Source organism: Lacerta agilis, chromosome 7, assembly GCF_009819535.1.
Source record: "Lacerta agilis isolate rLacAgi1 chromosome 7, rLacAgi1.pri, whole genome shotgun sequence".
NCBI lineage: Eukaryota > Metazoa > Chordata > Lepidosauria > Squamata > Lacertidae > Lacerta > Lacerta agilis.
Genome location: NC_046318.1, coordinates 19,916,096 through 19,988,184, shown reverse-complemented (window position 1 = coordinate 19,988,184; position 72,089 = coordinate 19,916,096). Strand labels below are relative to the sequence as shown.

General features: G+C 45.3%; 1 protein-coding gene across 2 annotated transcripts; it reads right to left on the bottom strand.

The window, feature by feature from the left end:
- Window positions 1-18,178: 18,178 nt before the first annotated feature.
- Window positions 18,179-58,422, bottom strand: LOC117049621 (glutamate decarboxylase 1-like). 2 transcript variants are annotated; one of them, XM_033154420.1, is made up of 15 exons: window positions 58,360-58,422; window positions 52,703-52,837; window positions 51,633-51,875; window positions 50,448-50,538; window positions 44,712-44,824; window positions 35,049-35,164; window positions 33,254-33,333; window positions 31,859-31,913; window positions 27,202-27,318; window positions 26,605-26,669; window positions 25,040-25,118; window positions 23,021-23,170; window positions 21,779-21,886; window positions 20,077-20,166; window positions 18,179-18,503 (listed from the first exon to the last, which is right to left on the bottom strand). In XM_033154420.1, the coding sequence occupies exons 1-15, from the start codon at window positions 58,412-58,414 to the stop codon at window positions 18,330-18,332; spliced, it is 1,671 nt and encodes a 556-aa protein (XP_033010311.1). In that variant the 5' UTR covers window positions 58,415-58,422; the 3' UTR covers window positions 18,179-18,329. The 2 variants fall into 2 exon arrangements, with proteins under 2 accessions (XP_033010311.1, XP_033010312.1); XM_033154421.1 differs by having other exon boundaries at window positions 18,327-18,503; window positions 20,077-20,125.
- Between the last annotated feature and the right edge of the window lie 13,667 nt (window positions 58,423-72,089).

Genomic DNA, 72,089 nt, shown 5'->3' with positions numbered 1-72,089 from the left:
CAGCAGATAAACTGGTAGGAGGCCCATATTACACTGAACTGAGATTGACAGCACAATCCTAGGCATGCTTACTCAGAAATACACCCCACTCTGTTCGGTGGGTTTCCTCCAAGTCAGTGTGCACAGCATCTAGCTCAAGGCAATGTGAACAGAAGATCCAAATGTTTATCCACCCATGGGGGGGGGGAATATAATAAATAAATTGACCTTGAGTTTCCCTATAATGGTGCCCTCCCCAAAGATGATGCAAATGGCAGGGCAGGAACTGAAGACCAGGATTTTAGGGGTGTTGTTGTTGTTGTTGTTGTTGTTGTTGTTGTTGTTGTTGTTATTTGTATACCAGCCTATACCTGCAGGTCTCAGGGTGGTTCACAAGATAAAACCACGATATAAAAACACAGCACCTTCTACAGCAAGGTAAGTACATGGTATAAGCATCTCATATATTAAATACCATTCCAATTCTTTTCTTTTTTTATAACACTTTTATTTATTTTTCATGTCACAGAAGATACATTTTGATAAAACAATTGTTACAGCAGAAAACAAAAACAAAAAACTTATCCTGATAAAATTACAGACTTTTGCTGTTTTTTTGCATAATGTTTTATTGAAGCTTTTTTGATGCAACAAAATGAGAAAAGGGGGGAAGGAAGGAAGGAAGGAAGGAAGGAAGGAAGGAAGGAAGGAAGACAATAAGAACAATTATTATCATTATCCACCATCTTCATTATTATTATTCCTTGCTCATCTGACCCTCCCCCGGAACTCCCAATAAAATTACAGACTTTTGTCATGCTACATAATAAAGTTTCGTTTAATTACTCTAAAAGATCACACCGCATTTTTCTGTGAGTGTTGGGTGACTCCTGCCCCACTCTAAAGAATTTGTATAGTCAATAAACATTTGCCATATGTTATGAAAAGAATAGGGATTGTGTTTGCCCTTTGCCGCTCTGACCTGACATGTTCATTTCTCAGCCAATGCTTTCTTGACAATCAAGCAGATCCCTGTTACGATTTTGCATTACAGAAGGAGGACAAGAATTCGTTTTTGCATGAAGGGTTATGACCTGTTCAGAGTTTATGGTGAGAGGGGATGTTGCTATTATCCAATTTTGGCTGCTGCTATCTAATTTTCGTCCTCATTACTTGTACATGTACAATTTTCACAACAGGAAAGAAGCTTGCCTTAAAAAAAAAATGACCATCTTATAGAATGAATGGCTCTTCAGTAGGTCATCTGAATCCCAATGCCTTTAGAAAATCTTCCATCATTGGACAGAAAAACCTGCATAAAGATTCTGAGCAGCAGCAGAGGGCAGAAATGTGGGGCAGAGATGCTTAACTGACTTCCCAGGTGGTGAGAAGCTGCTACTTACTGGAAATGGTGAGGCTGGGCCAAGTCAGAGCAGTGCAAACACACTGGCTGAGCCCACCAGTGCATTTGCACCATGCTGCCCTCCCATCTGTTTCATCCCTCCCTTCTCCCTCCAAGTAAGCAAAAGCAGCTCACCTGCTGTTGGAAGCTGCCCAGAGTGACTGAGACAACCTAGTAAGAGGTGTGGGGTATAATTAATAAAATTATCAGTGTGGAATGGGATGTCCCTATTTTCACCGGAGAAATGTTGGAGGATGTGAGAAAGCAATGTGCCAAAAAGAGAGAAGCAGCATTGGGGTTGATTCACAAAGCAGCCGTAAGCAAAGCCTCTATGTTGTCAGAAGCCTTGGGATGGCTGTAGCAGTGGCCATCTTTTCCAATGGCTGCTACAGTCACCTGCATACAGGGCCGGCACGTCCATTAAGGCAAACTAGGCAATTGCCTAGGGCGCCAAAATGGAGGGGGCGCTGGCTAGGCTTGGGCGGGGGGGGCAAGACGAGCTAGCAGCACCGTCTCCGCTGTAGCCGAGAGGTGCCGCTTGCCCCCTACACCACCACCCCGGCTCCCGCTAAAGCAGGCTTTGGCAGGGAGCGGGTGGCGGGACAGGGGGGCAGCAGCTTCTCTGCTACAGCAGAGAAACTGCTGCTTGTCTCTCCACCACTCCCCACCTCCCGCTAAAGCAGGCTTTGGCAGGGGGGCAGCGGCGGGGGGCGCCAGAAGGTGGTCTGCCTAGGGCACAAGCAACCCTAGCACTGGTCTTGCCTGCATAGACCCCTCTTCTTCAGTGCTACCCAGCTGCCACCATAGTCACTTGCTTACTTCTTGGCAGCACTAGGCTGCCTGAAGCAGCAGTAGAGAGGAGCACACAAGATACGGTGCCCTTCTTTCACCTCACAGTTTAGAGCTTTCAGCCTTTACTTTGTACAAAGCAGCCCTCTCCAGATGGGTAAGCCTGTGAGCCAGAAGGCTTGGTTTGAGAAAACCATCTGCTTTGAAGTGGGCGAACACCCACAGGGCAACATCAGAGCAGTGTTAGAAACTGAGATAGGAAAGCTAAGAGCTAAATGGCACCTTAAACTGAGGTTATGGGCGCAACAAGGGAATGTTTTATAATAACACGAATACAAAGCTGAAAATGAGTGAACTGCAGCTAAAATGTTATGTTCATTTTTTCACATGATCTAGTCCTTCCCCTGCCCAACCCCCTAATATTCTTAAGAGGGTCTCTTCTCCAGTCTTCAAAAAGTAGCTGGAAGTGGGAAGGCAGAAAAAGGTCCTCCTTTCCTTCCACTCTGCAGTTTTAATCTGAAATCTTAGGCACAGTACTGCGCCCAGAGCTCAGAAATGAGATTCCCTGTCGCATAATGCACCTAGAACTATGGGAGCTTCGAACACTGCATCAGAGCTATGGTGAGCACAGCACTCTGCCCTCAGATGTTGCATTTTTGTGGTGTGCGTGTTAAGCAAAATGCATCACGGCACCAAGATGAAAGAGGCCCTTTCAATTTATTCACATTTTCAATTACATTTCTGAGTAGCAGGGACATTCCAATAGTATACAGCATTGAACCAGATACAGTAATGACACCCAAACTGCATTTGAGCCATAAAAAAAAATGTACCGCTGAACTGCCAGTGCTTCTAATTACATCCTACCCTTTAAACAAATGGCAGGTGGCCAATGAAATGCAAATATTCAAAAAATGGAATGTGTTCAGACAAAGGGGATGATTAAGCTGTGGTAGGACTTATAGTTATGTAAATGAAGATTTTTTTTTTCTCCAACAAGTTGTTGAGTCATCCCACGAAATGGAAACATTTGTCTGAATGACTAATTTGACAGGACTCACTTTGCTTAATATCAGATCATGCATTTTTTGTAATTAAAGTGTGGTATTGTCAGGAACGGGGCCAGAGAGCCCAGAATGCGGGCAGCCTCTCAGGATCTTTGCAGAACGCCAGCCAGAAGAGAGATTTGGCAGGTGCAGGTGCAGGATGGAATGAAGTCCAAGCAGAAGGCAAAGCAGGAGCTGGTCCAAGGCACAGAGGAAAGAGGATCTGGTCCTGTAATGTGAGGACAGATTATGCAGAAGGTAGAGAGACAACAAGAGAGAATTGGAGCAGAGGGCAACAAACAGCAAAGCAGTAGCAACAACAGCAACAACAACAATAACAGCAGCAGCAGCAGCAGCAGCATTTGAAATATTTTAAGAACATTCAGAAAATCAGCTGGTTCCAGAAGGATGAGGATAAAAAAATGTCAGAGTTTTGAAGGCAAGCAAAGATGAGCAGCAGCAGCTGCTGCATTCTTCCTACGTTCTTTTGCTGACCCTGATGTGGGGCACTGAGTTCAATGATATCCATTTAGATTTAAGGGCTGTCTGGCCAATACCTGGGAGTCTGGTGGCCTCCCTCAGCAAAATTGGGTCCAGAATATTGAAGTGCACCTGGTGTGGGAGGTGCTTGTCATTTATCTGGGATGACCTGATTCCTAGGACTAAGAAGATTCTAGGCTTCAGTGATGGCATTAGGAACTGCTAGGATTGTAATTATAGGTTTTTTTGGACCTGTGTGTGGCTGCCCCATATGGTGAGCGACAGAACTGAAGACTGGAGCAGCAATTGCCTCAACAATTATGACCTGCAAGCTGGACATGGGACCTTCCTGGGCAGGAAGAACTATAAACGGGCTTGGTTGCCTGGGACCTAGGTCTTATTTAGCTCTCCTGAGTGTACATTGCTTTGCTCCTGACTTCTGGTTTGATCTTCAACAGTGGCTCCTGCTTGTCCCACAACTTCAACTTGCTCCTCAGCTCTGATTCCTTTTGCTCTTCATTGTTCACTCCCTGGCTAAAGTCTTGCTTTCTGGCTCCTGGCTCCTGAACTGTCTTGGACAACTGCCTATGACCCAGCCACGATACCTGACTTTGAATGACTAGCTGTCACCTCCTCCAACCATCTGCGTGGAGCCTGGAACCACTGCCTGACTCACAGGGCTTCTGGTTCAAGGGCTGTAGCAGAGGAATCAAAAGTGAACTGGGAGCAGACAGATAAGTAAGGGAAGTAGGGAGAGCCCTCATTGGACTCCATGAAGACGTCAAACCAAGGTTTGGATTAACATGAGATCGTAAGAGGAGCCCTGCTGGATTGGACTAAAGACCAGTCTACTACAGCAACCTGTTCTCACGGTGGCCAACCAGATGCCTGTAGGAAGTCCACAAACAGTCATTCAATGCAAAAGCACTCTGCCTCTTGTGTCCCCAGCAAGTTGTATCCATACTACCTTTAATAATGGAGGCAACATAGCCATTATGATGACAGCTTTGTCCTCCATGAATTGGTATTATTATCTTTTAAATACATTCAAGCCAGTGACATTGTTACATCTTGTGAATGTGATTTCCATAGTTTAACTGTGCACTGTGTGTTCTATCTTTTGTCTATCTTGAATCTTCCAATATCCATTCTTGTTGAATGACGCCTGGTTCTGGTATTATAAGAGAGGGAGAAAAATCCTCTCTCTCTACACCATACATAATTTTGTTCATCTCTACCATGTCCCCCATTATGTACCTTTTTTCTAAACTTAAAAACATCAAACAATGCAATCTTTCCTCCTATGGAGTTGCTCCAGCCCATTGATCAATTTGCTTGACATTGCCTGAACCTTTTCTAGCTCTGCAATCTCCCTTTTAAGGTGTGGTGACCAGAAACGTACACCGTAGTTCAAAGGTGGTCCCTCCATAGATTTGTAGAATAGCATTTTGATATTGGCAGATTTACTTTCAATCCATTTCCTAATGATCCTTGACACGGAATCGGCCTTTTTCATAGCTGCTGCACACTGGGTCAACCTTTTCTTCAAGTTATCCACCATAAGTCCAAGATTTCTTTCCTGGTCAGTCATCACCAATTCAGCTCACAATGGCATAGGCCTATACAGGTGAAACTCGAAAAATTAGAATATCATGGAAAAGTCCATTTATGTAAGCAATTGTTTTCATTAGCTACTGGAGTTTAATATATGAGATAGACTCATGATATGCAAAGCGAGATATGTCAAGCCTTTATTTGTTATAATTGTGGTGATTATGGCATACAGCTGATGAAAACCCCAAAGTTGAAATTGTTAATTTGGGGTTCTCATCAGCTGTACGCCATATCATCACAATTATAACAAATAAAGGCTTGACATATCTTGCTTTGCATGTCATGAGTCTATCTCATATATTAGTTTCACCTTTTAAGTTGAATTACTGAAAGAAATGAACCTTTCCACGATATTCTAATTTTTTGAGTTTCACCTGTATATGGAAGGTAGGACTTTTTGCCCCAACGTTCATCACTTTGCATCAGCTTACACTGAGCTGCATTGGTCATTTAAATGTTCATTTGCCCCGCTTGGAGAAAACCATTCTTGAGCTCCTCATAATGCCATTTTTAAAACTACCCTGAATAATTGGGTTTCGGTGCTAAACCTTGCCATCTCACTGCTCACATTGATGCCAGAACATTTATGAATGAGTAAAAGAGCACACGTTCCAATTCAGCTCCTGTGGGAGTCCATCCCACCATTATGTGATTTGTCCATTTCTTCCTGTTCTTTACCAGTTACTGATCCTTAAGAGGATCTATCTGTGATTGCTAAACTTAATTGGGAGTCTTTGGTAAGGAAGACCACCAAAGCTTTTTGAAAGTCTAAGTGTACAATGGCTACTCCCCAGCCCAGCCCAGCCCAGCCCATCCACATGCTTATTCTCAATGAACTCTAACAGGTGACATAGACAGGACTTACCTTTGCATAAACCATGCTGATATTCTCAGTTGCCTAGCTGCTATATAAAATTTGAGGCTTACAAAACTAAACTCTGCCCTCCATACATCCTAGGAGTGGGACATGTTTGTAATTCTCCAGTATTGCATTCCATTCCATATATTTTCATATTTTGTACTGAGAGTCCAAAATACTGAAAGTCCTTGATCTAAAATCCTCATATACTGCCTGGGTTTTAGTTTTACTCACTTCCAGAATATTTTAGTTGAGTTGTCAAATACTGTAGACTACCATCTCTCCCAATGTTTTCTGTCTGCAGAGCTTTGTATGCCTGAACAGAGACGTCAAGCATTTTGAGAACCGCTGTTTCTCTCTTTCCCATGCATGCAGAGGTTGGTGAAAATAAGGATTTTGCTGCCACCAAGTGAGAGAGAGAAAAGGGGCTACTGGATGGATATCATACTAAATTTCTGAGGGCCTGGCAAGTTGCTATGACACAATGGTTTTCTGATTTCAGCAAACCTCTTCCACAGTGTGAAGGTTTAGCAGCTCATTCTCACTTACCTGAAAGCAAGCCCCACCGTACCTATTAGTAGATATGTTTAAGATGGCACTTTAATTCAACAGCTTGAGGAACAAAATCTTTGAATTCTTAGCGCCCACAATTCAGCTTACAGGCTTCATTTGCTTCAAGGAAGCCACTGTACAACAAAATAGGTATAAATTTGAAGTGAAGACACATTTTCATTCTCTGTCTCCCAGACTCTCCAAGTCCCTATTTTCCAGGGATGTCCCTGATTTACAGAAGCCATCCCAGTTTCTGATTTGATCCTGGAATGTCCCACTTTTCCTTAGGATGACCCACTTTTCATTGGAGAAATGTTGGAGGGTATGGAGTTATCCGACCCCCGAGCCATCTGAAGGCAATCCTGTATTGGGAAGTTTTGTTTAATGATTAATGATTAATTGTGTCTTTATATATGTTGGAAGCTGCACAGAGTGGCTGGGGCAACCCGGTAAGATGTTTGGGGTATAAATAGTAAAATTATCATTATGGAACGGGACGTCCCTATTTTCATCGTAGAAATGTTGGAGGGTATGATCTTCTGCCGTGCCCTTTCTACTTTTTAGAGAGAGAGAGAGAGAGAGAGAGAGAGAGAGAGAGAGAGAGAGAGAGAGAGAGAGAGAAAGAATAACAAATGCTATGGCGCTCCTGGGGTGCCTCATCTGAGGTCAAGCTGCAACCTACTTGTGGGTCCTGGTTCATAGTTGAAGAAGACAATTGTTCTAGTACACACCTTCAGTTCATATGGGGCAAAGGTGAGGCCTGTTTCAGTTTCCCAAGATTTAAGGCAGGGGACATGACTGAAGGTGCCAGGAGTGGAATCTGGGACCTTCTGCTTGTCAGGAGCGCTAACTCTATTTGATATGTGTTTGAAGGGGGCCCAGTGTAGTGTGCATTGCAGCTTTAGCACCCAGTTCCGCCGGAGTGCTGGGCCTCCTCTAGAGGACGTGATGTCACACACATGCGGTGGGGTCTCTTCAGTCACACGGGCAACTTGGTGCCTATGGTCACAGCCCTTCTTATGAGACTGTACCACACAGGTCTCGCAGAAGGGAAGTTGGATAGCAACTACCTTTAGAAAAGGTTGTCTTCCTAACCGCTTCCTCACCAATGTAACCCCGAGAAGCTTCCAAGGAACCTCCCAGTTCGCTGGCAAGAGTCTGAAAAAAGCACCTGCTGTAGTGTATATCTCTCACACACACTCTGTGAGAACTTAGGAAAAAATGATTTGCGTACCTGTTCCCACACATAGCCATCCGCATGTCTATCGGCATGGTTAGTATTTTGAAAAGCAGAAAGGAAAAGTTGCTCAATAGTGCATCTATCAATATGAATAGCCTTAGCAAGCAATAGCAAAATTCATTCCAGTAATTTATCTGCCCGCGTCAATGACCATTGACTGCTTGAAAATCAAGATCAATATTAATGATAGATTTTCAGTGCCATTCCTATGAGCATATATTAATAAGCACAGCACAGAAATGATTCTTGACCCTGTGGCATAAAGGACAGGTACTCAATAGCCTCGTGTCCTTGCCCAGAATGAACCCCGTGCTTGGATTATGCTAATTAAAAACTAAACAAACTGCTGAGGTTTCATATAATTAAGAGATGGAACAAGGCAATAAACAGCTTGTGGGTAATTTAGCGTTGGAGCTTTTTGATAACGGCAACAAATTGTTTCGGCCAACCTAAACTTCCTCTCTGTGCATTATTTATTTCACTGATCTGGAGGACAAGGGGATACACTGCAACAAGGGTGTTTTGAAAGTGATTTGCATAGACACAGGAGACAAAAGCATTACTGGGGTATAAGCAAGTATTGACATGGCTGAAATGAGAGAAAGGTGAGCTCTCAATAGGACCCATTAAGTAACTGGGAAATCACCCAGGTTCAAGAGAGGGATAGAGCATGATCAGAAGAACTCAGAAGAAATCTGAGAATTTGGGGGGGGGAATTACCTTCTCCATTAGGAAAGGTTCACTTAACAAAAGTGTGCTACTGACAAATTCAAGGCTGTGCTAATGGGGTCAGTTCCCCAGATCTTATTTGGATTCTCCTCCCCATTCCTAGCATCTTTTTCCTTTCCCAAGCTGTGGCCCACAGGAGGGCTCCGCAAGCTTCATACAGATGGTTCAGGGTCGTTCTGTGGATTTGTGGTTGAAAACATCCATCACATTAAATGTTCCTATTGGTTTTTAATTGTATTTTTATGGCCGATGTTGTTTCTTCTATTATTTCATTACAATTTGAATTGGATGTCATTGGAACGCAATACAGTAGTGTAAGAAATAAAAGGAGCGATTAAAAAGAAACGGCGGTTGCCACGGGCACATAAATTGTTAAGCGACCTGCCAAGATCCTCAGCAGTCCTCAAGTGATCCATGGGGGTGAAGGAAGTTTGGGGATCACCAGTCTCTTAAATTTCGTTGGCAGAGAAAAAGACACTGCAGGGGCTAAATTGGAACATGGTGGGAGAACCACATCCTTTAAGGCTCTTCACAGGTGTGTGTGTGTGGGGGGGGGGGTGTTCATGACCATTGGTCCACAACACAGAGACTTTGATTTGTCTACTGCGGCACTCTGCCTTCATTTAATGTAACAGGAAAATTGATGTTATTGTGTTGTGTGTGAACAGAGCAGTGTATTCTAATAGAGGGATCCACAGAGGGACTGGATCATCTCATGCTGTGTCCATTTTGCCACTGTTACACTGGCTTGGCATTTGCCCTGTGTTCCAACTTCCCAGCTCATAAGATTGCAGCAAAATAGACACACGTAACTTTCACCCATCATAGTATGTGGTGGTGCACACTCCCTGCCCACCTTCATGGAAGTTATTGAAGGGAAAGAGTTACATTCCTTTTGAAACTAAGGTGGATCTAAATAAGTCATTGACTGACTGATAACACAAGGACTTTGGTTGAGTAAAAGGGTTGGCGGATATCCCTCACTCCCATTTGTGCATCCAGTTTCCCCAAAACTGAGCGCTGTCACAGCACCACCAATGCTCTCATGCTTAAGTTAGTTATTGTGGGCTAGCTGTGCCACCTGGTGTCGAAGTCTGAGAGCTGCAGGGATGTGTTTGCCATGGTTCTCCTAAAGCAAGGTTATGCTTAAAATTCTACAAGGCAGGCTTAAGCAGTATGTGGACCAAGAACTCCCAGAAGTGCAAGCTGGATTTCGAAGGGGCAGGGGAACCAGAGACCAAATTGCAAATATGTGCTGGATTATGGAGAAAGCTGGAGAGTTCCAGAAAAACATCTACTTCTGTTTCATTGATTACGCAAAAGCATTTGACTGTATCAACCACAGCAAACTATGGCAAGTTCTTAAAGAAATGGGAGTGCCTGAAGCTACAGATAGAACTGGATATGGAACAACTGATTGGTTCAAAATTGGGAAAGGAGCACAACAAGGCTGTATATTGTCTCCCTGCTTATTTAACTTATATGCAGAGTTCATTGTGCGAAAGGCTGGACTGTATGAATCCCAAACCGGAATTAAGATTGCCGGAAGAAATATCAACAACCTCAGATATGCAGATGACACAACCTTGATGGCAGAAAGTGGGGAGGAATTAAAGAACCTTTTAATGAAGGTGAAAGAGGAGAGCGCAAAATGGGGTCACGAAGAGTTGGACACGACTAAACGACAACAACGAAGACTTTTCACTTAGGCTGCATTGTGTTGGTCCAGGGACGCGGGTGGCACTGTGATCTAAACCACTGAGCCTCTTGGGTTTGCCAATAGAAGGTCCCTTCCTCTGTCTCCAGGGGACCCAGGTGGCGCTGTGGGTTAAACCACAGAGTCTAGGGCTTGCTGATCAGAAGGTCGGCGGTTCGAATCCCTGCCACGGGGTGAGCTCCCGTTACTCGGTCCCAGCTCCTGCCCACCTAGCAGTTCGAAAGCACATCAAAGTGCAAGTAGATAAATAGGGAACGCTCCAGCAGGAAGGTAAACGGCGTTTCCGTGCGCTGCTCTGGTTCGCCAAAAGCGGCTTTGTCATGCTGGCCACATGACCCGGAAGCTGTCTGCGGATAAACGCCGGCTCCCTTGGCCTATAAAGCGAGATGAGCACCGCAACCCCAGAGTCGGACACGACTGGACCTGATGGTCAGGGGTCCCTTTACCTTTACCTCCTCTGTCTCCGATGGAGGTGGTGGCATGGGCAGTGCAGGCAGCAGCGGCAGAGCAGGGGGGCATCTTTTACCTCAAGCAGCAAAGCAGGATGCACTGCCCCTGGGGCTGGCCCAGGATGCTTTGAGGCTCAAGGAAAAACAGAAAATGGATAAAGGAGGATACACACAGGAAGGTGAGGGACAGAAGGTCAAGGGCCCTGTGTGACAGACAGGGTAGAGAGGACCCCTTAGGGTGGGAGGCTGAGGGAAAGGGACGAGGCTCCCAGGTAAGAGCTAGGCAAGTTCACCCTTCTGTATGCAGAATAAAGGTACAAAGAGCTTGGTATTACTATATTCTTTTCTGCCTTTGTCTTCGTCATTCTTTTCTTCTTTTTCTCTTTCCCCCTTTCTTCCCTATCTTTCTTCTTCAGATTAGTTAGGCTTTCGTTGTGTTTTAAGTGGGAAAACCTTCAGGGAAAACATGATTTTGAAAACACACCCAGCCACCATGACCCACTCCTCCACAGCCCCTCTGCTGCTGCTACCCCCTCTGGGTGGCAGGGGGCCAATGGGCAGGCAGAAGCAGGCAGAAGGTGGGGTAGAAAGAAGTGGTGGGGACATCTAACAAGGGCAGGAGATAGTGAGCAGTGCATGCCTCAGAGGCTGGGTCTGCCACCGCTCCCAGCTGTCCGCGCCCTGTCGCCCTGAGGCAACTGCCTCATCACGCTTCATGGGCAGGCTGGCCCTCTTGGAATGACCTGCATAAGCAAGTTCTAATCTATATCTGAGTCACTGCGGGATTCCAATTTAGGAGGATAGCAGTTTCGTTGTTGCCTGGTTCTGTCCCATACCACACTCGCCAAAAGGGTTGCCCTCACCTGGTAATGTTAGCATGGTTTTATTTTAATGGTAGCTGGCCTCTCTGCTTTTCATCCTTCTTCTCAGTTCCTATGCGGAAAGTAAAATGTGCCGCCAACCCCGTTGCCTTGTCAATGAAGGAGATGTATGAGTGATCTGTATTCGACACAAATCACTAAGGTGCCTGGGCGCCAATTCATTATAGCTATAATTATGTCTTACTCAAAAATGGGTGGCATTTTCAATGATATTCTTAACACTTTCCCCTCGTGCCAAGGTCTTTACAGGATAGCTCGTCTTTCTCTTGCTGACCTTTGGTTACTTAGTGCGGTTTTTATGTTCAGTAATTGGACATGCCAATTAGCTACCTATTTAAGGATAAAGGCTATATTTAAAATGAGTCTGGAATGCTGAAACGCTTCCCTCGGCAAGGGAAAATGGCTGAAAGGTCATGCAAAATGAATGAACTTGTCAATGCTAGCAAATAAGGGTTCTATCTGCCACTGATGCTGAATTTGCCTCAGTTTATCAAGCTGTTTTATAGCTGATTTGCCCAACTGAGGGAAGTGGGGAGGTGTTTCAGAGAGAGAACACCTGAAATCAGCTGGATAGCTCGGCTGGTTAGAGCTTGGTTGCTGATAATACCAAGGTCGCAGGTTCGATCCCCATAAAGGACAGCTGCAATGTTCGTGCAATGCAGGGGGTTGGACCATATGATCCCAAGGGTCTCTTCCAACTCTATGGTTCTGTGAGTTCACCATGAGCCCCTCAGATTCCCCTCCACTCTCAAATGCCATGCAACCCACCGCAGGACCAAACTTTCAACAAGGACAATGTTTGGCTCAAATTGTGGGCAACAGGGGCTTAGAAATGAAAGAGGAAGCCAAATTGCCTCTCCTCTTTCACATTTCTGAGGGAGAATTTTGAGGGTGGAGCAAAACCCATGAGCACCCCTCATAGGTTGCATCCAATGTGAGCCTTATCCAGAGTTAGGAGGTATCAGTGAGCCTGTCAATTTCAGTTTCCCTCCGTTTCTCATTTCCCCCCATCTTAAAATCTGTTCTTCACATTTCCACCATCAGTGTGATTATCATTATTTCTTAATGAGGGTTTTCTTTTATTCATTCTGTTTGTATCCCACTTTCAGGGGGATGGTTTAAATGAGCAACTAAAATATAAAAGCGTAGCAATGCTAGTCTGTTATACAAACACACTAATCAGGGAGCCATGATGTGAAATGGTTTCCTAAGGTGACATTTTTAGCCACATAACAACCTGCGGAAGTAGGCTAAATTGAGAGCCAGTGAATTGTCCAAGGACATCCATGAGCACAACAGCTTTAAAAAGTGTGTGCCAAGTAGTGGTTAGAGTGTCAGATTGAGGAGATCCAGATTCAAATCATTGCTGATTGGTGACCTTGGGCCAATCACTGTCTCTTGACCTAGCCTACCTTGCAAGCTGGTTATGAAGATAAAATGGAGAAGGAGGCCATTTTTTATTCCAACAAATAAAGGGGGGATATAAATGCAATCAACAGTGAGCAGCTATTTGAACCCTGGGAGTTCCTCATCCAATCCTACCCCCTTATCAAATGCACCATAAGTGACCCTCAACTGGCAAAGGATTCCAGGTAAGTGTCCCTTGACGGCTTGCAGTCTTCAAACCTAAACTGAAAATTGCCCCATTCTAGTGTTGCCATATGTCTGTAATTTCCCAGATGTAAGGGCATCCAGGCATCTGGATGGAAATCGCTGAAATTTCTGGGGAAATCCAGATGTATGGCAGCCCATGTTGGTAGTGTAGATTTTGGCGAATTTCATTTAAAATAGCTTCTTCCTTTTTTGAGTTTTCGCCAAGAAAAGCTCAACGTGATTTTTGTCCGGATTTCCCCTTTTTGAAATATGGCAACCCTACTCAATCGTTTAGCTTCTCTCTTCATCATTTAAACAGATGAGCAGAGTTGAACAGAAGCAGAGCATCCTCTCCCCTCTCCAGTGTGATATGTGCTTTATAGCTGAAAAATAGCTTGGGGGTGTATCAAGCTTTTGTTCCAAAAGCCACTGCAGATGGGATTTCTTTTCAGAGAAAGGAGGTTCTGCCATTATACTACCAAGCTGCGACAAGCAGGTAGGACATAAAATACTCACAAGGTGCTTATTATTGTGACTACCTGTGAACTGCGTGTTGCAAGCAAGCTCATTAGAGTTGATCTTTTACTGTAGACGGAATGCAGAACCCCATTTTCAAACTCTATGCGGCTCGTCACAGAGTGCCCCCATCCATTTCTTTTGTAAAGCGAACAAGGGAACAATACGCTAAAATGCACTTTATAGACAAATAAAAGGAACTCCTGCATCAGCAGAATGTGTTGGGCTTCTGTTTAATTTGTGCCCCCAAGGCTCCACCATTTATTACAGCAGAGCAGGCTGATCTCCAGTCATCAACCTGGCTCCTATTATGGTTTAAGGCAGGGATGGGAACCAGGAAGGAAGGCACCCTGTTGGTTCTCCTGCATTTCTCACTGGTTTTTGATACCACTAACTGGGTTACCACAAAGGGATGGAACTAGGTGGGGGGACACACAGTGGTTCTCGAGAGCTGGACTCATTCCCAAGAGATGGGATTGAGAAGATGGTGCTGAGGAATGTTGCTCTTCGCTTTGGCCAGTGGCCTATGACTCCATCTTGCCCCACATGCTGTTTAACATCTACATGAAACTGCTGGGTGAGGTCATCCAGAGATTTGGGTTGTAGAGTCATTTGTATGCAGATGACACCCAATTCTATGTCTGATTTCCATGTGGTCCTACCAATGCATTTGAAAGGTTGAGCCACTGTTTGGTAGCAGTGAAGGGCTGGGTTAGGCAGACAACATTTGGAGAACCACATTCCTGATTTAACAGGTGGCACAGGCAATATAGGGAATGGAACAGACAGTGTTTAGCCAACCACAGTGAAGGGATGCAGTGGACATCAGTGACATTTGTTTTGAAAGTAGTTCAACCAAATTCGTATTCCAGATTGGGTCATTGTGAAGTTTGGTGTTGTAACTACAGATCAAATGCCACAGGCAGAACTTCCATATCACTGCGAACCTAATATGTTTTGATGGAGCCCATTCACACATCCAGCTTCAAGTTATCAGGTTACCTGGTATTGAGAAATCAAATGATATAGGTGAACAAAATTTATACATGAATATGGGCCCAATTCACCCAACGATTAAATATACAAAGTTTCGTTTTCCAGCTTGCATGTAGCTTCAGTAACTTAAAGTTTATTTCCTTGTTTTTTGACAGAGACAGAGGCGTTAACTTGGAGAAGTGTCAGATAAAAGAAATGTTCTTGTGTTTATGGTAATTTTATAGCTGTGGGATGATTATTTTCTTAATAAGAATGGGGGGAATCTAGTGTGTGTGCAGCTTCATAGCCCTTTAAAAATATCTATGTATGTTGAGTTACATGAGGCTATTTCTTTTGGGCACTCTTAATATCTAAGAGTTAGGTGCTCTTAACAAATGTGATAAGCAGAATCTTAGAAATAGTATATACTAACCTACGTTAGACAAATTAAATCAGGATTGGAATATATGTTGTTGGGGAAAGTGATATGCACCCCCCTTGAGGTTTGGATAGGAAGTTAATGCTTCCATAATCATTGAGAGCATTCATAAAATTTGAACCGAGGTGTTTTATAACACATAGCACAGATGTGAAAATATATGGGTGAGTCATTATTGTTCAGAGAAGTTTCATAAGACCATAAAAGAGCTGCCCAAGGGAAGGATGCATCACCTGTGAGAATGGAACGAGACTCAGAGAAGCCATAAAAACTCATCCTCAATTTATTTTATGCCTCATACATGCAGGATAGCTTCTCCCCTCAAATCGTTGCTAGTGCTTCAGCAAAGACTCTATCATGAGTCCTTCTGCAGTATCGGCGCGATTACCCAGCTCGAGTCCTGCTGTATCTGCAATCCTTCTGATCCCACTCAAATGTGAAGAATCACATAATCTAGTACAGCCAAGGGAGCCCACCATAAGGGACTGAGCTGGCTGATCACCACCTCTCTTAAGAAACCAACAGGACCGGTGCTAGGGTTTCTTGCCCCCTAGGCAGACCACCTTCTGGCGCCGCCCACCGCCCGCCAAAGCCTGCTTTAGCGGGAGGTGGGGGTGGTGGAGAGGCAAGCAGCAGTTTCTCCGCTGTAGCGGAGAAGCTACTGCTCTCCTGTCCTGCCGCCCGCCACCCAACAAAGCCTGCTTTAGCAGGAGGTGGGGGTGGTGGAGAGGCAAGCAGCAGTTTCTCCGCTGTAGCAGAGAAGCTGCTGCTCGCCCGTCCAGCCCCCCGCCAAAGCCTGCTTTAGCGGGAGCTGGGGGGTGGTGTAGGGGGCAAGCAGCACCTCTCTGCTATAGCGGAGAAGCTGCTGCTAGCCTGTCCCACCCCCGCCCAAGCCTGGCCAGCGCCCCCTCCATTTTGGCGCCCTAGGCAATTGCCTAGTTCGCCTTAATGGACACGCCGGCCCTGGAAATCAACACCCAAGTTATACTGAGTCAGACCACTGACAAATTTAGTCCACTCATGCTTATTCCAACTGGTTGTAGGGCTCCAATTCTTCATGTCAAACCAGGCAAGTGGGAAGTATGTGAATAGGGCCTGCTGATATTTTAAAATGTGTTTAAAATTAACCATGCTGGATACCAATTTGAAGCACAGAGTACCTTTCTGGTTAAAATCACCCTATGAAGCAGACTTGGGGCTGTTAGCCAATGGCCATAGCAACAATAAAACATTACAATATATACAGATCCATTCCTGAACTGCTAGATCCCCCTGAGGTCTGCACTGAACCAGCAGAAGAACCAAGTATTTTTGGAACAAAAAATGGGCAGCTCTAGCTGCCTTGTCTCCCTGCTGGAGGGATAGGATTCCTGGTCTTCAATTACCGTATACAAGTTCCGCACTCTTACCTAGCTAACACCAAATGAACAGGAGACATACCCAGATGAAAACAAGAACCCTCCTCTGTCTTAACATGCATGTTTCATGTACATAATTCATAGAAATCAACCATGTTTTACATAATTGGAAAATCACTTATGCGTTTATTAATTTATTTAGCATTCATAATACAATGACAATATTGCTGTAATGCTGTTCGACGTGTTCTGCATTGTGTACATTAAATCCATATAACTTCAGCTAATAATCTATTACTCTGTGCTTATTGAGATCCCTGTCAATGTCCCTGATAGTAATGCCCCTTTTCAACACAACACAAATATAATTTCCTAATAAATATTAAGGATTTATTCAGACATCAAAAAATAAAAATCATCCCTATGGATCTTACAGGCAGAAGAAAGAAATGTGTTTTTTGATCTCTTGTGATGCTTGCTTTGCATAGGGCTGCCATCATATAATAAAGCAGGCTTGCATCTGTTGATCCATTGTGACCTGGTACATTTGGTTCAAATCAAAGGCAATGAAAAGTGCACCATATTTTTTTGTGTGTAGATCTAGATCTATCTGCCTGGACTTGGGCCTATTAATTCTAAGAAAATGATACATGGACTCCTCTTGTCTTCATAAGGAAAACAGCATTCCAAACCTGAGAAATGGGATTTAATAGACAAATCCTAAGGGAGCAATCCTCTGCACAAGAAGCTGGTGTAAAGCAAGCTGGTGTGAGTTAAACTGGTGTAAACAAAGCTACACCACATCCAAATTCCGTTCAACAGCATAGGCACTGCTGGCAGAGCTGGCCTGGCAGAGGGAAAACAAACCTTTTATATAGTTCCAGTTACAGGTAGGTAGCCGTGTTGGTCTGCCATAGTCAAAATAAAATAAAAAATTCCTTCCAGTAGCACCTTAGAGACCAACTAAGTTTGTTCTTGGTATGAGCTTTCGTGTGCATGCACACTTCTTCAGATACACTGAAACGGAAGTCACCAGACCCTTAAATATAGTGAGGGAGTGGGGAGGGGTATTACTCAGAAGGGTGGTGGGAATGGGTGATCAGCTGATAGGTGTGGAAAACCTGTTGATGACTGTTAACGACTGCAATTTTTACAGGGTCTTACAGGGAAAGGCAAGGGGTGAGATGGCTAAAGATAGCTTTGTCATGTATAATGAGATAAGAATCCAATGAGATAAGAATACCAAGAACAAACTTAGTTGGTCTCTGAAGTGCTACTGGAAGGAAATTTTTATTTTACTTTTATATAGTGTTTGAGTTACATCAGCTTTAGGGCAGGTTGCCAAGCCACATGACTGAGCTGTCAAAGCATGGGATCCAGCTTAAGTTACCTCTCTCTTGCCACACCCTTTTCATAGACCTTACGCAAAAGCTTAAAATCCACCACCTAAAAAGTGCTGATGTTGTTAGACACATGCAAGTCAGAGATATGGGATATCTACCAGTCTGTCTTCTAACCACCCCTGCCTTAAATGCTATATTAATAGATCTTGTATTTGAACATGAGCAGCTTCTAACCATGGTTTGTTCCTATTTTGAAGAGCCTCAATAATGCATCCAAGGTCATCAGAACAACAGTGACAAAACTTTAAACAGGATCCACTACACCAATGAAATGTTGCTCCCCGCTTTTTGAGATTTATGGCCAGTTGTTACAAATCCTTCCCAAGCCTTTCAATTTCTTCCAGGAGAAAATCAACATCTGATTTCTTGGTTGCTGGGTTAGAGAAGACCATTCTGAAAAAATTCACATGGTTCCCGTGAGGCTGATAACTAACCATTGTAGTACCTTCTTCTATCATCCTCGCTTTTATCTTTGGAGCAACCTAAACATGGATATATATATATAAAGTTGCAATTATGTTCTGGAATAACTTAGGGACTAGTTCCATGAATAGGCAGTAGCAATGGTCTGGATCTGTAGCAGAGTAGATACGGTACTGTAATGTTTGGTTTTAAAGAAAGGATGGAACTCATTGGACATGTGAAAGAAGAGATTTATCATGTGCTTTTGACATTTGGCAGGCATCCTCACTAAATTCAGTATACCTGAAGGAGTATCTCCACCCCCATCGTTCAGCCTGGACACTGAGGTCCAGCTCCGAGGGCCTTCTGGCAGTTCCCTCACTGTGATAAGTGAGGTTACAGGGAACAAGGCAGAGGGCCTTCTCGGTAGTGATGCCCACCCTGTGGAATGCCCTCCCATCAGATGTCAAGGAAATAAACAACTGACTTTTAGAAGACATCTGAAGACAACCCTGTTTAGGGAAGTTTTTAATGTTTGGTGTTTTATTGTGCTTTTGATACTCTGTTGGGAGCCGCCCAGAGTGGCTGGGGAAACCCAGCCAGATGGGTGGGTTATAAATAAATAAATAAATTATTATTATTATTATTATTATTATTATTATTATTATTATTATTATTACAGTGGTTCCTCAGGTTACAGATGCTTCAGGTTACAGACTCTTCTAACCCAGAAATAGTACCTTGGGTTAAGAACTTTACCTCAGAATGAGAACAGAAGTCGCGCGGCGGTGGCGCGGTGGCAGCAGGAAGCCCCATTACCTAAAGTAAGAATGGACCTCTGGAATGAATTAACTTCTTAACCCGAGGTACCACTGTATTATTATTATTATTATTATTATTATTATTATTATTATTATTATTATTATTATTATTATTTAGATGACAGCTGAACACATTTTTTCAGCAAACTTACACCCATGTGTAATCTATTTAACTATTTTTGTTTCCAAAGTCTTACTGTTTTGAACAATAGCTATTTTATGTATATGTGGGTTTTCCCTGTGTTTTAGGTACTATTTTACTACATATGCCTCTTAAGAGAGCTCTTTGATTCAGCAGTTTATAAATTTCTCTAAATAAATTAAATACAAGTATTGGAAACAAATGCAAAGAAGGGGCTTATATTATGAGACAAACAGCCCTTTTAAAAGGGTATCTTGTCACTGGTGCTGTAGTATGATTGGCTAAAACTTCCAAAGATGTAATAAGCACAACAGCTAGGACACTCTCAGGACTAAGCCATGGGGGGCAGCAGCAGGGGGGAACCAGTCTCTAGGAATCAGCACCCAAGAGTTTCAGGGTTGAAGAACACACCAAAACACATTTAAATATGTGTTTTAAGAGAACTGTGCCTTAATATTTCTGAGAGGCTGTTTCCCTAAAATTGCAGATTAATTTGGGAATGCAACAGAATGGAATTATAGATTTAGAAAACATGCAAAACTGCCACAGACTAGAAATGGACAAGTTTTCCCATCCCTAGTTCTGGTGTGTAGATGAAAGAAATTGGGGTCTGGAACAGATCTTCACAACAACAGCATTTCAGTACACACTTTCTGTGACTGACAAAAAGGTTTGCATGAGAAATTCTACCTGATGTAGTCTTTTCTCTCTCTCTGGTCCCTTTGGGATCTTTCGAAGGCTGGATGGGATGTACCAGAAACACACATTGGTGAGTTCAGGCTTAGACAAACAAAATAAAATACAAATTACAAAATGCCAATGTCTATCTGCAACAAATGTTTCCATTTATTAAACCCACCTGGGCAGATTCTAAACTTCACAATTCCTTTTGAGCAGTTTCTCTAATGCAATTCACTCACAAATGCTTGCTGTGTGTGAATGTGAAGCAAACCTAAGCCCAATGATTCTCCCTGAGCTTTTAAGATATAAAATATTTCATAACGATTCCAGAATCTGAAGGAGAGAATCTTGGTTTTCACAATTTTCTCGCACAAAATTAACATGGAAGCCAATGTTTAGTAAGACTCCAAATATATAAAAAGTCCCGGAAATGCTTCATAATCTAGCTGGCAGTTGCAAAATGATCATTACTCAAAACAAGTCCGACAAGAGTCAGTTGTATTTTACTGTGAAATCTAAATTCATCCCAATATAAGTCTGGTCTCTGTGAAAGAGCTGGCTTTAAAAAGTGAAAATAAATCATTTAAATGTACCAAAACCCCAGGTGAGATGGCTATTGGGAAGCCAGATTTATTAGCAAATATGTTACACAAATAGTTCAATAAAATCAGTTTGCCAAATGACAACTGTCAGCACTCTCAGTACGATGTCTGAAAAGTCAGAATTCTAATTTATACAAAAGTATTCATTTATTTATTGCATTTATAGTCCACCTTTCCTTCAAGGAGCTCAATGTGGAGTATGTAGATCTCTCCATTTTATCCTCACCACAACCTTGTGAGGTAGTTTAGGCTGAGAGCGAGTGACTGGCCCAAGGTCGCCCAAATTCAGTCATGAATAAGGTCTCAGCCAAGAAGAAACTCAACCAAGACATGTATTTCAGTTGAATTTGTGGGTCCGAGCATGAAATGCTTTGACATTCAAAACTCACAGGGGAAACTGGTAGTTTCTATTGACAAAGAAAGCAGATGGTACCTTGGACAGCTCCCAGAGGCCCTACTAAGGCTGCTACAATAGATACCACCTCTGCAGGGAGCTAGAACCCAATGAAGCTCAATGAAGCTTTATATATAGGCTAACCAGTGATAAAGCTCCGCCTCCCTGGAAGAGCTGGCTGGCTGGATAAAAGGCCCTCAACTTATCATCTTCTAGTCCCTGACTTCTGAGAATCTAGAGAGACAGAGATAACATAGGAGATTCATCCTTTGAATAAGTTTCTCCCATCAAGGAAGTGGCTTGAATCTCATCCACATCAGAGTCTTCTTCTATGAACTGCAAGGGTTGCGGTTCACAACATAAAATTACACACACACACACACACACACACACATATGCACCAATAAACCCCCCCCCCCACAACGCATTTAAAAGGGAGGGCATCAAAAGATGATCTCAGGGTCTGGGGAGAGAGAGAGAGAGAGAGAGAGAGAGAGAGAGAGAGAGAGAGAGGATCCATGAAGTATTGCTGAGCCTAACCAAACCAATCCATACACAAAAGCTGAGCTTCTGTGGCAATTTATACCCTGGGATTTCAAAGGGGTCTCTCATTTTGAAAACAGGACCTCTGTAGTATCTGGGACCTGGTGTTTTTAGAGGCAGGATGTCAGGACCAATGCCTAATCCAGTAGTACTATCCTTGTTCAATACTTACTTCGGCATCAAACACAAGCTCATAGTTCTTTCTTGTCTTCAGTTCCTTGTAAAGGTATTCTGCAAGTTCTAGAAATCTGTTGATAAGCGTTTCAAATCCTTGCGTGCCCTGTAAGATATCAGTGGAGGGAAAGAGACAAAGTGAGAGAGTTCACTTTGCATCTAGACTGTATCATACTATTTAAAGGATGGAAAGGCCAGTAAATCTAGCCTCCTGGCCACTCACAGGTCAGCCTACGAAAACAAGGTTTCAGTAAGCTACAAGTATAGCAGAAATCCAGAACAAACCTGCAGCCCTTCAGATGTTGCTGGACTCCAGCTCCCACTGGCCCTTAGTCAACATGCCCAATGGTCAAGAATTGCAGGAATTGTAGTCCAGGTACATTTGGAGAGCTACAGGTTCCCCTTCTCTGAATTAGAGAATATGTGCACTGCCTACAAGGAAGAGCTGAAACTCAAAGGTAGTGCAACTGCTTTGCATGCAGAAGGTCCCAGGTTCATCTCTGGCATCTCCAGGTGGGACTGTCTTAAACCCTGGAGAGCCACCTCCAGCCAAGTATAGCCATTAGTGAGCTTGATGGACCAAGCCTCTGCATGAGATCATAGAACCATAGAATTGTAGAGTTGGAAAGGGTCCCAAGGGTGATCTAGTGCAATTCCATGTGGCACAGGAATCACAACTAAAGAATCCCTGGCAGGTGGCCATCCAACCTCTATTTAAAAACTTGCAATGAAGGAGTTTACCACCTTCCGAGGTAGTCCATTCCACCGTTGGAAGTCCTTCCTAATGTTTAGCCAGATTCTCCTTTCTTGTAATTTGAATCCACTGGTTCAGTTTCTGCCCTTTGGAGCAGAAGAAAATATGTCCTTCGGAATATCCATCAGAAACTAATGCATTACTCTGTTCCTCAGAAGGTGCATCCAGTGCTATTTTTCTACAAAAAGAGGTGCCAAAACTCACCATGAACACCTCCCTTGCTCTCTTAGAATGGCAACAGTGCCCACCTGAGAGGTGCCAGAACTGAGTTCCAGCTGAAAAAAAGCCCTGGGTGCATCAATATAGAAGAGTTTCGTGGGTTTGGCAACCTCACTTTACCTGCAGTTCCCCTGCTCTCACTTCCTCTCCCTCCCTTCCATGGCTTCAGAGTCATCTTTTCATGATGAACGCCATTGTTATGCAATATACAGTATCTCAGCGACTTCCTCCCACGTGGGATTCTGATCCCTGCAAGATGTCTCCTACCTTAGCTCTCCACATTAGCCACAGCTTGAATATGTCAACATGCCGGCCACACTGGATTGCCTTGTCCCCAGTGTCGTAGGCTGTGTCATACTGTTTGTCTGGTTGGAAGAGATATCCGGCACAGAGCTGATTACAGGCTTGGAGAAGACCCTGGCAGAGAGATAGAACTGTTAAGATAATGCTGCATTTGAAATCACCTTCATGTTTGTAACTATTCAGTGACAGGAAGTAAACATAATTTATTGACATTTTAATGATTTTGTAGAACCTGCTCTGAGAGATTTTCCTGAACATGATATACATGTGTACAGGGAACATAAAAGAGAACTCTGCTGGAACAGACCTCTCTAATCACATCTGGCCCAGCATCCTGATCTCCACAATTGTCAGCCAGAAATCCACAAGCTGGGCATGATGACAATGGTCATGTTTTAGCCCCATTGAAATAAATGGCATAACTTAGTCACAATTAACTTAGAATACAACTGATTTCAGTGGGGATACAGCATGAGACTCTACCGGTGAGAGCACCTTTCCCCATATATTCCCACTCAGTTTGTGGATCTGGGACTGTTGCAGATGCAGATAATACTCTCTCTCTGGATTTGTAAGAAACTGGTATTTAATTGTGGCCACACTCACAATCTGGAACTCCCTGCCTATTGACATCAAGCAGGTGTCTTCACTACACTCCTTTCCGTACCTGCTTTAGACATGCCTCCCCCAGATGTTTAGATGTGTTTTAATATATATATTTTAACTTATCACTGATTTCAGCAGTGATTTCAGTGCTTTAAATAGCTGTTTTAACTATAGTCAAATGAAATCGCAGGCAGGATTCGAGATAAAAGCAGTGGAAGAAAAATGATAAGGTAACGGTACGTAGAGAAACTTTTTGTAATCGATCAAGATAGAATGCAGCGGAAAAGGTTTGAGTAAAAACGCGGTAGAGACAGGGTGCGAAGTCAACTTATGAAACAATGTCATTACTTGATATGAAGATTATTATAAAAATGTTTCAAAAAATTGGTTAACAAATTGTATTGCAAAAAAACCCAGCGGCTTCCAATGAGCAGCATTTGCGGCCCAATGTGGCGACGCCTCTTCCCCCAGATGTGACACGACGTCTTAGTTGTTTTTTCCCCGTCCCCCTCGGCCTTCGGGGAGGCTCACAGGTTCCTGCCAAACCCGCCCATTGAAATGGGCCAATCCACGGTGGCCTGGGGGGGGTATGGGGAGCGGACCAGAGGGAAGCAGGCTTCCCTTGGGTCCACCCCCCATCTATTTGCCCAGCCGACCCCTCAGTGTGGCATCCAGTTGGCCAAGGCCATCAGGCCCACCACGATCTGTTTTATATATATATATACTTTTATTGTCTTATGCCTTTTGTAAACCACTTTGAGGTTGAAGTAGTATATAAATATTATTAAATAAGAATGACTGAGTTAGTCTGGATACAACCCAAGTATTCATCATCATCATCATCATCATCATATTTGTACCCCGCCCATCTGGCTGGGTTGCCCCAGCCAGCGTGTTACTGTCAAAGAGATCAACTCAAACAGTCTTGGTACAACTTGTGACCCACCAAGCCTAATGCAGTCCACTCCCACATATTATGGCCTGCTGGATACTTCAAAATTCTAGCCTCTGCACACAGCCAGCATTTAGCAGGCTACGCTATATAGCTGATGGACTGCATTCAGCTTGGCATGTCACACATTGTTATGTGTACATCACCTGCAGATATATAGCCTAGCACAGCCTTCCCCAGTCTGGTGCTCTCCAGATGCGGACAACTAAATGCACTTTACAACCCAATCATACACATGTTTTCTCCAAAGCAAGTCCCACCAGGTGCAATAGGAGTCACATCCCAGCACCAGACAGCAAATATACCCATGCTTGTGTGGGACTTAGCTCCTTTTTAAAGAAGTGGCATTGAAAAATTGGTCTGGGATCCTGTGTTTGCCCGGAGATATTGAGCTCTGTCCATGGTAGGAAAGGGGTGGGTGTTACCTTTTCACGGACTAAGAAAGCAGAGCACTGCAGCGGAACTCCCATCAGCTTGTGAGGATTCCACGTGACAGAATTAGCCCTAGGTAAAGAAGAAAATTAAAAGGTAATGAATGTGCCAGATTTGAAATGGGTCGTATACTCTGAAGCATATAAACGCACACATAAATATTAGTTGGAAGCATTAGCGATGGAGTCACCGACCTAATAATACTTTATAGAGATGTTCATATCAGCAACTTTGATCCGCAACGTTTATCATCAAAGCAACTTGACAGGAGAATGGGGAGCGGGAGGCGGGGGAAGCAAAACGAAAAGTCAGCAGGACTTTCGAGAGAATGGGGACGCAGCATTTGATGCTGCTGCAAAAAATAAAATAAAAAAATGTATGAAATTATGCCAACAGGAAACAGAGTGAAAATAAACTCGTAGGTCTCTTATATCAGGGGAGAAAGGGTCTTGTTCAGCCTGAGCGCATAGTCAACTTTTTTTTGGGGGGGGTGCATACCAGTGGGACAAAGGGAGGCCAAAGGTGGGCAGGGGAACAGGTGCAACTCTTTGTAGAAGATGTGTCAGGGACTGGCTGGATGAGGAGGAGTGGTGGAAGCCACCTGGCCAAGAGCCCCCCAGGTAAAGTGCAGAGGGAAAGGGTTTGGATCCTGGTGGTGGGAAACCAGCTGTACCACAGAGGAAGGGAAGAGCTGGGAAGTACTGGAGGCTGGGAGCTTGGAGGATGGTGAAGAGGAAGGAACAGGAAAGGAACAGGAATCAGACTTGGCAGGTCCACCACGGAGCTACTCTGACACCTTCTCTGACAGCCTGCAGGCACCCCCCACTCCCAGAACAAGGTGCCTGCTGCATACCACAGAGCACAGAGCCAGGCAGACACAGAGAGGATCCCTTGGGAGGGAGGGGCCCGACACAGAAGGAGTGATAGTGGGTGGGGAGTTACAAGCCAGTCCGGACAACTGCTTCATCTAGGCAGGAGCAACTCCATGTGCTCTTTGTTCTGCTTTCTTAATAAAGGAACAAACAGTACATTAGCTGGTGTTTCACTCTCTGTCTCTGATCTGCGAATGACCTGCTCTCCTTGCCGGCTCCCTGACAAGAGGTTACATACCAGCCATGTCAAAGTCAGAGGATTCCAGACATACACATGCACACTCCTTCCATCCAGATTAAGTCTGTGGTATTCAAGGACACATTGTAGCCAGACACAAGCACTCCAGATTGGTCCTGAGCACTTCCGTTTGGGGTGAGAGGTGGCATAGGGAGGGCTGGGGCCTTGGAAGGGTCTCGTGGGCCAGAGAGGGCCACATTCAGCCACCAGGCCTGAGGCTCTTCACCCCTGTCTTACATAATATAAAACCTGGTACTGCTCTAGATTTATTTTCCTTTCCCCCTCAAACTCAGTGCAACAACTCACTTCCGCTCCTGCTATGAGTCACTATTACTATGGTGACAGGCCTTACGGTCTGCACTTCAGCAAGAGGCCTGAAGCGAGGAGAAAGACTGGCTAATACGTTGATCTCACTGCAGCGTACCCTTAAAGAACATAACATGATTACCTTTCAATGCCGCTCAGTTTGTGGGAATGCCTTCTCGACAGAAGCAGGCCGCCTCCCCATGCTGCCTATCAGAAACAAAACACACGCTTATCTTACTGGGAGAATGCCACCTTTCACCAACACTGTTTCTTAAAATTTTGCCTTCAACTCACCTTAAGTACATTTCTTAATGGAATAAGAATCCAATCTACAGACAATCCTATAGACATTCTGAGCTTAGTACAGTGGAACCTCGGGTTGTGGAAGTAATCCGTGACGGAGGAACGTCCACAACCCACAGCGTTTGTAACCTGCAGCGCCTCATCTGTGCACACGTGTGACGCAATTTGGCACTTCTGCGCAAAACCCGGAAGTAACCCTTTCCGGTACTTCGGTGTTTCCCGCAGTCCGCAACCTGAAAACACGTAACCCGAAGCATTTGTAACCCAAGGTACCACTGTAGTTTTACTACTGATCTCTTTGCTTGGAAGATTTTTTTTAAAAAAAATTATTTATGATTTTCCAATTTGATACATTTCAATAATTTTACAATCATTTAACATTTCAAAACTCGACTTCCAGGAGCAAGATGGAACAGATAGCCAACAACCACCTTACATCCACATGCATCCAGAGGTTATACTTCTTGCAGATGTCAGCTATGTGAACGAGTGGATCGAAAGCTCCATACACAGTTGTCCCGGCTGTGGCACTCACATACAATGGTACTTTGCCCTGAAAAAACAAATTCAAGATGGCAGCCTGTATCAGTGCACATGTAGCATGGACTTGTCCTTTGTCATAACCTAGGCTGCCATACATCCAGAATTTCCCGGACATACTGGAAACACTGCTGTCAGAAACGTCCTTTTTGCGATTTGGCTCAGCAGCCGTCCATCAGGGACGGGCAGAAGAGGAGGAATGGTGAAGACTGCCTCCCCATCCTGACCCAGGGAGGAGGAAGAGGATGACAGTATAGACTTACAACAGGGGTTTGAGGGAGGTCACAGCTCAGAGGCAGATGAGGGGGAAATTTTGGAAATAATGGGAGAGGAGGAGCAGGCAGAGCTGGACCCACCATCTCCCAGAACCCAGCAAACCTTAAATGTAGAAGAGCAAAGAGCTTGAAGAAAGAGGGCACTTACCGGCACCCGTAGAGGAGGTGATGAGGTTGACGAATGAGGAAGTGGGAGAGATGCGGGGTATAGAGTGGAGAAAGGAAATGTGGTTGTATGAATCAGTCCCAAAGTCACCCATAAAGTTGATTATTGATGGGTACAGGGTTGTGAATATCCATCTATTGGCCTCAACTTGATGGCTTAGAAATTGACAAACCAATCTAAAACGTTTCCCTCAATAGTAAAAGTTAATATATCCCCCAAATAAAACTATTCATCACCTATTATGGAGATCCATCTTGACAGGGCTGAGATGCAGTCTGACTGTTAACTGCTTTTGGCTTTACCAAGACTTAAAGCATATCCTCTTTGTGACATCACACATGACATCAGAATGACATGTTTGCATTCAACCTAGACTATCTCCATGTCAACAGCAATGGCCAGTAAATTTCTGCAACCAAGTAACCATCAGCCTGTTTCTAACTAAACTATGGGATGTTCATTTTTTGCTCTCATAATCGAAGCCTGAAGAAGAGCTGTGTATAATCTGAAAACCTGCTTCCACTGTTAAAGAAAACTAATTGTCAGGGGACTGGGCAGAGGAGGAATGGTGGAGACCTCCTCCCCATCCTGACTCTTCCAGGGAGGAGGAAGAGGAAGACAGTATATACTTACAACAGGGGATTGAGGGAGGTCACAACTCAGAGGCAGATGAGGGAAGAAGTTGGGAAATCATGGTAGAGGAGGAGGAGGCAGAGCCAGAGCAGCAGCTGGCTGACATATTGACATTAGAAAACATTCCAGACCCTCCATCTCCCAGAACGCAGCAAGTCTTAAAAGTAGGAGAGCAAAGAGCTCAAAGACTGAGGGAACTTAGTGGCACCAGAAGAAGAAGAAGAAGAAGAAGAAGAAGAAGAAGAAGAAGAAGAAGAAGAAGAAGAAGAAGAAGAGTTTGGATTTGATATCCCGCTTTATCACTACCCAAAGGAGTCTCAAAGCGGCTCACATTCTCCTTTCCCTCCCTCCCTCACAACAAACACTCTGCGAGGTGAGTGAGGCTGAGAGACTTCAAAGAAGTGTGACAAACCCAAGATCACCCAGCAGCTGCATGTGGAAGAGCGGGGACGCAAACCTGGTTATGAGACTACCGCTCCTAACCACTACACCACACTGGCTCCCAGAGGAGGTGATGATGATGATGAATGAGGAAGTGGGAGAGAAGGGGGTGGAGATTCACTTGGGACAATGCCATTATCCAAGTGGATGGGTTCTATAGCCTCCCTGTGTAAATATTGAATTTAAAAAAGGATGGTAATAAACATTCCCTTGTCTTTATACCTTCATGGGCAACTAGCCAGGAGGTCAAAACTTTTAAAAGTTCAACAACTTTGCCCCCCCAAAAGCTGAACAACTTTTGTGAAACATCATAACCATATGCTACAGAGCATGGTAAGATTCATTCCTTTTCTTGGCAAGCATCACTGGATGATATAGGGGCAATGCGGTATATTGCCAAGACATTTTGCCTATATTCTGGAAAATGCATCACAGGTGGGATAATATATTCCTTTTTTCCTTCTTTGTCTTGTGTGCACAATCATCATCATCGATCGTCAGCCTATAGATCAGAACTCTTGGGTTTCCTTCCTCTTTGTCCAGCTCATACGTTCTTCAACACTTAAAATATTTTTTACAAAATTGGGAGGAATTTCAACGTGCTACTATGACAACGGTAGCAGGGGAAACCTCGTTGCACTGGTGGAAGTCTGTGCGCCGGCTTCCACTAGTGAGACTCTCTAGTCGTTGCTTGAGACTGCTTCATATGGCATATTTTAAATACAGTGGAACCTTGAGTTGCGGACGTAATCCGTCCAGGAGGCACATCCGCAACTCAAAGCGTTCACATCCAGAAGTGACACGTCTGCACACACAAGCGGCGTGATTTAGCACTTCTGCACATGCGTGAGTGGCGAAACCCGGAAGTAACCCATTCCAGTACTTCTGGGTTGCCGCAGGATGTAATGCGAAAAGACGCAACATGAAGCGGACGCAACACAAGGTATGACTGTATCATAAAAAGGATCACCAGGACTTCCGGCGGCTGACGCCATTATGGGTGGTCGTGGGATGCTTCGGCTGCGAAGCACCCAGTTCATCCCGGGGGTTAGGAGCCCTGCAGCCGCATAGCGGGGCTCCGGTTGGGGTGCGGGAAGAGCGTCCCGCACCCTGGGCTCCCCGGCTGTGCCCGTTGTGGCTCCGAACCCTTCCCCCGCGCCCCCTGTAAAGGGGGAGTGGGGGTGAAGGTACGACGGAGCCGGGCTATAGGGGACATGCCCCAACCGGGATGGAAATGCGGCGACAAAGCCTGTGATGAGCGTCTAAGTTCTACCTGTCATTAAGGAGCTGATAAGAACCCAGAGGCTGTGAGTAATTGATTGACTCTTTGTATTCCTGGAACGATCTGGGGGAAAGAAGAAAGGCAGCCCGCCTCCCTCCCTTCGAGTGGTGAAAGAAATTAACTCTTTAAGTGACTGCTGCTACAACAATCAATAGAAAGTACTTGGAATTTGAAAACTGAGTCTGTTGAGATCTCCCTTCGGGGGTTAACTGGGGAAAAAATATCTCCGCTTGAAGTTTTGGTCTTTATACTCCGGCTTCGGAGAAATGGCGGCGACTTGGTTTGTCGTGGGAAAAAATTGAAACAAAGGAAGGAAGAGACAGGAACTGAAATCTGATACTCACCCTCTCTCTCAAAATGCTGGACTTTGCGCTCGCACTGGTATCGTACTCTGATTTAAAGGATGAGGAAATGCTCACTGTCTTGCAGATGGAATTGCTTAATCGGAAACTACAAGTCTTGAGTGGAATCATTCATAAAAAGGATTTACTTTCCACAGAGGAGGCTTTTCAAAAGTTCTACACAATGGAATCAAGCCTTGGCAAAGAGCTGGGAAAGGCGCTTGAAGGATGGTCTGAAATGGCTGGGCAAATCCGGGAAAAGGAATTTGAAACGGGAAAACTTACAATATCCAGACTCCGAGGTGGCAGCTCGGGGTCAAGGGACATGGAATTAAGATTTTTACAAGAAGAAGGAGAAAAAGAAACGGAGGAGCCCAGAATGCAGATGAGGAACGCCCTGAGGCTCGATGCGGGGTTTGTTGTGGATGCCGCCTGGATCTGCGGACACTCAGAGGAAAACAATTGGAGATTTGGCTTTGGAGAAAGACAGAAAAAGACAATGGATAGAGGGGGAGTGGGTTGAAGTATTAAATGTATAATCTAAATGGTCTGCCATGGTATCCGAAATCGGAGTGTGAAGTTTGTTAATTACAAGTTTATTTTAAATAAGTAAGGAGATATTGAATTTTAAGTTAAAAGCAGCATGATAAAGGACAGAAGAAATAAGTTTAGCTATAAGAATATTTGGCTATGATTTAGGCTATAACGCAAAGACTGAGATAAGTATGTTTTCTTTTTTTTTTTAAGTAAAGTTAAATCTTTTTATAGAGAAAAGTTGTTAAGGAAATAGTATATTGAATTAAAACCGAAGGTGAAAAGGCGGGGGAAGTCAAACGTCAAGATTTAGAACAAGAAATTTTTTTTTTGTAAGGTTTATAAATAAGAAGAAGAATCCTGACTTTATGTGTATTTGTATTTGTTTTTGTATTTGTAGGTGTGGGGTTGGGTTTGTGTTATATTATGAAAATGCTAATAAAATTTTGTTTTTAAAAAAAAAAAAAGGATCACCAGGCCTGGTACCAATGACTGGTTTTGATATTGGTCTCCAGAGGTGGCGACTCCTACTCTGGGGGGGGGGAGGACCATTGGCTATACAGGCTGGGGCTGATGGGAGTTGGATTCTGGTAACATCTGGGGGACCATAAGCTCTCTAGCCCTGTCCTCCTCCTTTACCATCATCCCTTTCACCTTGTGAAGGACAAGGGGGGGGGGAGATGAGGAGCAGCCACCAAGTCATCCTCAACCACCTGCTAAATTGCCTGGGGGGGGACTAGAGACCCTTCTGACCAGTTCCAAATAACCTGCCCGAGTCCAATTTAGCTCAATAGGGTTTTCACAAACGTACAAATAAATTCCAGCAGAGCAGCTATATAATAAGGACCTGAAAGGTTACATGAAGGTGATGGAAGCCAAACCTGTTTTTTGACTTGGATAATGTTTGCCTCCAGTTCAGATGGAATCATCTTCCCCCTGTTAAGAGCAAAGCAGCAGCAGTTGCGAAATATCATTCATGGTGCATCCTTCCAAATGCATAACAATTAAGGGCACCATCCATTCCCCCCTGCAAGCTTAAGTTTTGCATAGTGGAAGAAACCCCCATAAGACTCAGTGCACTGTCCCCCCCCCCCGTTTTGTAATTTGGGCTGGCACCTGAAATCCGCATGGCGCCTGACAGAACCTCCTTTGCGTGTCTGCTATTTTATCTCACATTCCACCTGGAGACTTTGGTCACACCCACACCAAACATGAAAGCATACAGCTTCCCCCAAAGAATGCTAGGAATTGTAGCTCTGTGCGGAAGCCATGAACTTGAAATGTGCTTGAAATGTTTGCTGTGGATGTGAGCTTATGACCCAAATGCAGACGCCATTACTTCACTACCAGCAGTTTTTCCTGATCTCATCCATACTGTTCTGGAGAACTGAAAAGCCCAATGTTATTTTGTAACGTTTTGATTGACCTGCTAACAGTATTCTCGTGATATGGATTTTAGAATTTTTCTACAATTCATTCGTTTCCGTTCATTTGTTTTCATTGTTTTTTCCTTACATAAACCATGAACTGTTGTTTTTGCTGTAGCAACAGAGCTGCCTTGGGCAGTTACTTTTTGAGGTGGTCACCATGGTATTTTTCCAGAATGCTTTGAAACGGTGTAAATGCCCAGTGAATCTGGGGGAGGCGGCCACCAAATGGAGTTCTGGTGATAAACAAGATGTTGAGCTTCCATCTTTAAAAGGTTTTTAGCCAAGTAGCCCAAAAGAGGCAGGTGGTCTGGGAAATTATTATCAGACCTGTGAAAAACATGACTGTTGGATGCACATCAAGCCATTGCGGAATGAAGCCAAGTGCTTAGGGAGACCTCTGGGCCTATAACTAAACCAGGATTTCAAAAGTGGAATTGATGTCCAGGGGTAATTTCCAAAAGCTGGCACTTTCTTAGGCAAGTCAATTGAAAAATCAACAACCTTGGGGTTTGTCATAAAAAAGCTCAACAATTTTTGTGGTTTCCTAAAAAAATATCTCAGCAACTTTCAGGGTGTCCTGGTTTTTACTTATTGAAATATGATGACTAAACAGGCAGTTCACTGAATGATGTGCAATTAAGAAACTATTTCAGATATGATGCCTAAAATACAGGAAACAATTCAGTTCTGCATTGCGAAAGCAACACATTTGTTTTTTGGGGGAAGTGTTCCTAATATGTGAATCTAGAATATGAAGAAATAAAAGGTTCACACATCTCTGCAAATGCAAGTAAATTGCTTGAGTGGATATATAAATCATGCACAAAAAGCAGTTGAAGGCCTTACCTTTCATCACACTTGACAACAATAACATTATCCATTCCGATCCCAAGAACTGCTGCAGCTTTCTTTACAGAATAATGGCTCTTAGATATTAAGGTTGAAAAGGTTAAATAGAGGAAAGATCTCACAACATGCATTAGAGCTGAAAGATTGCTTCACGATTGCTTCTATGTTATAGAAATACAGAGATAGACAACATAGGGATTTAAGCCCTTGTCGTCTGTTGACATCTAGGCGAATACAATTCAACTAAAGTACTACGGTACTTAAATTATTGTTTTGAGGAGCAGGGTGAACATCATACATGGGGAAACTGCCCATTCCTGTGCTTGCTGGTTTCAGATAAACCATTCCAAAGCATTTATTATCTCTAATACTGTTTCGTTCCATATAGGGAGGTATTGCCGCCAGCTCATAAGGCACCCTTGAGATTTCTCTGGTTACCAACCATTATTTTATGAAGTTGACAAAGGCCACAACCGAGTTAAGGCCAGCAATGAGTTGTGACTAAGCTCCATTGAAATCAATGGGTGAAGATAAAATCTGGTATTTGAAAACTTTCCACCTGGTTTTGCAAGTGAAACAAGGCATAAATTTTAGCTCTTTTGGTCACAATGTGGGAATCAGCCAAATCTTCACAGCGTATACACAATCTTCACTTGAAACTTGCAGAACCAGGCTGATTGCTTGTCCCACCCCCACCCCAACCCCAGAGTTCAGCCATGGAAAAGAATAGAGATGTTTGAACTAGGGCTGGAATGAAATGCCGCCCCCCAATTTACCATGAATTGGTGGCAAATTTGGAATAATAATAATAATAATAATAATAATAATAATAATAATTTATCATTTGTACCCTGCCCATCTGGCTGGGCCTCCCCAGCCACTCTGGGCGGCTTCCAACAAATGTTAAAATACATTAAATTGTCACAGATTAAAAACTTCCCTAAACAGGGCTGCCTTCAGGTATTTTCTAAATGTCAGGTAGTTGCTTATCTCTTTGACCTCTGATGGGAGGGTGTTCCACAGGGCGGGCGCCACTACCGAGAAGGCCCTCTGCCTGGTTCCCTGTAACCTCACCTCTCGCAATGAGGGAACCGCCAGAAGGCCCTCGGCGCTGGATCTCAGTGTCCAGGCTGAACGATGGGGGTGGAGATGCTCCTTCAGGTATACAGGACCAAGGCCATTTAGGGCTTTAAAGGTCAGCACCAACACTTTGAATTGTGCTCGGAAATGTACTGGGGAGTACCCATTTTGATATTTTGCATTCATGCATAAAATGTTTGTTGCAAAAGCCTCTCCTCCTCAGTGAGGGGAGGGGTTGTGAGCGGGAGCCGGCTCCGGCATTGCCGTGGGGGCTTGAGTGACTCCACGCTCCGCCGGGGGAGTCAACTATAGTTTGTTCAACCCAATGTCTAAGCCAATACCACTCACACGCTGTAACCAATAATGTTGTGGCCTTTTACCTCCATTTAACCAAAAATTATGTGTCATTGTGTTTCATTTCTAACATGCGGGAGTAGGGTCCTCGAATCACAACTGATTGATTTCGGTTAGATTTGACTTAGAGTGGCGGTTTTTCCAAGACAAGCATAGCAGCAGTGCATGATTATATACATACATACAAAGTTTCAACAACAACAACAACAAGAGAAGAAGCTTACAAAGGTTTATTACTGGTCTTATAAAAAGCCTTACTAAAATATAGTGATAACAAGTCCCTACAGAGTTATCATTAAAAGGCATCATATCACAGGCAAATAACATCGCATAGACTTTATTGCGAGTGCATACTCACATGTTCAGAAACAAAGAGTACGATGTCTGGAATGGCCGCCATGCCTTTGGTTTTAATCTCAGGGTAACGTTTATAGCGGGCAACTAGAACACTGTAGAGGTTTGATATGCTGCCCCCTGGAAGACAAAGAAAGAAATTAAGCATCTGCTGGAATAGCTTAGTCTCCTTGGGAATGAACAGTACAACATCAGGTCCACTGCACAGATTACCAAGTGGAGAGCGTTATCTATCATTCCACATGGTGGCTCCTCTTTTCCTATAGGAAATGCTCTTCCTCCACTAAAGCTTCCGAACTCCTGTTGCTGAGAGCCACAGAAGAACACAGGGGAGAGAGACGTTCTGCAAGCAATGGCTTTTTCCACCTGCCTTGCCTCACCTTCCAGCCCCAGGAGCCCTTCCCAAACTATGACTTTGAGAACAGCAGAAGCAGCAGCTGGGAAGAGAAGAGTTCAGGGATAGTTTTTAAAAATAATTTTATAAGTTGTGTGTCCTTGCTTCTCAATTTGATCCTCTCATGTGGTTGTGCGTGTTTTGTGGTATTCTATGCATTGTGATTTGCTGTTATTTCTATTGATTATATATTAGCAATTCTTCGTTGCAATTGAATATGTGTAAACTGTTTAATTATTATTTGCATTTAATTTTACTGTTTACTGTTGAATTCTAACGGATTGTTGAATTGTGATGGCCTGGGAGTCAGACTCTGATGCTGAACCTGAGGGATCCCAGCCTGCACAGGATTCCCCGCCTCCAGAACCAGCTGAGCCGGGGCCAGGGCTTGAGCCTGAAGGATCCCTACCTGTGCTGGATCCCCAGGTGCAGGCATCAGCAGAGTCTGCTCTGGCTCCTGATGGGAGGGAGGACCCATTGCCTGCAGGTGCTCCACTCCCAGCCTCTTCAGAGGAAGCTGAGGCATCCCCTGGGTCCAGTAACCCACCAGCCTCTCCTGAGCTACAGAGGCTCAGGGCAGAGAGGCGAAGGGAGTTAAGTGTCTGCAGGAGGAGTGCTCGCCTCCAGGCCCGGAGGAGAGGCGAGTCTCCGGAGGATCGGGACCGCCCTAAGCATAGGGCCAGATAAAAGCCAGCCAGACCCAGCCCAAGTTGCGTGAGCAACTTAGTTGCAAGCGTGTGCTCAACCTGCAACCTTGTGCCTGAACCTGCCTTGGACCTTGACCTGCTCCCTGCCTTGCTCCCCGCTGGATTGACCTCCTTTGGACCCCTAGACCCAGGACTGGACGTGGACCTCGCTTCATGGACAAACCCTTGGGGCCAGCACAGTTTGCTCACGCCACACCCGCACTCCCCCTTCGCTGGGGTGCGTTCGGGAGGAACTAGTAGCCATGGCTGACCAGGCGGCTGCGCTAGTGGCATTGGCCCAGGAGAACCAGGCCTTGACCCACACCGTGCAGCAGCTAAGCAATGCGGTTACGGCGCTTCAGCAGCGTTTGGATGCCCTACCGGCTCCTGGGGCCGCCGCCCCAGCTCCTGGCAAGTACCCAGTGGCCCTGCCAGAGAAATTTGATGGGTCCCCAGCCAGCTTTCCCATGTTTCTCGCCCAGGCCAAGCTGTATATTCAGGGGCGAGCTCGGGATTTCCCTGACGACCGCACCAAGGTGCACTTCCTGATCAGCTTGCTGAAGGACCAGGCGGCCAAGTGGGCGTTGCCGCTGCTCCGGCAAGACTCCCCCTTGCTGACAGACTATACGGGGTTTTGCAATCATCTGGAAACCACGTTCGCCAACCCTCAGAAGGGGAGTCAAGCCAATCGGGCAATTCGGCGGTTGAAACAGGGCAAGTCCACAGTGGCCACCTACGCCACGGAATTTCGGCTGCTGGCGCAGGACTTGACCTGGAACGACTCTGCCCTGCGGGACCAGTATCTCGAGGGACTTTCAGACGAGATACTGGATCACCTGTGTCTCTACTGCGGTGGGAGTGGACACTACGCCCGAACCTGCCCTGAGAAACGCCAGCCGCAGGGAAAACTGCCAACCCCAGTAGCCGATGGCCCAGGCTACCTGGGGACCCAAGCATCGCATGATGGGCCCTCACCAGTGGAATTGCAACACCTCATGATACCGGTGCGTCTATACCCCCCCGGTGGGCCCTGGATTCTCACCCACGCTCCCGGCGCCGGTGCTTCCCTGCAGTTCCGTGGCCAGAGCTGAGTCATTGGAGGAGCCGATGCAGCTCGGGGCAGCGCGGCCTCGCCTCTCCCCCTCGGAAAAGACTCGGCGTCGGGAGGGGAACCTGTGTCTCTACTGCGGTGGGAGTGGACACTACGCCCGAACCTGCCCTGAGAAACGCCAGCCGCAGGGAAAACTGCCAACCCCAGTAGCCGATGGCCCAGGCTACCTGGGGACCCAAGCATCGCATGATGGGCCCTCACCAGTGGAATTGCAACACCTCATGATACCGGTGCGTCTATACCCCCCCGGTGGGCCCTGGATTCTCACCCACGCTCTGGTGGATTCGGGGGCAACCCGCTCCTATATGGACTCTGCCTTCGCCACTCAGCATCAGGTGCCGCTTCAGAACAAGCCGGAACCAGTACAGGTGGAGGCAATTGACGGACGGCTCCTACGCTCGGGCGCTGTTACTCGGGAGACCCAGCCCTTGGTCCTGTGCTACCAGCAGCACCGGGAGGTGCGAACCCTGGACATTGCCACCATGCCCCGGTTTCCCCTGGTGCTTGGGATGGACTGGCTGGAGTCACACAATGTTCAGATCGACTGGGTCAATCGGACTGTACGCTTCCCAGACCCGGGTTCCCGTGCTCAGTCCGAGTTAGTAGCAGCTGCCCCCATGGGGCAGGCTGTGTCAACGCTCCCTGCCGTGTACCAGGACTATTTAGACGTGTTCGAGGAACAGGGAGCAGACAAGCTGCCGCCTCATCGGTCCTTCGACTGCGGCATAGACCTACAGCCTGGGGCGCCCCTGCCTGTGAGCCGCCTATATTCTCTTTCGGAGCCAGAGCGTGAAGCCTTGCAGGACTTCCTTCGCAAGAACCTGGAACGTGGGTTCATTAGACCCTCTACCTCACCCACTGCCGCTCCTGTACTCTTCGTTAAGAAGAAGTGTGGGGAGCTTCGCCTCTGCCATGACTACCGGGCCCTGAATAAGATCACCATCCCAGACCGGTACCCCTTGCCCCTTATTGCAGAATTGCTGGAGCGGGTGCAGGGGGCGCAGATGTTCACCAAACTGGACCTCCGAGGGGCCTACAACTTGATTCGGATCCGTGCTGGGGACGAGTGGAAGACTGCATTCGGGACCCGGTATGGGCAGTTTGAATACCTGGTTATGCCGTTCGGATTATGCAAAGCGCCCGCCGTGTTTCAACGGTACATCAACCACGTGTTCCAGGACTTGCTAGACAAATACGTGGTGGTGTACCTAGATGATATTCTGATTTATTCCCGTGACCCAGCCCGTCACGAGAGTCATGTTCGGTCCGTGTTGCAGCGCTTGCGGGAGCACCGCCTGTACGCCAAGCTCAGCAAGTGCGAGTTCCACCAGCGGTCAGTGGACTTCCTTGGACACCGACTCTCCCCTGACGGGGTGCAGATGGACCCTGGGAAGGTGGCTGCGGTTCGAGAGTGGGCTGCGCCCCAAGACGCCCTTCTCCTGGGATGAGGAGGCTGAAGTGGCATTTCAGGGGTTGAAAGCCTGTTTCCAGAGGGCGCCGATTTTACAGCACCCTGATCCCTCTCGTCCCTTCGTGGTGGAGACTGATGCCTCCAGTACGGCTCTCGGTGCCATCCTGTCTCAGCAACACGGACCCGATGCGCCACTGTTACCCTGCGCTTACTACTCCCGGCAGCTCCTTCTGGCGGAGCGTAACTATACCGTGTGGGAGCGGGAACTACTGGCCATCAAGGTGGCCTTTGAGGTCTGGCGCCATCATCTGGAGGGGGCACGACACCCGGTGGAAGTGAGAACGGACCACCGGAATCTGGAGTACCTCCAGACCACCCGCAAGTTGAACCAAAGGCAGATCCGGTGGGCGCTGTTTTTCTCCCGGTTCCAGTTCCGGATCCGCTACATCCCTAGCTCCCAAAACCGGAAAGCGGATGCCCTGTCCCGGAAACCTGAGGACGTTGCAGACACTGTACAGCAGGCAGTACCGACGACTATCTTACCACCAGCCGCATTCCTGGCCACTCAGGAGGCCAAGCCGCTGCAGGCTCGGGTGCGAGAACAGCAACGGGTCGATGCTTGGGCACAGGAACGGCTCCGGGAACTGTCTGACGGGTCATGCCCTCGATATCCGGGGCTGGCCCTGCACCAGGGCCTACTGCTGCACCAGGGTCGTCTATACATCCCACCAGGACCATTGCGGGCTGAGGTTCTCCAGATGTCCCACGATGCCCCAGCAGCAGGGCACTTTGGGCGGTACCGGACCACCCATCTGGTAAGCCGGGAGTTCTGGTGGCCCCGCCTGAAGGCTGATGTGGCACGCTATGTTGCTGGTTGCGACATCTGCCGGCGGGCCAAGGGTCCTACCGGGCGACCCCCCGGTCTGCTCCAGCCATTACCAGTCCCACCGCGTCCCTGGCACACGGTCTCGCTGGACTTTGTGGTGGACTTGCCCCCATCTCGTCACTGTACCTGCCTCCTGGTTTTCACGGACCATTTCACTAAGATGGTGCACTGTGCCCCCTGCCCGTCCATACCCACAGCTAAGGAAACGGCTCAGCTGTACTTGCAGCACATCTTCCGCCTGCATGGCCTGCCCGAGCGTGTGGTTTCTGACCGCGGCGTCCAGTTCACATCCCACTTCTGGCGAGCCCTGCACCAGACCCTTGGGACGGAGGTCTGTCTATCTTCGGCCCACCACCCGCAGACCGATGGCCAGACGGAAAGGGCAAATGCGGTGCTGGAGCAGTACCTCCGGTGTTACTGCAGCTTTCAGCAGGATGACTGGGTCGATCACTTGCCATTGGCGGAGTTCGCCTACAACAATGCAGTGAACGCCTCCACCCAGCAGACCCCGTTCCAGGCCTCCTACGGCTACCATCCACGTTTGTTCCCGGACGTGCTGCCAGCTTCCGCGGTCCCCGCAGTGACAGACTGGCTTCAGGAGCTTCAGTCCCAGCAACAATTATTGATGGAGCAACTGCGCCAGGCCAAGGACGCATACAAGGCCCAGGCTGACCGACATCGTCAGGAGGGGCCAGAACTCCATGTTGGCGATCGGGTGTGGCTCTCTACCCGTCACCTGCATCCTTCTCGGCCCTCACGAAAGCTGGATGCACGGTTTGCCGGCCCATTCACCATCACTGCGCAGGTGTCGCCGGTGGCGTTTCGCCTCCAGTTACCTCCATCGCTCAAGGTTCACCCAGTATTCCACCGGTCCCTACTTAGTCCAGTCGCCCCGCCTGACGAGTTCCACCCGGACAATCCACGACCGCAGCCAGTTTTGGTTGAGGGGGAGCCTGAGTACGAGGTGGAGCGCATTCTCGACTCACGATACCGCAGGGGGAAGCTCCAATACCTCATCGACTGGAAGGGGTATGGGCCTGAGGATCGTTCATGGGAACCAGCGGGAAACGTCCACGCACCTGCCTGCCTCCGTGATTTCCATGCAACTTACCCCAGCAAGCCTGGTCCGGCCCCTCGGTTGAGGGGGAGGCCTGGGAGGGGGGATGGTGTGATGGCCTGGGAGTCAGACTCTGATGCTGAACCTGAGGGATCCCAGCCTGCACAGGATTCCCCGCCTCCAGAACCAGCTGAGCCGGGGCCAGGGCTTGAGCCTGAAGGATCCCTACCTGTGCTGGATCCCCAGGTGCAGGCATCAGCAGAGTCTGCTCTGGCTCCTGATGGGAGGGAGGACCCATTGCCTGCAGGTGCTCCACTCCCAGCCTCTTCAGAGGAAGCTGAGGCATCCCCTGGGTCCAGTAACCCACCAGCCTCTCCTGAGCTACAGAGGCTCAGGGCAGAGAGGCGAAGGGAGTTAAGTGTCTGCAGGAGGAGTGCTCGCCTCCAGGCCCGGAGGAGAGGCGAGTCTCCGGAGGATCGGGACCGCCCTAAGCATAGGGCCAGATAAAAGCCAGCCAGACCCAGCCCAAGTTGCGTGAGCAACTTAGTTGCAAGCGTGTGCTCAACCTGCAACCTTGTGCCTGAACCTGCCTTGGACCTTGACCTGCTCCCTGCCTTGCTCCCCGCTGGATTGACCTCCTTTGGACCCCTAGACCCAGGACTGGACGTGGACCTCGCTTCATGGACAAACCCTTGGGGCCAGCACATGAATATTGATTTATTTGATATAAGTTGTTTGTTTTAAAGTTATTATGACTTTTTATATTGGATCAGATTGTTACTGTTAATGTTTGATGTTTTATTATTATTTTACTATGTGATGGAAGCTGCCCAGAATGGCTGAGGCAACCCAGCCAGATGGGTATGGGTGGGCGATTATTTATTCGTTTATATTAGTATTAGTATTAGTATTCTTAGTATTAGTATTAGTATTAGTATTAGTATTAGTATTAGTATTAAAATACATAACATACTAGGTTCTTGCAAGTTTTCCCCAGGCAACTGGTTGGCTGCTGTGAGTACAAGGTGTTGGGCCATTGGCAAGATCCAGTAGGACTTTCCTTATGCTCTAGGAGCTCACCTCAGATCAGACCATTTCTTCCATCCATCCCACCCCTTGCACACTTTTGTGGTGGCACAAAGAAAGCTGGTCGATCCTCCTGAGCTACATAGCTTGCTGTGCAGGAAAAGCTACCACACACAGGTAGGGACACCCAATAACCACCGTACCCATCCATTTTTAAGTTACATGATGACCACTTGTCTGCATCAGCTAACCATCTGTTGCATTACTCTGGTATTATGTCATTCAACTATCCTTATCATCAACAGATGAATTGGGGAAATGGTTGGAAATAGGATGCAGCACAGGAGAACTAGGTGTGGCTTCTGCAAGCATTTTGTGGTCCCCGAAGCCTTTTGCATCGATACAACAGTTGGAGCCGGTGTGGTGAGTCGGAGCCAGAGAGCTGCCTTCCCAGTTTCGGCATCTTGCAGCTTACCTAGATGGGCTTGGAATAGGTGGAACAGTAGAGTCCTCCCAGCACAGCTCCACCCACCCACCCAAACTGGATGTAACCGACAAGTAAGAGCTAAGCTACAGGATCAGCAATCTCTCATGATGAACTGTGCCATTTCAGATGATAGGGCATCCAATGTCTGAACATTTTCCCCATATGAATATTCCTTGTGCGTACAAAACTAGCGTACAATAAAAGTTGCTTTTCACAAGAGGGGGCACTCAGACACTTGATCCCCCTACCAGCATTCAGAAGCAGTAAATTTCTGGAATACCTGTAATGCTGCGGATCATTTGTAGATCATTTGTTTTGGCCATGATAAGCCAAGCATGTGACAATGGTATTGAACCTTAAATGTTTCACATACCATTCTTTGTTGGCAACCAGAATTTAGACTGATTCATTTTATTTATTTATTAAATTTCTATACAGCTCTTCATCCAAGGATCATATGGCCATTTACAATATTAAAATTTATGACCTACTGTACATAACACACACAAAAAAATACACACAGTTTAACGGGCCGTAGATTGTTTAATTAGCCAAAGGCCTTCCTACCATTCCCCAACACAAAGGCTGTGCTCTGAATATACTACACTAAATTATGGTTCAGAAAGACATGAACAAGCCTGGCCTCCTGTGAAGCTCAAATACTTCCCCCTTCCCTCCTCACACAGTTCATAAGCTTCCATTTCCACTTTTGGCTAAGTGTGGCTTATAACGTCATCCAAACCTGGAACTGTGTTTATAGCCCACTATGGTTAGTTTAAAACAAGCCAGTTTTGCAAAACACCATTTGGAGTTGGCTTGTTTGAAACTCACCATAGTTAACATTAACCACACCTTGTCAGTGCAGACAACACAACAAACTGCAGTTAACCAAAAGCAGAAATAGAAATTTTCAATTTCCTATTCCCCCCCCCCATTTTATTTATAATATTCATTATTACCATTTCCCAAATCACATTCACGCTCAAATACACATTTCCACCATTAAAATCTATATTTTAACAAAAACATTCAATGGCTTCCCTTCTTCCTCTTCCCTGGTTCCTTTCATTTTCCCACCATTCCCACATATTCGTATACTGTATATCCATTTAGATCACTTTCTCCCCTTATTCTTCCTTTATTATATATTGCACTGTTGAATTTACCTTAATGCTGCTAGCATTTTCACTTGTTTACAATCATTTTCCAAATACTCCACAAAGTTTTTCCGTTCCTTTGTATATACCTGATCTCCTTGCTCTCTTCTTTTACATGCTAGACCTGCTAGCTCTGCATATCGATACAACACAATACAAATACCTTTATTGGCATTACAAGTTAAGACAATTCAAATCAGTGGGATTGATTTAAAAGGGACAGGAGTGAGGCTGTCACAAGGCACTCAATTGTTCTGCTTCACCCTGTCTATTCCCTAGAGGGATGATTAATTAAAAACCCTTTGGGGCAAGATGGAGATTTAAAAGGAAGCCACTGAGGCAGTAGCATCCTTGTCCCAATCCGCTAGGAGGAACCTCATTTGGCTTTTTCTCAGAGCCGTGGGTCGCAGGTCCAACATCTTGCTCAGCATCTGTTTGCAGAGCAAAGGGCAGAATATGGTCCAGTGAGTCTGGTACTCCTTGATTGTAGGCACACAGGCAGGCTTGATAAGGAATTTGGCGAGTATCTACCTGTGGTCACTGTGGAGGGGAAAGCATAAAAGCTTGCGAGCATAAAAGCTCTTCGTTGGGAAGGAAGTGGTCTGCATATCCTATCATTTTTAACTGCCAATCCTTGTTTTTAAGGACCTCACTCAATCGCCAGTTTTGGGCTAATAAGATCCAAGCCGCTGTAGTGGCATACATAAATGTTTGGATGGGTACTTCCATCCAATGTCCTCCTCTTGGGCATGGGAAGTAGAGCAAACAAGGCTGGGAGGAAGCTGGGGTCATTAATCTCTTGCTTAGCCACCTGGACCCAGGTGGCGCTGTGGGTTAAACCACAGAGCCTAGTGCTTGCTGATCAGAAGGTTGGTAGTTCGAATCCCTGCCACGGGGTGAGCTCCCGTTGCTCAGTCCCAGCTCCTGCCCACCTAGCAGTTCGAAAGCACGTCAAAGTGCAAGTAGATAAATAGGTACCGCTCCAGCAGGAAGCGTTTCCGTGCACGGCTCTGGTTTGCCAGAAGCGGCTTTGTCATGCTGGCCACATGACCCGGAAGCTGTCTGCGGACAAACACCAGCTCCCTCGGCCTATAGAGCGAGATGAGCGCCGCAACCCCAGAGTCGGACATGACTGGACCTGATGGTTAGGGGTCCCCTTACCTTTTAAGTCATAGTTAAGTGTGATACCTGATCACAGCAAAAAAAGAAAAAAAGTCTTTCTCTTTAAAGCTTTGACTGGCTAATCTAGCCATACCACTTTCTCAGACTTCTCTGCCCTCCCCGTAAGAAACATATTCTTACAGTGATTTTGAGCCAGTATCTATTCATCTCTCTATACACAGGCTATCTTCAAATTAATGTTCACATTTTAAAATGTCAGCAAATGATCCATGTCGGTTCTAGGGTTTGAATAAGACTCATTGAATGAATAATAATTTCTGATCTACTTACCAGGAGAAAATATGCCATCTGCTTCACTTTCCCCCCATCCAATAATTTCTTGCATTTTTCTAAGTATGATCTCCTCCATTACAATGAATACTGGAGCTATTTCATAAGTAAACCTATTTTTTTAAAAACACCAAATGGTAGTCAGAAGCACAAAATGAACTCATCAGAATGGCTTGATAAAGACAAAGAAAAATCAATACAGATGTCCACCTTAGTCAAGCAACAGAGAATTGCTCACAGAAACAGACTTCCACACAGGAAGGTAACAGGGATGTATTAATACACCTGTATAGATGTTCCTTTTCATCTGTCTCCCAAGACTCACCCTGCACCTTGAAGAAATTGGCACGATGCATTTTTTTATACATATAGCTATGACTGAACATTCCCATCCATGAGAATGTTGTTGTTGCTTGGGGCTACTTGTGCACAGCTAGAGTTCAATCTGGGGCCTTCACATTTCTTTTTTCACCCCTCCTTTCCTCAAGTACCTTTTCTTACCATCCTCTTTTCCATCTTCTGTGTGGAGAAACCTATGCCAGGGGTAGGTGGAGCCAGAGGCAAAAGTGAGTGGACTTTTGTATTTGTACTGTAGGCTACATCCCAGCAACAAAAAGTCTCTATACACACCACTCCATTCAGCTGAGCAAGGGGCATTATCACATACCAGCTGGCAAAGGCACCAAAGGAGGGCACTAAGTAGTACTAGCAAGGGGGTTTGGCCTGTGGGAAGTCCTGAGGACTAGGCAGTCCATCCCTGTCCTGAGGTAACCTCCTGCTTGTTTAAGATGTTAAGTCTGAGTTTAGTTGTTACACTTCAGATTTAACTTCTGAGCTGATGACTGATTCCATGCCGTGCAGGGAAATTTTTTTGTAGGGGGATAGTTAGGACCAGAGGTGCCAGCTTGCAAGGACAATTGAGTCGGGGGTCTGACACCGTGCATTTGAGCATCACACCTCCCTCCCTAAGCTGGGAAGAAGCTTCCCGGGCTTTGGGATGGAGGCACCAGTGTGGCAGTCACTTGGGGATTATGATTGAGGAATTATGTAATATGAATCATATTATTACTGGGCCTGATTCATAAGCATGAGTTTCTGATAAAATCCCACAAGGCTGTGTGTCTTCCTATAGGCTCTGCACTCTTTGCCAGTCCTCTAAGCTGGCAGTCACGTTTCAATGCAACAAACCAGGCCTCCAGGATGTTGAAGCCCTGCCACCTCCTTCCCAAAGCCAGCTGAGCTTTGGAGAGGTGGGGGGGGGGCTAGTGGACTCTTTAGGTGACTAGCCTAGTCCTCATACTCCATTGACCGCACACCTCTGTTGATGACGAGGACAGCGATGACAATAAAGATATTTTCAAACTTTCCCAGGTTGTAAATGGACAGCAGTACAGAAATGTTATACATAATAATAAAACATTATTACTGAGAACGAAAGCATCAAGCAACTTTCCCGGACAAATGCTTGTTGCGTGTTGAGGTCCCCAAACAACCCCTCAATTAAAACACACTTCATACCAGATATAAGTTTAAGGTTTTTGGCATTAATTTGGCCACAACTTTATTGAATACAAAATAAGTGAGTGGTTGCTTAGGCATTGGTTAAGACTATCTGTCCCTCTGGGGACAGAACTGACATCCACCCGCCTGTGGAGTCAGTATAGGGGAAAACACTTTGGGGAGAGAATGTGCGCCCGTTCTCCCCTAATGCTCCCAGGGGCTCTTGCGTAGGCCCTGGCCCCCGACCGGGGGATACAGACAAGCATGGTGAGCCCCTGGATTCCTTTAACGGAATTCCCCTTGCAGCAGCAGCCTTGAAGGGGCAACCACAGCCAACCTGCCCCTTCGCAGCATAGGAGGGGCAACCACAGCAAACTCTGCCCCTCCTCAACCAATTTATAACCAATGCCTAACTGCCAACCTTACAAGTTGTGACTAATTGCTACGCAGTAGGCGAAAACCAAATGGCACCAGGCAATCAGCCAAATGGAAAAATTCCTACCAGGCCCCTGCTCCAATGCAGACGACCCCATGACAGGCATAGCAAGGTCAATGCAGAGGCCTAATAACAGGGCGGGAGGGCGGGTGATCCAATGCACGAAGCCAGGAGGGCTCCGACGCTGAGTGCAGGGTCATTTATAGGCTCTGGACTGTCCATCAACAAGTTGCAACATATGAATCTCCCCAACGACAGCCAGAGCCCAATCACAGTAGTGGCCATCCATACAAACCCACCCAGCAGCAGAGGGGTGACTTGCTAGCCCCCACCGCAACACGTGCTCTCCATGAAGGAGAACACGCCTTTTCTAACCATACTGAGTGGTCCATGTGGTGGAAGAACACAAAGCTGCTATGTAACACTGAAGCATTACTTACCGGCTTGGCACAGACAGCTCTGCTCCACCCCACCCCACGCTCCCAAAAAGAGGGGTGTGTTTGCCAGCAAGCCGGTAAACAAAGCTTACTGAACAGTACAGGTAAGTGCATAATGGGTTTCGAGCCCCGAAGCTATGTCATTGAGTTTCATGCTCCCTTTGATCAAAATCCCCTTTTGATCACACTGCACTTTGTCTGCATGCCTTGGTCCTTTTATCCTCTCTTAGAGTCATCGCGCACTGCTGGTGCCAAATTCAGAGGACAACATTAGCTAACCGTGGGCATAATAGACGTTTCCATCCACAAAGGTACAGGGAGATGCTGAAGTACACAGCACATGTCCAGTGCTTGGTTCGTTGAGAGCACAGAAACTCCACTAAGAACGTTCCATTAATAGAAAAGGGAAATGTCATGGTGCTCCACTGAATTCAGGCTGATCTCCGCGCCTAATCAGGAAATGTGGAAAGGGCCATCCGAGTGGCAATTTTTGCTGCTCTTCTCGAGCTGCTGCCATATATCCCTGTCTGTTTCATGTCTGGACTTTGAAGCTCTCCTGAACTTCAAAAGCAGAGAGCTGGGCATCAAAGGGGCAGTTGGAATGAACATGAATTCAAAGGTCCACTGGGCATGTAGAATGGATTGCACAGTTGTTTGGATCTTTGCCTTTGTCTCCAAAGCTCTCAAGACTTATTCCAAAATATCAAACCCAAATGGTGTAATTCTCAGTGACTCATTCTGGTGATCGAATTAAACTGGTTTAGATCCAGGCTTAGTTACACTTAGAAGGTGTCCCCTGAAATTGACAGGATTTAAGTTAGCCCAATTGATTTCATTGGGTTGAAATCAATTGTCTTTGAGATGCCATGCCACATAGGAGTTTTAAGAATATTTTTGAAATGTCACTCTTTAAAATCAAACATGCGCAAGAGTAAAATCCATTGTGAAAGTCTGTCTTCAATTCTGAACAACAACAAAAAGGCTTTTTGGAAAGACTTTGAAGCCTTTGATGCAGTCCTGCAGTCCAAATTTAGTCAATAAGCTATCTTTGTTCCAAGCTCATTACATAATATTCAAGACAGCAGAGGAAAACGATTAAACTTGTTGAACTTTTCCATAAGAACTTGGCATGGACATTATTCTGTTTATATCTGAAGTTATCAACAGTATTTTCATTGACATTTCTCAGCCTCCTTCGAACTTCATCTTTTGAAGAGTTCTTACACAATGCCCACTTTGTTAAAATGTCACTATGGAGACTAATTCTGCTGTTTATAATGTCACAGATGTAATTAAAGTCTGGAGGGTAAAGATTCAGCACTGCCGCCCTCTCTAGATGTGTCATTTAAGCACTCAAATTTGCTTACAACAAAACCCACCAAAACTCTGAAAATTTATATATTTCACCTGCAATTCAGGAAAATTGATGGGATAGTTGTTATTTTAAAAAATCTTGTAAAAGTGCAAAGCACATCAGAATTCATTGTGTTATTCTTGCAGGCAAGTGGGGGGAAAGGCCCTCTATAAAGAATTATGACAAGTTTGCATATGTCTTCTGTAAAGAGTTGCTATTTATAATTAGGCATGATCCAGCCAAAACTAACAATCATTATTTTTAATTCTCAGTGGACTTTTATTTAGGCAGTCGGACAAACTTTGTAAATTTACAGCAGGAACATGTGGTCCTCCAAGATGCAGCTGGTCATCTCTGACTGTTGGCCATTCTGGCTGGGACTGATGGAAGTTGGAGTCATGGAAGCTGCCTCATACTGACTCAGACCATTGGTCTATCTAGCTTCCAATCAGCAAGCCCAAGAGGCTCAGTGGTTTAGACCAGTGAGCTCCAGTTGCTCTGTCCCAGCTCCTGCCAACCTAGGAGTTCAAAAGCACACCAGCACGAGTAAATAAATAGGTACCGCTGTGGAGGAAAGGTAAATGGTGTTTCTCTGCGTTCTGGCTTCTGTCACGGTGTTCCATTGCGCCAGAAACTGTTTAGTCATGCTGGCCACATGACCCGGAGAGCTGTCTGTGGACAAACACTGGCTTCCTCGGCCTGAAATCCTATACAGTGGTACCTCTGGTTGAAACCGGGTTCCATTCCGGAGCCCCGTTCACAACATGAGCAGCGCGCAACCTGAAGCGCCGCGTCTGCGCATGTGCGCGGTGCGATTCGGCGCTTCTGCGCATGCGCAAAGAGCAATTCGGCACTTCTGCGCATGCACGAACTGCCGAACCCGGAAGTAACCCGTTCCGGTGCTTCCAGGTTCAGCGCATTCGTATCCCGTGATGAACGCAACCCACAGTGATCGTATCTAGAGGTATGACTGTAGTCGCCTTTGACTGGACTTAACCATCCAGGGGTCCTTTACCTTTACCTTTTACCTCTATCTAGCTCAGTATTTTCTATGCTGGTTGGCTTCAGGATTTCAGACAGGAGTGTCTCCCAGTCCTACCAGGTGCTGTCAGGAATTGAAGCTGAGACCTTCTGCCTGGGACCACTGAGATGAGTCCGAGTACACCTTGCAGGCCACAGGCTCCCCACTTTTGATTTAAAGAGTCCTTCAAGTGAGGCATAAACATGCTTAACTTTGTCTGAATCTTGCCTACAATAATAGGCTCAGATTACCATTGTTATTGTCCTCATGGCAATCTGCTCTTTGTCCTGGAAGATACTATTTGCTGCAGATAGTGTTTTCAAATACAGGTAGGTAGCCGCGTTGGTCTGCCATAGTCAAAACAAAATAAAAAATAAAAAAATTCCTTCCAGTAGCACCTTAGAGACCAACTAAGTTTGTTCTTGGTATGAGCTTTCGTGTGCATGCATACTTCAGAAGTGAAGAAGTGTGCATGCACACGAAAGCTCATACCAAGAACAAACTTAGTTGGTCTCTAAGGTGCTACTGGAAGGAATTTTTTTATTTTTTTATAGTGTTTTCAAAGCAAGAGCTCAAGGAGTAGCATTTTTTTGTTTTTAAAAGAGGATGTGGAGTGAAGAGCTCACTCATTCTCCTCTCATGCTGCAGTCCCAGTCCAGATCAGGATCCCCCCCCCCCCACAGAGAGAGATGCATGTTAAGGAGGAGGTGTGGCAGTGCTAAACATGTTTTGTTTTTGTTTTTTAAATCATATCATTTGGCCCTAAACTGAAGCTTTTGTTATTTCAGTAGAAACTGGACTCCTTAACATCCCTCTGAGTCCAATAAACCTGTCTTCCCAATGTATTTCATAAATGTATTTAGTCTCTGTTTGCTGGATCTCATACATCCTTTGCATTCTTAAAGAGCAATAAAAAAGGAGTTTGGTTTCGCTGTTGTTACTTAATTCAGATTAATCTTGTATAAAAACGACAATCTACAATACATACATGTTTGTATTTGCTGTAGCCGTCAGCCATTCCCCAGCAAGTCCTATAATGTCAAGGCCACTGGAAAGTTGGTTGAAGTAACGAGGATGCCCTGAAATGTGGATGGATTTAAGATAGATTTAACATTTTTGAAGAAATGTTAGGGGTGCATCACTTCATCAGCAAAGTTTCTAATTTGTTAGGGTTGCCATATTTCAAAAAGTGAAAGAGGAAAAAATGGAGGTTTTGAGCTATTTTAAGGAAATTCACCAAAATCTAGACTTCCGACATGGATTTTCCCCGATATTTCAGTGATTTTCAACTGGACACTGTTTTGACTTCTGTATTCTGGCTATGTCCAGGTAATTCCAGATATATGGCAACCCTAAATTAGTGGTAGAAATTAGTGGCAGTAAAAATATATGGTGAAGAGGGAAGAAATCCCTAGATACTAGCCTTGAGGGGTTGCTACATAGTTAGGAAGAGCCAAGGGATATGACATGTGGTGTGTGTGTGTGTGTGTGTGTGTGTGTGTGTACAGGGAGGTACAGTAGCAACTGTGGTAGAAGAAAGCTCTTGGTTTATGTGGATAGTTCATTAAACACACACAAACAGAAACAGACATCTACTTCTTTTCCACAAGACACCAGTCTCCAAGGACCTTCACTCCAAGAAAACTCTGAGTAAGTGTTGGAACCCCCTGAAGTCTCACCACTTGGAGATTGTGACCTGTGCAACCATATGGCTCTTCCATAAAAGTGAGGAGGGAGAAAGAAGAACACAAGAATTTGGCATATGTCTCAAGCTCTTGGGTCACTTATTATACTATGTGCAGGTAGGATGGTACTGAATGCACTCGTTCCTGCAGCACATTAACAAGACCAATTGGCAGATGAATGTATGTATGATCTGGCCCTATGTCTACCCTGAAGACAGAAAGTTTGTAAGCCACCAGACTGCAATAGGAAGACGCATGCTAGAGCAGCACGAACAAATCAAGGTGGTCCGCCATCCTGTTTCCCATGGCGGTTGGCCACATGCCTCTAGGAAGCCCACAAGTTGGGCAAGGAGGAATATCCCTTCCCTGTGGTTGACTCCCAGCTACTGCCATTCAGACACATGGTCTCTCTGAACCCAAAGTCCACATATAACTACCATAGCAACAAGCCACTGAAACAATGCTGTATAAACACAACGAACAGTTACCTGTTTTGACTCCATATTTCAAGGTATCCCTGCAGTCAACAAGTATTTGTTCCAGAGGTTCTGGCTGATCCGAAAGTTCCACACTGAAGCCTTCCAACCCTTCCAGAAGCTGGTGAGGGTGGTGGAAATCCAGCACTTTCGCCTTTCCATCGTAGGTCTTTTTTATGTAACTCAGGAGAATACCCACAACTTCATGCAGGAAACGTTCTGTCAGTTCCTCGCCATTCTGAGTAGGTAACAGATCTGGGAGTTGGAAGAGAGAAATTCTGTTTAATGATGTGTAGGATTCAGGAGGAGACTTGGGGCAAAGGCTGATTTGCATGAGGTTGCACATTTAAATCTGCAACTGGATAGAAAAATGGGTTCGAGCTTCTCCCAACCATTTTAACCCATGGTCCTTTCATTTATCCCCTGCCCCAGTCCCAGCAAGTAGGACTCCATGTGTGCCACACAACAGGACCTTGAGATGAATGGAAGGAACACATAATGACTGTTAAACAGTGATGGGGAAACTGTGACTCTCCAGGTGTTGTTGGACATCTGGACTTTATCTCCAGCTATTGGCCACCAGCCTCAACTGCCAGAGGACCACAGGTTACCTACCCCTGCTGTAAAAATTACAGGGATAGAGTCTCCAGCTTCAGCATCAGCATTGCTTCTTTGCATGCCACCTTTCCATAGTTCTAACCATGCTGCAGGTGGCTTACAATATGGAAAGATGTACATAATTTCAAAAATATGAGAATAGCGGTAATAAGTGATAAATTAAAACGCATGAAAACAAACAAAAAATTAAACAATTCCCACATGCCGTAATAAGATTTTAAAATTGATATACAAAAATAGCACAAGTAACGGCAAAACTAGCATCTCCAAAATTAAATATGGGCCGCAACAATGACCCCTAAACAACACCCTGCTTCAAGATTCTGCAGACATCCTGAGAAGCAGGTCTTGAAGGATTCACAATGGGGTGATTCAGAAACTGTACATGTAGATCTTAAATTTCCACCTCTCTCCCCTACACACACGCACGCACACACGAATAAAAATGAATATATTAATCCTACCTGACTCAAAGATGTTTGAAAAATTGGTCACAAAGCTCTCGATGGTAGAATCTTTTTCTCTCTCTTCACTTTCTCCCTGGAAGCTAGAAAGACGCTTTTGTCTCAGTGGGTAAGGTCCAGTACTGATCTGTTTGTCTGGAAATGAGGAATTTTAAAAGGTCAGCATACAAAGGAAACACAAGCTTGCTAAAATAGCCATGCCCAGTTCAGAACTGTAGTGCACCATATAGATCTGATTTTTTTAAATTATATGTGTGATCTTTACTGTCTTCTTTTTTTGTTTCTTCAGCTTGTAAACCACCTTGAGTAAATTGCCCTCCATTTCCCTTCTTTTGACACACAAGCATCCCCTGCCTCTCTGCCACAGCGATGCCAACTTGGGCGCCACACTGTGGGTGCTCAGGGTGTGCTTCACAGTGTGGCATGCGTGCTCCAACATCACAGTGGTGCCTGGACCAGGGCCTGCACCTCCGCTTCCCATATGGCCTCCATCCAGGGCTGCTGTGGGCCCCAACAGAGGCCCCACATTAGAAGCACAGGCCCCGGCCCAGTCGTGGTGCCTGAGCACCAGAGGTAAGGTGGTGGCAGGTGGCAGTGGTCGGGGGTGGGTGAAGGCTGGGCAGTGGTGGTGGGGGGGTTTGGAGGTTGGGCACCCACAATAAAAATTTTGTGGGTAGCCAGGCCCCCTGGAGTTGGTGCCAGTGCTGTGCTCTATGCTTGATTGGCAGACTCATGCAAGCGCTTTTCAGGCATCCTAATGCCTCTGTGTGATGAGATCAGAGTGAGGGACAGCAGGAACCAGCAAACTAAATCTGCCCCACCTGTTGGTCAATTTGGAACCCTGGAAGGTGATGCATAGTCAAAATCCACACAAGAGTACTATGGGGAGCAAAGAGTTAGTGACTCCAGGAGGGTACATAGCGGAAGAGGAGGAGGAGGAGGAGGAGGAGGAGGAGGAGGAGGAGGAGGAGTTGATATCCCGCTTTATCACTACCCTAAGGAGTCTCAAAGCGGCTAACATTCTCCTTTCCCTTCCTCCCCCACAACAAACACTCTGTGAGGTGAGTGGGGCTGAGAGACTTCAGAGAAGTGTGACTAGCCCAAGGTCACCCAACAGCTGCATTTGAAGGATCGGGGACGCGAACCCAGTTCACCAGATTACGAGTCCACCACTGCACACTGGCATTCAGGTAAAAGTCTGAAATCATCCTTTCCATTTGTTCTGTGGTCTCACCTATTCTTTTGCTCTTTGTGTGCTTAGAGAACACCAGGATGAATCCAAGAAGTGTGCATGCACATGGAAGCTCATACCAAGAACAAACTTAGTTGGTCTCTAAGGTGCTACTGGAAGGAATTTTTTTATTTTTTATTTTGTTTTGACTATGGCAGACCAACATATCTACCTACCTGTACCCAGTAGCCAGGTTTTGTTTTGCAAATTTTATGGCACTGTTCTGCTCAATAGAAAAATACAGCGCTCCCTCGCTATACTGTACACAATCTTCCCCACCAGGGAAGAAGGGATGAGTGAAGATCTCCATCAGGAGCAAGAGGGGAAGAAAATCAACACTGGGATCTACTGCCCCTAGGGAGCGTGCCACGGCTGAGACAATTGCCTCACTTTGCCTCTCACAGTCCTGTGAGAGAATGTATTTCCATCGCCTCTCCTTCCCTTATTCTCTTTTTTTAGTGTGGGTCTGTGGCACATTGTCACACTCACTCTTCAGCCTTGGGGGTTATTTTTACCCAAGGTGTATGTATACTGTATTGGCAACATTTCTCCAATGCTATTTAAAATTAATTTAGCAGAACTGAACTCGAGGGAGAAAACAAAACAAAATGTGAAACATCTGATTTTTGTATTAGTGCATTTGATTTTTGCTGAAATTTTCTGCATGGGGGGAAAATAGATCATTTGCACAGTTAATGACTCAGTTTTACCTGTAAAGCGCAGGTGCCTACAAAGATATTTGCATACAATCATCTGAAGGGGAGAAATTGCACCTGCTACAAATAGAAATCTACATTCTACATGTCAATCCCCCGTTTTTCTCCTAGTGTGTTTTATGGCACATTCTACAATGTGGCTTTGTCATTAAAATATACTGTGCTGAAAATGTAAATCTGTTCTCATTTTGCCCAGAATCCATTTTCGTACATTTAATACCTCAAATGAAAGCATGAGTTGTAAAGCGACTTTTTTCCTCCCCACTCATGCAAAATGACTGTGAAGTAATTTCAGAGATATAATCTTTTCCTTTTAACCACTTGCAAAAATTTGATAAGGGCGAGGGGTGTGGGAGTGGAATGAGAGAGAGAGAGAGAGAGAAGAAAAATGCCAAATTATATCACTGGACAATTAGCTATTTGCAGTTGCATGCCTTCTGCAGCACTTCGTATTCCCATGTCATTCTTCCTTTTCATATTTATAGCATCTTTGAATGTACCGCCGGTGCTTTTGGAAAGCTACATATTTTCACAGGGGAAAACTTAAAAGGAGAAATGGTCGGCAGTGAAGCATTGTCTCTGTGTGCAGAGCCTCAACAGCCACGAGGGATCAAGAGATTTGGTAACTGTCCTGGGTGCTCAGTAGGAGACAGGAGATGGGGAGCACTCTAATAAGAAACAGGAGGTGTATCCAGAGTCCTGAAAATGGAAAATTATGGCTTGCATCCTAATGAGGCAACTATGAATGAAAGGGCTCCTTCCCTTCAGAGCTCCGACTGAGGATCCTGCCTGCTTGAGGGGCGCAATTTTCACAGATACCCCCTTCCCCCTGAACCATGTCTCATGCTGCTCCGGAGGGTCCCCCAAACCTACCTGCTATCTGGAGCATGTGGGAGGGCACAAGAGGGAGGGCACAAGAGGGTATGGGGGGGAGGATAGGAGCCAACTCCTAGGGGTTGAGGTCCCATTGCCCCCCAAAAAATATTTAAAGGGGGACGGCCCACCCAAATTGATAGACTTTGCCATTCAAATAGTGTGGTGCATTGTGTCATGTGATCAATTGTGCGGGGCAGGGCTTACCTGCCCCCCCCCAATATTTTATTCAAGTTGGCACCCCTGGGGGGGGGAGAAGGGATCAATGAATGTCATCTCCCCTGCCCCATTCTGCTGGGTGAAGCATCACTCGAACAGATCTCTATTTAGAGAGACTCCCATCAGCTGGAAGTCTGTCTGGTTTGTAACACAAGAAAATCTTTAATTAAAAACTAATAAAAGAAAGAAAGAAAAAAGAATCCAAGCCACTGAAATGACTGCCATTCACCAAAGGTCTTGGATTGCATAATGATTGATTGAATGATTGATTGATTGATTGATTGATTAAACTAAGCATCTACTACTAAAGAATGTACAGAAAGACAATACAGTGGTACCTTGGTTTCCAAATGGTTTGGTTGTCAAACAAAATAGGCGCTCGAACGCAGCAAACCTGGAAGTAAGTGTTCTGGTTTGTGAACATTTTTTGGAAGTCAAACATCCGACGCAGCTTCCAGGCAGTGGCGGAGTAAGGCTCCGCGGTACCCGGGGCGGCAAAGGAAACGCCCTGGGGGCGGGGTGTCGCGACGTCACATTGCGACGTCAGGCATTTCCGGGAGTGCCGCCGCCACTTCTGCAGCCCCCTTTTAAGCCGAAGAGCCCCCTTTTAAGCTATGCGGCTCAAAAGGAGGCTGTGGAAGCGGTGGTCCGACGACAGAGTGTGCCTGCGTGAAATGCCGCGCAGGCGCACTCCGTCGTCAGGCCGTGCGCTGCCGCTCCCAGGGTGACAGAGGGAGCGGCAGCACTTGGGAATGGCGGTAGGGGCTGCCGCTTTTCACCCCCACTCGCCACCGCTCGCTCCATTGCCCTGGATGACCGGCGTTGCATGGGGAGTGGCGGGAGGGGCCGCCGCTTGTCACCCCCACCCGCCGCTTGTCACCCCCACCCGCCGCTTGTCATCCCTGTCACCCGAGCCGTACCGCCCCCACCGCACCCCCCTAGCGACGCCCCTGCTTCCAGGGCTTCCGCTTGAGTGCAGGAAGCTCCTGCAGCCAATCGGAAGCCATGACTTGGTTTTCGAATGGTTTCGAGAGTCGAATGGACTCCTGGAATGGATTAAGTTTGAGAACCAAGGTACCACTGTACTGTATATGTTTATCCCTGAGAAAGAAGAGGAGGAGAATTTGGGTTCAAATAAGTGTTTGCTGGGTGGAATTCCATAGCAGAGAATCTGCAGCAGATAATCCACAGCCCAGATAACCAGTACAGCACCCTCCAAAAGTTGTTAAACCACAACTCCCATCAGCCCCACCAAGCACAGTCAATGGTCAGGGAAGGTGGTAGTCACAATCCAACCACATCTGGAAGATGCCTCATTAGCAACCCATGTCATAGAGATTTCCTGGACAAACGTCCAGTGTTTCTCAAACTTGGGTCCCCAAGCTGTTGTTGGACCACAACTCCCATCATCCCTGACTACTGTTCCTGCTAGCTAGGGATGTTGGGAGTTGTAGTCCAACAACATCTGGGGACCCAAGTTTGGGAAACACTGTGGGGTAGACCAGAAGTATTAAGACTTTACAAACAAATGCTTTCCCCCAGGATTATACCTGGAAGAACATCCCAGGACCCATTCTCATGTTGCAATTTTAGATTTCTGTCTGCATCTGAATACAATGAAAAGAAATGTGAAATCTGAACCAGCTCTATGAAGTCTGTCTTTACATCTGTACAGCAACTAAAGAAGAAGCAGTGAGAAACCACCAAAAATTCCTTAGAAAAGTTTCTGTTCAGCTGTTGAAAATTAACAGCAGAAATATTTATTTCAAGAAAGCGCACATGAAACATTTCAAATAAAAGACTGGGCTGCTATATGCCTGATAAAAATTAGTTACCTAATACATTTTTAAAAATTAGTAAAAACCTTAAAAAAATAAAAAAAATAAAAATTCCTTCCAGTAGCACCTTAGAGACCAACTAAGTTTGTTCTTGGTATGAGCTTTCATGTGCATGCACACTTCTTCAGATACACTGAAACAGAAGTCACCAGAAGTCTGTTTCAGTGTATCTGAAGAAGTGTGCATCTGAAGAAGTTGGTCTCTAAGGTGCTACTGGAAGGAATTTTTTATTTTATTTTTTATTTTGTTTTGACTATGGCAGACCAACACGGCTACCTACCTGTAACTAGTAAAAACCTTGTAATTGTTCCTTTTGGTTTTCTTTTTTTAAACAAAAAACAAAAACATCACCACCCCTTCCTAACAGGAAAGAAGGAAGCTTTTCAGATTTAATTTCATTTCTGACAGTTTAAAAACAACAACACCATAGATTCTCATCATATATAAAGCAGCAGGTGGCTTTTGAGGTGGGGTGGGGGCATCAGGGATGAGGAAACAGCAAAGAGACCAATCTGTGCTTACTGCTCTTGTTCTTCCATTGAGGATTCCAACCCCAAATGTTCTGAATCTCACAACCGTCACCCAAACACTTTGGATGACTTCTCTTTCGCTTTTTAAACTGTACCAGTACAGAAGGGAAACCATGTCCCAGACTGTCTCGCCTTGACAAAGTCATCCTCGAAACAGATTGCTATTTTTGGACGTCTTGAACAGCTGGATTTTATTTAAATAAATAAATAAATAAATAAATAAATCTGCTAATGATATCTGTGCACTTACTTGTTCTGTTGTTCACCATCTGGAAATCCATTTCTTTGCCGCTCTGAATAAGCATGCACGGCAGAAAAAAAATATCCAGAGTAGTTAAAAAGTGCAGTTTCTCAGCAACTCTAATATAGACAAACACACACAATTCTCAAACGTATGCGCTGCTGAACTAATTTGTTTTACAGTGTAGCACATAGTTTTGTATTTGTTGAATAGATAGTGCCTCTGGGCGTTCCAGTTACTTGTTAAAGCATAAAAGGGTGGAGACAAAGAATTCTGACTTCCTTTGTGTAGTTTTCTTTTCTTTTCTTTTCTTTTAGTGGCATTGCTGGCTTAAGGCCCTTAGGATTCTTTAATTATTTGTTAGGTCAAATGCAAGGAAGTGCTTTTCCTTTCTGCTGTGCTCCTTCTCTCCCTGCCAAACACACAGACATTCTTTGCAGCAGTTTGATAACAAAATTAAAGACCTTTCACTTTCATTGCCCTCTATTAGGGTTATGGCATTTTACAGCAAGAAACTAAAGGAGCAATCCTGCATGCAAGAAAGTGGTGTAAAGCTAGCCAGCCCAAATTAAGCTGGCATAAAGTTACACCAGATCATAGGAGTTAAATCCTAGGGGCCAAGGTCCCGTCTCTCTCTCTCTCTCTCTCTCTCTCTCTCTCTCTCTCTCTCTCTCTCCCACCCCCCCCCCCCCCCGCGTAAAATGCAGAACAATAAAATTAGCACCAGCTTAGCTGCAGGAGTTGTCGGAAGGAGGCGTACATGATTTTTGTTAGGGGGGGCAGACCTTTCGTTGGGGGGGGTGAACCTCAGTTAGCTATGTATTTTATTGATTTTTATTGATTATTTTATAATAATTTTTAATAAAATTTTAACATATTTCCCAAACATCATTTAACATCACTTCACATCTTATACAATATTTTTTTGGACTTCCACCAACTGCATCTAAAGATTTCCAGTTTTCATAACTTCATCTTGTAATTTCATAATTTCACTATTACTTTTAAAAACCTCTAACCAATTATCACTATCCTAAATATTTTCTGTAATATTTCGTATCATTTTTTTATTGATTTAGGCGGACAGCTGCCCCTCCCTGACCCCCACCCCAGCTATGCCCATGCATTCAACCATCTTAAGGACTCCACTCCAGATTTCTGTAGCATCTTCTCCTTAGCCTCTTCTTTTCCTGAAAATGTCCCACCAGGCACTGGGTACAGATTTTTCCTCGGGGTTTCTTCATTAAACCTATCTCACAAATTAGTATAGCCACAAGGCTCTGTAAGTTTAGGACCAGAGTTTTCCTTCTCCTGGATGTGCTACCATCCCAGGGTGATAAGCCTCATCTGCCCCTCACTTCCCTCTACAGCACATGCAGAAACCACCTTCCTGATCATTGAACCCAATATTGATCTCGTCCGCTGAATCTGCCATAGCTTGTCTTCACATGCAGGGGAAGTCACTGAAGGTTTGAGCTACCCTCACCTGGTTTAGCCAGCCATTTGAAGCCATTTCCTGGAGTGTGGATGCTGTCCCATAACGTCAGCTTCTAGGAGCCACAGATGACAACTGAGGCATGGTGGCGACTAAAGTAAAAGGTAATGGTACCCCTGACTGTTAGGTCCAGTCTTGGACAACTCTGGGGTTGCGGCGCTCATCTCGCTCTATAGGCCGAGGGAGCTGGCGTTTGTCCACAGACAGCTTCCGGGTCATGTGGCCAGCATGACTAAGCCACTTCTGGTGAACCAGAGCAGCGCACAGAAACGGCGTTTACCTTCCCGCTGGAGTGATACCTATTTATCTACTTGCACTTGTCGTGCTTTTGAACTGCTAGGTGGGCAGGAGCTGGGACCGAACAACGGGAGCTCGCCCCATTGTAGGGATTCGAACCGCCAACCTTCTGATCAGCAAGCCCTAGGCTCTGTGGTTTAGACCACAGTGCCATCCGCATCCCTTATGGTGGGGACTAAAGGTGGACAAACTACCCCAGAAGGAGCATAACATTTCCCCTAGAATTATTAACCTTCCCCTAACCCCCCATACACCCCAGTCACAACATCTGGAGAGCCATGAGTCCCCTATTCCTGGCTTATAAACTGATATTCTCTGCATTAAGGAAATGTTTCTAGTGGTGACAAATATAATAATTTACTCGGAAACTTGCTAAGAACTGAGCATGAGAATTGCTGCCTTAATATAATATTTTCTATTCATGTCTCTCAGATACTCTCAGAGGACCACATGATTGCTCACACCTTCTTTTCATAGTTTTTAAATGCCTTTCATCTAATTTCCTGCGGCTCAATAGATGTTCTTTTCATTTTCTGGATCATTTATCATGTTTTGATCAAAGTTCTTTGTACATTTCCCAGCTGAGCAATCACGTGTGCTTTTGTTTCACTGGTGGGAATGGGAGTAATCAGCTAAGATTAACCACAGTTATTATATCAATAAAGAGGACTGGAGGAGATAATGTTTCACAATATTTTGTTGTTGTTGTCCAGACACTCCCATGTTTTGCAAGAAGAGCAAGGAGCTGTTAAAAATCCAACAAAATAGGAAATGTTTGACTATATTACATCTTCAGTTGGGTGGTTTACCAAAAGGAGTTTGGATCACAACTTAAAACATGATATTAAGGTTGGGGGAGAATTTTGAATCAGTTTTGATTTTTTTAAATTAAAAATTTATAGGGTTTTTACAATTTAAAGCACAAAACATTACATGGTTGAATTTTTCCATACTCCCCCCTCTCCCACCAAGGGGAGCAAATATCCAAGCCCCCCTCTCACAGGAGCACATACAATACCATTTCGAATTTAACCAATTAACTTGTATAAATCATTGCTTAGGCCTGGCCCTTTTCCTGGGCCAGACATTCTTACACTTCTTAATTTCATCATCGATTGAATTCCTCTGATTCCCCCCCCCCTCGTTGAATTGAAAATCAAACCAAATTCCCAGTTTTCCAATTCATCATCTATTATATTTTACACACTATCACTTTCCTCCTTATCACTTTTAAACATATCTATGCATCAAATTTAATTACTTATCATTTTAACCCAACCTCGGCGTCTAGATACTTCTGAACTCTTCTAAGACCTTTATCAGATTTTAAATATTCAAACAAAATTTTATAAAACTAAATTTTCCCTTTTTCTATCCCTTTCCCTCCCTCCGGTCTCAAAATTTTTGGCTAATAATTATTAACATTTTCCATTACCGCAATGTCCATGGGATCAGGGGGGGGCTGCACGTGACCACACAAAAGCCCCCCCCCCTTTGATGTGGGGAGTGGTCACTGCTTATGCTGGCCTGCAGCAGGGTTTTAAGTTTGGGCAGTAGAAAGTTACCCTAACCGAGCTTTATGAGCGAACAGGGAAATTGAAGAACCAGTACACTTTGCATATATGACAAATGGAATGAGCATTTTTCTGCCAATTGTGCTTTTAAAACTGATGAATGTCGAGTGGCAAGTGACTATTTTTGAGAAGTGTCTCTTTTCAATCATCATAAATGAAAGAACGCTCATTTTATGGTTTAAGTGTATGTGAATTTGTCTGTCAAATCACCTCAGAAATTGCACTTGCAGTTAAAGGCGATGCCTTACTTCATCCAGAAGGGCAATTAATCCTCCCTAGAGCTGCAGTAAAATCTAAGATATTAGTTATTGATTTAAAGTTTGGACATAAACTTCAAAAGGTCAAACCTCAACACCCTAATCCATTACTTGCTGAAAGTGTAATATTTTCCCATGGTGATATATTCTGTAGGATCGAACTTTTAATATATGTATATCCTAATCTTTACTCACCAAGTTGCAGAGTAACAGTAACTCTAAAACATTGTTGCATTGCAGACCACTTTTTTCAATTCTTAAATAGCCTATGACCTCCCATCTCTCATATAGGAATCCACCTGAAAGGCTTCTGTATTTCAACTAACCTCCCTCTGCACTCATAAATTTCTCCTATTCTTTGAGGTGAGCATCATGAACTCTTAAAGCTCTATCTTGGCCGAAGCACGACAGTTTTTGCTGACCAAGCAAACGTTGGGGCTTCCGCTGACAGGACTCATTAGCTGAGTCCTACAGAGTCCCGTCCCCCCGCTGCTGAAATTAGGCTTGAAATAGTGTCTCTATCACAGCCAATAGAATAGGTTTCTCTGTGTGTTTGGTTATTTTTATTTATTAGATTTGTATGACCACCCTTCATGCGATGATTTCAGGGCAATTTACAATGTAAAAATACAAAATGGGAACACAAAATACATAATGAGGCAAAACCAAAAACAAGCCAATAGCCATTCCCACCAGCGTTAACCAGCCAAAGGCCAGGTAACAGAGAAACGTTTTCGCCTGGTGCCTAAAGATATGCAATGAAGGCGCCAAGCGAGCCTCCCAGGGGAGAGCATTCCATAAACAGGGAGCCACTGCAGAAAAGGCCCGTTCTCATGTTGCCGCCACCTGGACCTCTCACAGGAGGTACACAAAGAAGGACCATCAGTGATAATCTCAGGGTCTGGGTAGGTCCCTGTGATTGCAGGGTGCGCTGTGCTGACAACAGTTTCTCCAGTTTGAAAAGGTTCACGTGGACCCCAAATGGCTACCAACCCCAAAGACGGTCAAAGCAGGCTAAATAATCTTAGATTCTGGGCTTAACGGGGAGATATAGACAACCATGTGTATTACTTCAGCTGCAGAGCACACAGTTAACATTTCTCTGCCCTGCTGTTTCACAACTGCTTCTACGCAGCCTAAGAGAACATAGAGGCTGACTTATAATGAGTCAGACCTTTGGACCATCTAGCTCAGCATTGTCTGCACTGATAGGCAGCGATGTGCTAAGGTTTTTTTGGGGGGGGACATTCCCAGCCCTACCCTGATATGACAGGGATTGAATATGGGATCTTCTGCTTCCAAAGCAAAAGCTCTGTCACTGAGCTACAGCCCTACCCCTGATATCCTAGAGCAAGCAAACAAACCACATACCACATAACCACAAAGTTTCCAACCCTGTGTTAGGAAGCTGACAAGGAGAACATGATAATGGCTGGAATGTAGCACCTTGTCCGGAAGCCGATGAAGAGAGCAGGTCGTTCACAGATCAGAGAAAGAGAGTGAAACACTTGGCTAACTTACAGTTACTTTCTTTATTAAGGAAAACAGGACAAAGAATGCACAGAGACTTCTAAAGGTTGCTCTTGTCTCGACAAAGCCATTGTCTGGACTGGCTTGTAGCTCCTCCTTCACTCCCTAGCCCTCTGTGTCAGGCCTCTCACTCTGTGTACTGCGAGCTCCAAGGAACCCTCTCTGGGTCTGCCTGACTCTCTGCTCAGCAACATGCAATAAATGCCTCGTTCTGGTAGGGGGGCTGCAGAGAAGTTGTCAGAGTGCCTCTATGGGAGAACTGCTAAGTCTGACTCCTGTCCCTGCCCTGTGCTGGGGCACCTGTCTGTTTCCTCCTCTTCACCAACCTTTAAGCTCCCAGCCTCCAGTACTGTACTGGGATTTTCCACCACCAGGATTGAAATTCTCTCCCTCTGCGCTTTCCCGGGGGGGGGGAGGCTCTTGGTCGGGCAGCTTCCACCACTCCTCCTCATCTAGCCAGCCCCTGACACCCTGAGGAAAAAGAAACACTCTGAGCATGTGCCGTTTCCCGTTCTAAACTCACTTAAATCATAGCATCCATCAGAATTACCAGAAGTGAAATGGGGGGCCCGTTTCTTCTGCCCTGCACAATTTCCACGGGAAGAAGCACCATTGTTGAAAAGGACAATACATATTTTAAAGTAGAAAAAATAGTAATAAAATGAGCATCTGTCATGCCTGGCTGGATAGCCCCTACCTATAAAATGTTTCTGAAAAGGAAGGATGGTGCAGTGACAGGCCCCAGCCCCATAGTATCACGGCACGCAAATGCTACCTTAGATGCTCTCTGCATGGCTATTCAGTGACCTCCTAAGCTGCAGGGCTCTGAAGACCTGCCCTGAGATGTATTTAGCTGCACCACAGAAGGCAGGTAGTTCCATAGACTAGTCACCCCAATAATTTTGGTTAGAGGTAACTTTGGTTTACTTTAGACCAGATGTCCTCCTTTAGATCTACACATATATGTATGGATATAAAAACTGAAGCAAGGCGAGACCTAACTAAGAGAAGCATTTGGGAAGCTAATTGCCTTGAAACAGCTGTTCAGCTCCTAGCTTCTTGCTCACCGGGGCAAAATTAATCTTCTATTGCTTGTAATAAGCTTCCCTGAATTTCTTTCTTATCCAGGCAATGAGGGGGGTGATAATTAAATAAGTTTACCCTTCCTTGGGGCACAAAGAAAATGAGAAAGTTAATAAAAGTGCATTTTTATTACCCTGTTTAATTAATTCCAGAGAGCCGATTGACTCAGAGAAGTATTAATAAAATTCTACGAGAGGCAGAAGTAAGACCCAATACACATTTCTTAACAGTTTGATCCCAATTTCTCCCTTATGACAGAGGCGTGCTAACTGTCTCCATCAGAAAACCGGGGTTACCACTAGTAGAATTAGCCTGAAGTTTGGTAAGCGACTATCTCCTCTTCTCTTTTCTTTAATTATTATCTCCCGTACCACTGAAAAGTGAGAAAAACTTTGGAGAATAAATATGAAATTTACGGCGTGTTATAACATCAGGGAAAATATGTTAAAGATGCAGCACAGATGGAACCACCCCCCCTCAAGATTATCTAAGATGTACAAAAAAATTAGCGAATCTTTGTTGGAGGTGTGGTGGGAGTAATGACGACATGTACCACATGTGGTGGACGTGTGGGAAGATTAAAGTGTTCTGGGGTTTAATTTATGACGAGTTGGGGGGAAAAATGCTTGGAATAACTTTTCTAAAAAGACCAGAGGCATTTCTGCTAAGTATTGTTGGTAAGGACATCCCAAAAACTCTGAGAGAAGTATTTCTGTACGCAACGGCCGCAGCTTGAACCTTGGTGGCAAAGGGGTGGGAGGAAGGAGGAGTCCCGACAATAACGGACTGGCAGAACAAATTGCAAGAATTTGCTGGAATGGCACAATTGACAAATAGCTTGAAAGGCAATTCAAAACAAAAAATTATGGAAAAGTGGGATAGATATATGTTCAAAAATACAGCAAAGGTTTGCTGTCTATGCTAGCATTCAATTGACTTTGGAGATGAAATGAGTTGAGTAATAAGACCAAGGATACACATTGATGTAGGAATGTAATAGACAAATAAGTAAAGAAATATATAACAACTAGAGTACATTCATGTGTAAAATAAAAGTATATATTAGGGATTGACAGGAAGTCCAAATTGTGGAGATATATATATATATATATATATATATATATATATATATATATATATATATATATATATATATATGACTTTGGAATATTTTGGAATATATTTTTATTTTTCTTCCTTTTTTTTTTTAAAAAAAATCTTTTATTTTTGTACGTATATTATATCTGTACATAGTGCCATGGACTGCAAAAAGATCATACTTATCCATCCTTAAAGAAATCAGCCCTGAGTGCTCACTGGAAGGACAGATCCTGAAGTTGAGGCTCCAGAACTTTGGCCACCTCATGAGAAGAGAAGACTCCCTAGAAAAGACCCTGATGTTGGGAAAGATGGAGGGCACAAGGAGAAGGGGACAACAGAGGATGAGATGGTTTGACAGTGTTCTCGAAGTGACTAGCATGAGTTTGGCCAAACTGCGGGAGGCAGTGAAAGATAGGCGTGCCTGGCGTGCTCTGGTCCATGGGGTCACGAAGAGTCGGACACGACTGAACGACTGAACAACACAACATATGTTGAAAAACATAGGTCAACAAGTTTTGTTAAGTGACATAATAATGTTTATTTTTGTAATGTAAGATTATCAATAAAATCAAAATGATTAAAAAGAAAGAAAGGAAAGGAAAGGAGAGACTCCTTGAAGTATCTTTCAAAGGCTTCTATGAATGGAGGGATTAGAAGTCTGCCTTAAGAGTAATTCACCAACATTTGTCACTGTGTGTAGCATAGATCAGCCCTCTCCCCCTGCTAATCTGCCCTTCAGTCCTGATCCAGATGTGCCATGTCAGGCTGACCCACCCTGGGTCGAACCAGGGACCACCCACCTTGCCCAGGAACTTCCCTGAAGCAATTTTGGGGACAGGAGGTGAAGATGGGAGTTTTGTTTGTTTGTTTGTTTGTTTGTTAAATCTGCATCCTGCTCTTCATCCATAGATCTCAGGGCAATTCGCAACATAAAAATGTGTTGCTGCCACTAGCTTAGAGGGTTGTGTGACACCCTCTGGAACTCTCGAGGAGGAGGCACACAATACAGGGCCTCCAATGATGATCTCAGGGTCCAGGTAGGTTCATATGGAGAGAGGTGGTCCTTGAGGTATTGCGGGTATTGCCGGAGTAGGAGATTAAGCATCTCCTCCTCTCCCTGCGCCATATGAGAGCAGGTGGGAAGCCACTCACAAAGGAACAGCAACCAGGACCATGCAGGATCCAATGCTTCTTGCTTCTAGCTTCTAAGCAGCAGAATTCAATCCTGCTGCTTCAGGGGGGCAGGAAGGAGGGGTCTGGTGGGAAGTGCCCTCACTACTGGACAAAGAACTCAAACGCCACATTTGCCAAAGTCTTCAATGCATAAACAAAGTTTGGTACATAAGGCAGTGGTCCCAAGGTATAGCAGGTGCAAAGAAGGTTTAGACCCATGGCTTGGCACATCCAACAAGCGACTTGCCCCCTGCATCTTCCTTTCGAAGAGCAGGGCAGATACATCTCTTAGTCCCAGGAGTTGGCAAGCAAATGAGTGGGCTGGGCCTGAGAGGTTTGTTTGTACCACTGCCTGTGTCTCAAACTCCTCGGGGATGTCAGAGAGGTGTCTGCACTAGCTCTGCATCCTTCCTGCCTGATGCTCCGCCCCTCTGACAGCCCTAAATCATGGTGGTCCAACTAAACCTCACCTGGACTGTCTCAACCTGACTTGACTGATGCCGGGGTAGCTCCAAACGGACCTGATTTTGCTCCGGACACAGCCAAATCTGACGTGCTGCTCTTGTGCAGCGCAGAGGGTGGAAACTGAAACTCAAGAGAAGGAGAGGATACAAGAAAGAAAACAACGTGGGGTCGCTGTTGCTTAGTGGAACGGGGGGAGCTATTATCGGGCGGGCCTGATTATATGTTTGCATTGCACTGATCTTCCCCGTCCTGGTAAGCAGCCATTATCCACTTGCCAGGACGCTAGCGTAGCAGCTTTCCTCCATCCAGTGAGTCACTTCTGCCATATTACACAGCTCCACAATCTGTGAAAAGTATCAAATGTTAACAAACTCAATCAATAGAAAGCTGAGGTGAGGTAATATAAAGCAAGGGGAGGAAAGAAAGGAACAATTGAAGGTGTGCAGGTCGTAAGCAAAGTTACCCTTTATCCACCTTGCCACCCCACCCCCCGAATGAAACAGTTTGCTGGTTGCTTTTCAATCCTTGGTATTTGGCTGCCACAGGTAACCACCCTTTCCACTTGTGCTGAGCATTTTGAAGGGAGAGATAAACATTTGCCTCGCCCTGAAACTATACAGCTTTTGTTATCGTGATTCCCAAGTAACAGTAAAGAACCTGAAACAATGTGGACATTCATAGGTAATCAGACACTCGCATATCCAGTTCCCAGGCATCGGTTACTCCAAAACAATAGAACATCAACAAGGGATGGTCGCACCTGTAAATTTTGGTTTCTCTCTTGGTCTCTCATCTTCCCAGGCTAGAGTTCAGTTCTCCACATTCCCACATAACTTTGTGATTTTTCTTTGTAAACAGAATACTACTCCTCCCCATGAGAATTTATCAGCATTTCAGGGCTAATGCATCCCAATACACATATTTTTTTCTGTGCACATTTTTTTGCAAGCCAGTTTTCCCTGATGTAATGCATTTTGTACATTTTCACCAACGGATGCATTATTATGAACACCTTATTCCAGTATATACGCATGACTGGCCTGGAGAACTGCACAGCAAAATTCAGAGGAGTACACATTTTGAAGAATGGCTGGCATTTTGAAGAAGAAGAAGAGAAGAGTTTGGATTTGATATCCCACTTTTCACTACCCGAAGGAGTCTCAAAGCGGCTAACATTCTCCTTTCCCTTCCTCCCCCACAACAAACACTCTGTGAGGTGAGTGAGGCTGAGAGACTTCAAAGAAGTGTGACTAGCCCAAGGTCACCCAGCAGCTGCATGTGGAGGAGCGGAGACGCGAACCCAGTTCCCCAGATTACAAGTCTACCACTCTTAACCACTATACCATGCTGGCTCTCCTGTTGTTTGGGAAAGAGTGAATTGGGTAGGTTTGCCTTGACATTTGAACTGAATCAAAGTTCTCCCTCAGGCCTACCTGTAATATACAGGTGAAACATTAGAGCTCCGCAGGCAAGATTGGGTCGGTTCCCAATGGTCCCCACAGAACAACATTCAGGATTCAGCTAATGAGTTCCATCAGTGGAAACTCTGCGCAAGGACTTCCACTTTCAAAACAAGGCTCTTTCCCCCCTATGTGCCCCCTGAACCCCTGGAATTGGCTCTGAACCCCTCAGAGCAGCATGTGGGCGAAAGGAGGGGAGATATTTCCATCCACAAGCCCAAATGGTTGCCCTGATGGAACAAACTTGTTAGCACAACACTGAATATTGTATAAATATTGTAATCTGGAGCACAACTGAGCACAATCTTCTCACCAATATATTGAATATACTCCAGCTATCCCCAAGAAGGCCTGCCCTATCATTAGGCAAATAGAGGCAACTGCCTTAGGTGGCAGAAGCACAGGCCCTCCAAGTGTCCCTATTTTCCAGGGACGTCCCTGATTTAGAGAAACCATCCTGGCTTCTGATTTGATCAAAGATTCCAGAATGTCCCACTTTCCCTTAGGATGTCCCTATTTTCATCAGATAAACGTTGGAGGGTATGGAGTTTTCCAATCCCCAAACCGTCTGAAGGCAACCCTGTATAGGGAAGTTTTAAAATGTTAATGTTTTATTATGTTTTTATGTAAGTTGGAAGATGCCCAGAGTAACTGGTGCAACCCAGTCAGGTGGGTGAGGTATAAATAGTAAAATTATTTTTATGGAATTGGACGTCCCTATTTTCAACCATAAAGAAGGCTGATTGCCGTAGAATTGATGCTTTTGAATTATGGTGCTGGAGGAGACTCTTGAGAGTCCCATGGACTGCAAGAAGATCAAACCTATCCATTCTCAAAGAAATCAGCCCTGAGTGCTCACTAGAAGGACAGATCCTGAAGTTGAGGCTCCAGTACTTTGGCCACCTCATGAGAAGAGAAGACTCCCTAGAAAAGACCCTGATGTTGGGAAAGATGGAGGGCACAAGGAGAAGGGGACGACAGAGGACGAGATGGTTGGACAGTGTTCTCGAAGCTACTAACATGAGTTTGGCCAAACTGCGAGAGGCAGTGAAGGATAGGCGTGCCTGGCATGCTCTGGTCCATGGGGTCACGAAGAGTCGGACATGACTGAACGACTGAACAACAACAACATTTTCATCCAAGAAATGTTGGAGGGTATGGAAGCAGAGAGGTGGTAGCAGGAGCCCCCTGGCTGTTCTTCCTGAGCCCTACCACTTCTACCATCCCAGGAGCATAGTGTCAGGGTGCTGTCAGCGCCTCCCAGCTAGTTGCCCAGGAAAATATAAAGACATTCCTTTTTTATTTCAAACTTTACAGAGAGAGGCCATAGAACACATCCTCTTGGAAAATGGCATTGTCCCGAGTGAATCTCCACCCCCTTCTCTCCCACTTCCTCATTCGTCATTATCATCACCTCCTCTACGGGTGCTGCTACGTGCCCTCTGTCTTTGAGCTCCTTGCTCTCCTACCTTTAAGGCCCACCGGGTTCTGGGAGATGGAAGGTCTGAAATGCTTTCTAATGACAATGTGTCAGCCAGGTGTTGTTCTGCCTCTCCCATGATTTCCCAACTTTCGCACCTCATCTGTCTCTGAGCTGCTACCTTCCTCAAACCCCTGTTGTAAATCTATACTGTCTTCCTCTTCTTCCTCCCTGGAAGCGTCAGGATGGGGAGGAGGTCTACACCATTCCTCCTCTGCCCAGTCCCCTGATAATTAATTTTCTTTAACAGTGGAAGCAGGTTTTCAGATTATACACAGCTCTTCTTCAGGCTTTGATTATGAGAGCAAAAGATGAACATCCAATAGTCAAGATAGAAGCAACTGGGTAGTCAGGCTGATGGTTACTTGGTTGCAGAAGTTTACTGGCCATTGCTGTTGGCATGGAGATAGTCTAGGTTGAATGCAAATATGCCATTCTGATGTCATGTGTGATGTCACAAAGAGGATAAGCTTTAACTCTTGGTAAAGCCAAAAGCAGTTAACAGTCAGACTGCATCTCAGCCCTGTCAAGATGGATCTCCATAACAGGTGATGAATAGTTTTATTTGGGGGATATATTAACTTGTACTATTGGGGAAAAGTTTTAGATTGGTTTGCCAGTTTGTACCCCATGAAGTTGAAGCTAATAGATAGATATGCACAACCCTGTACCCATCAAATAATCAACTTTATGGGTGACTTTGGGACGGATTCATACAACCACATTTCCTTTCTCTACTCTATAGCAGCTTTCTCTCTCTCTCTCTCTCTCTCTCTCTCTGTGTGTGTGTGTGTGTGTGTATGTGTGTGTGTGTGTATGTGTGTGTATGTATATGTATATGTATGTTGTGTGTGTGTGTGTGTGTGTGTGTGTGTGTGTGTGTGTGTATGTGTATGTGTGTATATATATACCAAGAAGGAGAAGATAACGAACCAGGAATAAGACGCAGATGAGTATGGTGAGGATCTAAGCTTTACAAGTGAGGGGGGTAGGAAGATGGCTTTGTGGTCCAGCATAGGGATGATGGGTGCTTCATATTATTGAATTCCTGTTCCACAAAGAAGAAGACTTTGAGCTCTGTGCTCTCCTACTTTTAAGGCCCACCACGTTCTGGGAGATGGTGGGTCTGGAATGTTTTCTAATAACGACGTGTCGGCCAGCCGGAGCTCCCAACTTTCCCCCTCATCTGCCTCTGAGCTGTGACCTCCCTCAAACCCCAGTTGTAAATCTATACTGTCTTCCTCTTCCTCCTCCCTGGGAGGGTCAGGATGGGGAGGCAGTCTCCACCACACCTCCTCCTCCGTCCAGTCCCTGACATCTAGGCCTGCATGTGCCATGGGCCTCTTCTGTGCCCCCCCCAAATTAGCCTGCTCCTCTCAGCATTGAAGCAAGATCCAGCTTCCAGTCCACAGCAGAGGGAGGGCACCATCTCGTCCTTCAGGCAGCAAAACGTCTTGGGCCCGCCCTGTCGAGAACCACCACTGTTTTCTGATTCTTGTCTCTGCCCCTATTTTTCTTCTTGAGGACAAATTATTATAGTCTTTGTTAGAGTGGCCTAGCTAGGGTTTTCTGTCTTCCCATTCTGCCCTCACTGTCTCATCAGCATGGCAGAAAGTAAACACATCTGATCTGCACAGCACTTAAAAAACCCTAGTGCAAAAGAGAAGTAAAACTAGGATTGCCATATTTAAAAACGTAAAAACACCCCAAAAGCTTTTTACAGGATGACCCAAAAATTGTTGAGCTTGATTGATCCATAACAAAGCGCCGCCTTTCAGAGATTCCCCCCAGATGTCAATTCCGCCTTCTGATAATGTCGAGGGA

Coding starts and splice junctions, on each gene's coding strand:
- LOC117049621 (XM_033154420.1), bottom strand. CDS start 58,414: ATGCTTATTCAGAGCGGCAAAGAAATGGATTTCCAGATGGTGAACAAC. Junction 27,319..31,858: donor TTATCCAAGTCAAAAAACAG/GTTTGGCTTCCA, acceptor TTGTTTTTTCAG/GGCAAAGTACCATTGTATGT. Junction 26,670..27,201: donor ACCTCTGGATGCATGTGGAT/GTAAGGTGGTTG, acceptor TGTTTCTGATAG/GCAGCATGGGGAGGCGGCCT.